The sequence below is a fragment of the Miscanthus floridulus genome, chromosome 17 (assembly GCF_019320115.1).
Source record: "Miscanthus floridulus cultivar M001 chromosome 17, ASM1932011v1, whole genome shotgun sequence".
Classification (NCBI taxonomy): Eukaryota; Viridiplantae; Streptophyta; class Magnoliopsida; order Poales; family Poaceae; genus Miscanthus; species Miscanthus floridulus.
This window is the reverse complement of record NC_089596.1, coordinates 43,758,072-43,830,160: the sequence shown is the minus strand read 5'-3', so window position 1 is coordinate 43,830,160 and position 72,089 is coordinate 43,758,072. Positions and strand designations below refer to the sequence as shown.

Here is a 72,089-nt window from a genome sequence, read left to right as displayed (position 1 = left end):
CTCCATGATCTCACCGACCACGTCGGCAAAGCTCTCTGACCACCTCGGCCAGCCTTCCGACCACCTCGGCCAGCCTTCCGACCACGACGGTGATCTCACCGACCACCTCGGTGACATCTCCGACCACCGACGAAAGCCCCTTCCTGCTTATTCTTATACCCATTCGTCCACTTACAATACATGATCTTGATCTATCTATATCTATCTACACCATGCCCTTGTGCAGGTCTGCCTATCCCCAACTATAGAATGTGCTACTCCTCAGTCGTGTCGAGTTGTTGCGTCTTCGGTCGTGTTTGGTTCTTATCGCTGATTGATTGGTGTCGTTGCCGGTGTGCCGAGCCTTTGAGCCGGCTGAGGGATCGTACCTCGTTTGGACGTTACGATCGCGGGATCCACCTCGCCATGACCATGATGCCGAGTGTAACTTGACCCATCGCTTTTTAGTTGGCTTCATAGTACCACGAGTGTTAGCTCCTGCCTTCGGCCCTAGAACATGGTCGTGATGGATTCGATGTCGATACTAACATCGATGCGGATATCACCCGCACGCTTTGAGCCCTCCATGACCAAGTCCTGTGGGAGATGACCTGGGAGATAACAATCATGGAACGATGGATGCCAACTCGTTGGTGTAGCTTGTGACTGTGAGTTTGCCTCGCCATGACCATGGAGCTATGCCACTCTTTTACTTTTACTTGCCTCTTCATGCTCAAACCCCTGTAGTCTTGTACCTTGTATGACCATCGCATTTCCTTGATTCCCGCGGTGACAACCGCACCGCTATGAATTAGAGAGATGTCTTAGTGCCAGTGCACCTAAGTCGGGTACCCTATGAGTGGTTCGCGCACTTGAACTCTTTAGTGAGTCGCTCCTTCCGATGCCCTGTCTTCTGTCGTGGCGTGTGTGTTGGAAGGAGCAGACCTCAGTTCCTTGCTATCATTGCCCTATTAACCGCTCTATTCGATCCCGCCGTGTCCATGGCGATTGGATCAAAGACCGGACTATCTCTTTTTAGCTAGCAAAGCTATGGTCTATGTCGTACCTCAAACCCGTGCGTGTCGACCCGATCAACCGTCTAAAACCATCTTTCCTGAAGATGTGTCTGATAACATGACATGGATGTGCTTAGCCAACCCCCGCATCTTTTGTCGTGTTGAGCGACTCTCTTCTTGGCTCCCGACGTTATTATGTCATGAGGATCGAGAGAACCCGTTGCTATCCAATCTCTTTGCGCTACCGCTTTCTACCATAGCGGGCGAGCTAAAGTACATTGGAGCCAAGTCACAATAGTGTTATCGTTCTTGTTTGCTACTCATGACCAACTGTGACTTGCGGGTTAAGGCTATAGGAGCCGAACCCCAACGTTCTTCTTTCTTGGGGCCCGACTTCCAATCCCCGTCAACTCAATGACATCGGATCGAAAGGTCGTGAGCCGTGGTGTTTGCTCTAGATAAGCTCCAGCTTAAACCGTTTATTGTAAAGCCATACTGGCTTGGCCATGACTAAGCTTGTGCTTAGCAAACCACCACTTGTGATTCTTTGGCCTGAGGAAATTGGACAACCGCCGAGAGGGCTAAGCCGTGTATCTCTTATTGCCTCGCTGGTGTTATTGGATTTTCCTACGTCTTGTTGTCTTTTTGAGTGTTGAGTGCTCTCTTGCCTTGCATGTCGCTTCGCAGAGTAGCTGACGATTGGACCAAGAGAACGTGGACAACGACAAGGACTGCGGAATGGAGTCAACGCGGGAGGAGGTGACTCCGCTAATAGAACACCAACGAATGGAGAACTATACCACTACTACCTCTACATCGCAGGTGTCATGGCAGCACCCTCTTTTAGAGAATCCTATTAGTCATTGCATAATATCTAGAACTGCTAGCGCTTATAATTATTCCTTTGATAGTACTTTGACGCATGCTACTACCTGAGCCATTATTACCCTGATGCAACCCACTCTACCTCGTCACCCTGCTTTGCGCATTCGCTCGCTTATATATGCTTACTTGCCTGCTTGCTTGCATATTACACCACTATACTTATTATTAACTCCACTTCGCATTATATCTGGGATGTGATGCTGGTGGTGAACCCTAGGAATGGTTTGGCTATGGGTGCCGGACTTGGTGGTGTGTGAGCGTGCTGCGTGTGTCTTGGGTGCGTGGAGAGTGAGGGTTGTGTCGACCAAGCTGGAATAATGACGAGCCTAGGGCGAGTCTTGCCATGTGGCGCTACCTGGGCACTTGGATGTGGAATACCTATGGCGGGTAAAAAATGGTAATTGGAGATGTCCTTAGGTGTGAACCTCGGAGAGGTGGAGCCTGGGGTAGAGGTGCTGTGGTGGCACGTAAAATGGAAACCCTGATGGAGACATTCTGGCTTGGTCAAACCCTAAGGACTTACTAGTACTCAGACTCACCGGGAATCCTTTACATCCCACTCACCCTATATGGTGCGGGACGGTCGGACTACTTGGTAGAACAATGCCACTACTGCTAGGCAAATGTGTGCAAGGAGGTATGGGTGTGTGGTTGCCCCCACACCCTTTTGAGACTTTAGGAGGCCTTGTGGACCTAGCTCTTGACATCCGGAGGGCCTCGGCTCTATCTACGACTCATAGTATCAGCCATCCTAGACTAGACTTGGGATGTTCTAGGGCTGAGAGGTAGGGTGGCATCGTTCTAGGCTAGCAAGCGGCCAGAATCTACCTAGACAGGGCACCGTCGAGGATGGCTATCTTGTGGGTATGTAAAACCTCTACAGAGTGTTTGGTTGATCGATCGATACATATGCCGACTTGTCGGCTATGGACCTTTCCTGGGTTTTGCTTAAACTTGATAGGAGATGAGTCCTTCTTTTCTCCCTCTAGGGTTGGGGTATTTTCCGGTCGTGAGCCTTGGGGGCTGCGGGCCGTTGAGACAAGTGCTAAGAGGGAGTCGGCATGTCGACCTGAGTGTGTGAGATGAGATGTGGTGATGGTGGTGTGGTTATGGTTGGGATGGGTTGGTGGATGGATATGGATGGATGTGGATGTGTGTGGCCGAGAATGTGTTAAAAACTAGATATTATTATTAAAATACTACTGTTACTTACTTCTCATGCGCTAAGGATGCAAACCACAACCAAATGTTAGGATCGCTAGATCCCCTTGTTTTATCTTTTCCACTAAAGCTCATCGGTGCTGACCATGGCCTACACACCTCTGGTGGTGTGCAGATTTTCCTGCTTCTCAGAGATGCTGACTTTAGAAGGATTAGAAGGTCTCGTGCCTACGCTCAAGTTTGGTTCGGAGATGGAATCTACGCTGCACTACGCCAACTCTGATGATGACCCGTGAAGGAGGAGCCTTCACTCGATAGTCTTCCGCTAGATTAACTCTGTAATAGGTGTGTTCTCCAGTGTTGTAATATCTTGCATTCTTGTAATCTTACGATGTATGACTGTGATATCGACTGATATAAGATAATATGATGGAATAAACTATTGGTTTCATCATATTATAATTCATTCTGTGGATTTTCCCTTCGCGGAAAATTGAGGATGTTTCAGTGTGATCCTTGGGTAGGATGCTTATTTTGTGTGTTATGTTTATGTTAATTATGCCACTCCACTACTACTATGGTTTGTAATAATTATCGAACTTAGTTTGTAAGGTTTGAAACAACTAGTTTGTAAACTATGTTATTATAAGACTTCCGCTATTTTACTCTGATGTATATATTTGAATAAATATTGTAATACTGCAATTACTCTGTAATGTGATCTTGCTCAGAAATCATGGATGATTCTGGGTTCCCCGAGGACACCTGACAGACTTCTTAAGTTACCAGGAACATATGCATAGTTGTCAAAGGTCGTTGGACAGTGATAAGTGCATGTGGGTCCTATAATTTAGGAGGTTCTGCCACAGTGATCTCTAGCTTGGTCCTGCTTAGGTTGTCATATACTCTGTGGGGACCATGGATACTCCGGTAGGTTCAGGACATGGTCATTTCTATGGTTAGTTGCTAATATCGGATGGTCCAACCAAATGATGGACTCTCTGGTGGAAACTGGGTTCTCTAAGGTTGTTGGGTTACTATTCTCTATAATTCACTAGACGCTCCATCGTGAGTGATGGATGCTCTGGTGTTGGCTTCGTGCTCTTGGGTTCCCTAGTTGTGCACCTCTATAATTCGACGGACACTTCGCCATGATTGACGGACACTCCGTTGTGTCGCTTAGAATGGGATTCAAGCTATTAGTGGCTAGACTCAAGATTGGCGGATACTCCATCCTATTGATGGACGTTACGTCAATCGGTTGATAGAATCTATGCTCTTAGGTGATCTTGGAATTCAAGTCTAGATGTGCTCAGCTGTGATCTATGCATGTGCGAGATATCTCTAGGATAGTTTAGGTGGTTTACTAGGCTCAAGATAGCTAGGGTTAGAGCTTGTTTTACTAAGTGTGGCTAGGGCTTTAGGATCAAACTTAGAGATACAAGAACTTGAGAATGAACCATAAGATTGGGATAAAACCTTGGCTCTAAGATTTGAGAGCTTCCACAGTAGGGTTGAAGATCCAAACTTCCTTCACTCATACCTTCCTCATCCAAACTTGGCTTGGCTCCATATGGTCTTCCTCTTACAACACACCAAAGGAATGGATCAAAGGACTATCCATGAGGTTGTTGGATGAATGAGCTAGGTAAGAGCTTCCTTGAACTTACTTACATATGATGGGCTACTACCAGCAAGGAATCTCCAACCTTGTATACAAATCCATGAATTAGACCATTGGGTGAAGAATCCAAGAAATAGAGATGGTCCTTCTTGAGCTCGCCATGAAGGCATTGAGGGATGGAGGGTGTCCATTGGCTACTGCTAATGCTTTCCTCCTTCCTCTCCTTCATCTTCTTCAATCCTTTCTACAATCTCTCCCCTCCCTAGTCCTTAGGGTTCTTGCTTGTTCTTGAGTGAGTTAGAGAGAGAGTGATTGTTGCAAATGGGAGGATGAGTGAGAGAGTGAGGCTTTAGCTAAGAGATATCCATTCCGTTTCATGTTGACATGTGGGTCCCACCCACTTAAGTGCCAAACAACTCATTTCCCACTTTTTGTTGCTGCTTCGTGCTCCATCGGATGGTCCGGTAAGCTAGCAGACTGTCCGGTAGTCTCTGTCTTTGCTGAATTGACTAAGTCATTGGGTGGTTGGTTATGGGTGACCAATGCATTGCTCTTGAGTAGTTCCTTGGGATTGAGTTGGTGCTGGGATATCAATAGGATGGATTCTAATCCATGTTGATGTTCTCTTCCAATCTGGATATGAGCCTAACCATGGCCATTCGGGGGTTTCCACAAGATGCTTCATGGGGTTATTGTTGTCAAGCATCGCATTGCGTGTTGTGAGTCTTTAGGAAGGGTCAATGGTCAACTCCTTTCAATCATTAAAATAGTTGCCTAGTGTTGCAGTGAACTAGGGTCGTTACAACTCTCCCCAACTCATACAAAGCTCGTCCTCGAGCTTTCTCGAGATACTATTAGGTATTATACCTAGGGAAGGTTTAGGGTTCTATTCCCTTCTTGCGCTCCAATGGCTTCTTCTATTTTTTAGATCAGAAAAGAAAAGAGGTCTACTCTTCCATGTCCAGGTTAGGGTGACTTCCTATTCCTTGGGGCTTCTTTATCTCATCTTAGCATCTTCCCAAGGTTGAAACTTGATTGTTGACTCGAATGTTCAGAAAATGAAAACTTTGGGACACCTTCTATCAGCTAGAGGATAGTCTAGTTCACTCGACGGGTAGTCTGGTGGTCTTATGGGACTTAGCAACTATGCAGGGTTTAGTTATCCGTTTGACGGATGATCCACGACAACGATGGCCTCTCCATTAGTTCACGAACTATAAATAGGCTGACAGTGACTGATGGGATTCATTCCTTTCCATTTTTTACTCACAATATCACTGCCGCCACTCTTGACGCTGTCATGGCCATGCAAGTGCATTAGGAGGATCTAGGTGGCTTAGGGGCTTCCACGTGCACGTCCATCATGAGTTACAGGTAATCTCCTTGATTCCCTTTCCTCTTCTGTTCCATTCCTCATTGTTGATGGTAGTTAACAACCATTATAAAACCATCAATAAAACATGTATAAGGGCATAAATGAGATCACCAACAAAGGTTTAGGGGTTTAAACTAACAAATTCCATGAATTTTGGTGAATCTGTGATTTCTACAGGGTTTATCCAAAAAATGTCAGATTAAATTGTGCTTATCTACTATGAAACAAACACTAGAAGGTTCTAGAGGACACCAGAAGACACCATGCCAAGGCAGAGAGGCAGAGGCTACCACCTGTAGGCCACATGGCCCTAGGGCCCACCTGTCAGCATCCGCGTTGCAATGTCGATTCTCCACCACCTCTTAGGTTGCATCTACACCATTCCTTAAGTTGGTTTTATCCAAGGGCTCATGTTGGATGCTTCGGCCTATATATATCGGCCCCTGCCCCTCCCTGAAGGAATCAAGACATTTGAGAAGATAGAAACCCTAATCATCCTCAGAGCTCCATCATATTCTAGGGCATAGCTAGTTAGGCTAGGTCTAGAGGGAGGCAAGCAGGCTTCGCTTGGATTCTCGATCATGTCAAGAGCATGGTTCGATATAATCTTTGTACCCCCTCTCTCTTTTGTATCTCCATTACTTTTATATGCTTGCTACAATTGTTATGACAATATTAGTATTCATCTTATTCATGTTCTTTGTTATAATGTTCATCGTCTACTTTGATTATATACCTAGTATAGTTGGATTATCATCATATTCATGCATATGTTCGTATAGCGCTCACCCTAAGGATCCATGGGTGGGTGGTCGACATTGTGTAAGTGTAGCGCTTATACGTTGTTTACCTACTGATACACCCTATATTCTAGGTTATGTGGTAGATCGTGGATGTGACACTCTTGTTGAGTCCTTTGTAGTCCACTCTCTGATATAGGTAGCATGTAGGATCTGGTTACAAAGGGGACAAACTCTATTCTTACTCTCCCTTAGTATTATTCCTTATGTGTAGATATGAAGATGATCATAGCAATGACTATTAGGTGTAATTGTACTAATCAATGTATGCTTTGACTTATAATTAAGAATGACTTAGGAATTATTCCTCTAATATTCTACATGACCATGCTAATGACATAGAAAGGAGTACTCTGAGTGATTTATCATTATCATTGATCAATACTTATCATATATATATCTTATCCTATGACTTACCCCTGTTATGAGTAGAATATTGGTTATGGTTTACTTCTCCATCAATAGTATAAGTTATCAATACTTGTCATGCTAGACCTTCCTTGTGGTAAAAAATATAAATAACGATACCTAGAATACTCCTGGGTGAAGTGCTACAATGGTATATTATTTGTATGCTTGCAAATCCCTTTTCATTGATATATATTCTTTCTAGTCACATAAATTAATAAAGAACTACTTAGAGTTATTCTAATAGTAATGCTAGGTAGTACCAACAAGTATATCTGGCATCATCACTAGGGATGACAACCTAGTAAAGTAATGTTAGGAGATATAGGTTTATAATAGGTGGCTATTAAAACAAGTGACAAGTTAATAAATACCAACACTCATTCCCTTCCACATTAGGGCTTCTTCATCTCATGGATCGGTTAGGATTAGGGTTAAACTATCTTGAGGAATCATTAGGGCATTCTCAAGGGGTTCATTTGCATTTATCAGCGCATGGTTGCATTATTTGGTTGATTGAGCACTTAGGGTTGAGGTTCTGGTGGTTGCCGTTGAGGTAGTGATGTCTCTAATACTGGCGGATGGGCTGTGGGGGGCACGGGCGCTCTTCTACTGGGTGTGCTTTCTCTGTAATGCGATTACTATTGAGTGGAATGTTCCGATGGGACATCAGGGGTCCATTATTCTCTATGAGTCGCTGTCTAACTTGATTCTATTAGTATAATTCTTGTCGGACGGTCCGCGGGTCTTGGTAGGATATTCTGGTGTAGATAGACTGTTCTTGGGTGTGATCTCCTTGGCCTAGAGAGGTGTCAGCGATTGGTCTATGGGCTATGACAGATGCTCCATCCATGTCTGCTTAGTGTTGATCTTAGTTCATCTCCTTTCTTCCATTCTCGTGTCCAGTACCAGTTGTACCGGAGAGGCATCGACATCAGGGGGATGCACCCAGATTAGCAGTGGCTGCACTAGGAATACTTGAGGACTCAGGCACAATTCGCTGATTTGGTGGGGAAGATGAAGGCCATGGATTGGAAGAAACTACTCGAGTTTTATCATGACTGGAATGAGACCGTGATCCGTCAGTTCTATGCTACTTTGGAGGTCCATGTTGAACAGGAGAAGTTGATGTGGATGATGGGCACTTGTAGATTCAAGGCCACCTTTAGGGATCTTGCTGCTGCAGTGAGGCTGGACTACCATGGGATGAAAAGAGGCAAGTTGGTTGCTAGTCTCCCCATGCTGTTGGCAGGTGAATTGCCTAAACTTTTCTATCAGGGAGCTTCTACATTTAGTCCAAAGGGTGGTATGAGGAGGATCCCTAAGATACTCTAGGAGATCTTGAGGCATACCAGCCATCTACTGTGGTTGAGGGTGGTGCCATTGGTTGTCCATCTCTAGAGATCATCTACACGGTGTTGTCCAGTGATGAGCTCAACTTGCTAGACCTAATGGTGAACCAAATGCTAGAGTGCAAGCAGGATGTATGCGCTCCATTAGCGTTGTAACCGTACATCATGGCTTTGGTGCTCCATACTATGAAGGACTTCTATGGGGTTTGTGAGGTGCAGCACTAGGCCTTCCTGCCATACTGGCATGACGAGGCTTTCTTGGAGAGGCCACTTTCACCATAGGTTGGTATATTGTCAAGGTTAGACTCTCAAGGTAAGTCTGAGGTTCTCTCACCACTTCTTCCTTTCTCCACCCACATTACACCCTTATGCTTTTGACTTGGTTCAACTTTGGGTGTCCCACTTATTATTTTCCATTCTTGTACTCAACATTTGGCTCTCCCTTTGTAGGTTCTTTCTTGCTCGGAGGGTATGGCCCACATTGATTATCATAGCATCCGTTCTCTTGCGGCTCTAGGGATTTGCGAGCATTGGGGGTCTCATAGCTCATCTTTCTTGTTTGGTGCTGATCTTAGGCGTATGGTCTACTTTGATAGGGACCTGACTCAGATGTGTAACTTTTGGATCCTAGATGTGAACTCTTCCTAGTTATCATCCTGATGATACATCATTATGTGCCCCATTGTGTAATGTCTAAACTAGCTCAATGCACTTGAGGTTATGATCGTTACTGACTTGTCCAAGATGTGGCGTTGATGTCTGTTTTGCTTGCTTTGCATCTATCTTCTGCGTTCGCCGTGACTCAATAGATAGGACCAAGGTTCAAAGGAGATTCTACCGAGGGCACCTTCCAAAGTAAGATAAGAGATAGGGATTGTTCTAGGATTCTAAAGAGATCGAGGGTTCTTGGGCTTAGGAAATCCCCTAGGATTGAGAGAGGCAAAGGCTTTGCAAGGGATGAGGAGGATAGGTAGAAAAGGAGGAGGAATCCGAGATAGCTGAACCCAAATCCTTACTAGACCCATCACCAACTTCAGCTATCCTAGATCCCGAACCACTAGAAAAGGAGGAAACTCCAATTTTGGATTTCATGCTTGAATTCGTAGATGAACTTTTTGATGAATATGGAAACACCTCGAATTATCATACTATGAGGAGACCCCAAAAGTCTAGGAAATCATCATTTCATGAAAAACCTTTAGACTCTTCTAAGGAATCTTTCCTTAAAAAGACTACGAAAGAGCTAGTATCTGTTATAAGCAATGAATGGCTAGAAGAATCAAAGCTTTCCTCTGATGTGATTCATCTAGATTCACCTTCTATATCCATTCATTGCCAAATTAATAAAGCTCCTTTTGATGCTCTTTACAATCTAGTTGTGGGTGTTAATATCATGTCTGCATCTTTTGCTCATGATTTATTGAAACACGTGCCATTAACCCCAACAACAAAGTTATTGAAAAATCTTTTAGGACACATTCTCCCAAGTTTGGGGAAATTGTATGTCCTCCCTATCCAGGTAAAAGGAACTAATGTTCATCTAAGCTTCTATATCTTTGATATTACGGAGTTCGACCTGTTGATAGGACAACCAATTGAAAGACTTATCCAAGAAGGACAAACGGGGAAGTTGAATATAAGACTTGAGAAAAACTTTATACTTTCTATACCTATCACTCATTCTCTAAATACTGAGAGTGAGCCAGTTCCCGAAGAAGACCCAATAGAAGAAGTTAAGGTTGCATCTCTTGATGACTTGATCGAACCCAACTTTGCAGATGATGGCCATTTCTTCATCGAGGAGGAAGAAGAAAATCATATAGAGCCTGAACCTCTAGATGAATTGTTGGAACCACCTAAGCCCACCATTGAGCTTAAACCCCTACCTTTTGGTCTTAGATATGCTTTTCTCAATAATGATCAGGATTCTCTAGTGATCATAAGTGATAAACTTTCTCAGGAAGAATCCCTTCGCCTGATAACTATCTTAGAAAAGCATTGTTCTACTTTTGGCTACTCGCTCGAAGACCTTAAGGGAATCAGCCCTGCTCTTTGCACCCATCGCATCCCTATAGATCCTAATTCTATACCTTCTAGGGAGCGCCAACATAGGCTTAACAATGCGATGAGAGAGGTTGTTAAGAAAGAGGTTTTGAAACTCCTACACATCGGGATCATTTATCATGTGTGGCATAGTGAGTGGGTTAGTCCTGTTCAAGTTGTGCCAAAAAAGGGAGGCATGACTGTTGTTAAAAATGAAAAGAATGAATTAATCCCCCAAAGAACCATCACTGGATGGTGGATGTGCATTGATTACCCGAAAACTTAACAAGGCAACAAAGAAAGATCACTTTTTGTTTCCCTTCATTGCTGAAATGTTGGAGCGACTGGCAAATCACTCTTTCTGCTATTTCCTTGATAGGTATTCAGGTTATCACCAGATTCTGATTCATCCAGATGACCAAAGCAAAACCACATTTACATGTCCATATGGAACTTATGCTTATCGTAGAATGTCTTTTGGATTATGTAATGCTCCAGGTTCTTTTCAAAGATGCATGATGTCTACATTTTCTGATATGATTGAAGAAATCATGGAAGTTTTCAAGGATGATTTTTCTGTTTATGGAAAAACTTTTGCACATTGTCTTGAAAATTTAGACAAAGTTTTGCAAAGATGTGAAGAAAAGAACTTAGTCCTTAATTGGGAAAAATGTCGTTTCATGGTTAGAGAAAGCATAATGCTTGGACACTTGGTGTCCGAAAGAGGGATTGAGGTAGACAGAGCTAAAATTGAAGTAATTGAACAGTTACCTCCTCCCGTAAATATCATGGGGATCCACAATTTTCTTGGTCATGTGGGGTTTTACTGCCACTTCATAAAAGATTTTCACATATTGCTAGACCACTTATAAATCTTTTGGCCAAGGATGTTCCCTTTGAATTTAATAATGCATGCTTGAAATCTTTTAATATTCTTAAGAAAGCACTCATCTCTGCACCAATCATTCAACCCCCTGATTGGTTGCTACCTTTTGAAACATGTGTCATGCTAGTGATTATGCTGTGGGGGCAGTTTTGGGACAAACTAAAGATAAAAAGCATCATGCACTTGCTTATGCTAGCAAAACTCTGACAGGACCTCAACTTAATTATACAACAATAGAAAAAGAACTCTTGGTTGTTGTTTTTGCTATTGATAAGTTTAGATCTTAATTAGTAGGAGCTAAGGTGATTGTTTATACTGATCATGCTGCCTTAAAATACCTGCTCACTAAGAAAGATGCTAAACCTAGATTAATAAGATGGATTCTGCTACTCTAAGAATTTGATTTAGAAATAAAAGATAAAAAGGGAGTAGAAAATTATGTTGTCGATCACTTGTCCAGAATGCAGTTTGAAAATTCATAGGAACTGTCCATCAATAATTCTCTATGAGACGACATGCTCTTCAAGATCATGAAATCTGACCCTTGGTATGCAAATATTGTTAATTTTATGGTAGCAGGTTATGTACCACTAGGGGAGAACAAAAGGAAGATCATCTACGAAAGTTGTCTCCACATATGGGATGAATTGCACCTCTTCAGAGTCTGCTCTAATGGCCTGCTCAGGAGATGTGTACCGGCAGAGGAAGTGATGAGGACATGACCTCTATATATATGACCATGCTTGGAGAACCATATAGAGACCAAGGAGATCAGCGAGGGTGTCCTAAGCAAGAAGGAGGCCCGAAGCTCATTCGGTTCAAGTCACCAAGGTGGAGGCCCAAATCAAGTTCGAGTCCATCTCGGCCTCCAGGACCAGTCTGCCTTAAATTGGTCACCCAAGACGTATCCAGACTCTGTTTTTGATGATCCATATATGGATGGAAAGATAATTGGATAAGGAAGCCAACCCAATTGGTCTCATGTCAAAAGCCCTTCGGAATCAACGGAAATCGTTGAAACAAGTCAGCGTCCAGAATCTATTAGGGTGCTACGACACCGTCTTTTGGTCCGTTGGACCGTGTATCGTGTTTGGGCCCATTAGGGGGCGCGTCCAGGGGGGTGACACCCAAGACTCTATAAATAGCAGTCGTCGCTCTCCTTAGGGTTTGGGTTTTGTTTAGTTCTTGATTTCCTCATAAAACAGATATCATTTTGCTACAACTGTGCCACCAAGGCTGCTTGCTGTGAACCAGGGCCCTAGTTCTTGATCTTGTTCGCCTATGGCGATTAGTCCTTTTGAATAAAGACCTGAACTCCTTCTCGTTATCATAAGCCTCATATTTATTTGCAATTTTAGATTGCATTAATCCCGTTCTTGCTTGTGTTCTCGATTCGCTTGCAGGAAAGCCTTCTCGGCGAGGTCAATCGCGATTGTGTGGTTGATAACCAACGGAGCAGTGGTGTAATGGTTGCGGGGGTCCAAATCAGTCTTAGTTCGAAGCCTAGATCATGAACATTGAGTCTCCACCAATCAACTCTATCATACCTTTCGGAAGATCAGGCCTAGTCTACATCAAGTGGTATCAGAGATCTTGTTGCCCGTTAGGTATAACTTTGTTTTCCCCTTAAGATTGTTACTGTTTTTGCATTATCTATAGTCCACAAAAAGCCAAAAAAATATACATCATCACATATTCTCTATCCTATAGCCTCATTGTGCCGTGCAATTTCGTCTCTGTTTCATGTTGTTGAGTTTGTGCCCTAGGTCAAGTTCTTGTTGCTGGTTTTAGATTGTTTTTTAGTCCCATGTGTGTTTTCCCCTTTGTTTTTCATCATAATCCGTGAACATCTCCAAGTCTTGTTGAGTTTCCTTTGTATTCATCAAACCCTAGTCCACGCCATCTTATTTGTTACACTTGTCTTCACTGTTTCCATCAAATCCTTGCTGTCGTGACCAATTTTGTGCGCATTGTTCATGTTTTGTCCTCTAATTCGGAGTGCGTTCGTAAAACTGGTCTAGTTTTCGCATACGAACTCGGATTTCGACGTTCCATATATCAAAATTGATCAAAAAAAAAATTGGATCCGTCCATCCCCCAATTTTGGGGTCAGAGATTTTTATTTTGGTCAAAAAGTGGTCACAAGATCCTCTTTTCGTGGTCACAAGGTTTTTGTCGATTTCGAGCACGTCTTCTGGAAATTCCACAGGCCACGTCTTTCACTTGTTTAAGCTCATATTTTCTATGGTTACTTCTTTTGTGCTCCTAAGTGACAAAAAAATATCAAAAAAATAAAAAGAAAAAGTCGAAATTTCTCAAAAAAAACAACGACAGCTCAAAAAATAGAAAAAAGAGAGGGGCAAAAGAGGAATAATATCTAGAGGAGCACATAGAGAGCACCATTTGAGTTGTGTTTGTGTGTGCTGATTTCTACCTTGTTCCTAATCATATTCTTGCTGTTCACATCACTTGATACATCTGGTACTTGGAACGTGAGTAGGCCAGCAACTAAGACAAGTACTTGGGATACTTATTCAGCTTTGCTATTCAGTTGCGAATTTTGCTATTCCTTGCTACTATATTGTGTCTGTCCAAACTCCACTTTCTTCTAACCAAGTACAGGTTCGCCTTGCAACTGTTACACTCAAGCTACAACTGTATCACAGTCACCGACCGATTGCACCGCTTGTTGCTTTGGTAAGAACACTTGTAAGACCGTGGTAAGACGCTTGAGAGTTGAGTGCCTTGTTTTTCCTTGTCCATAACCTAAGTAGTTGGTAGAGATAATACTTTTGTGTTGTCTTTTGTTGTCTTCTAACAATGACAGGTTGTTCGTATCCACCGACTTATGATGGTATAGGTGCTGATGAGTATATGGAGTGGGAAATTGCCATCGATAACATATTTGCTACTCGCTTTATGTGTCTAAGGAGGAAGGTAAAAAATGCAGTTAGTGTTTTGCGACATTCTGCTTTATCTTGGTGGGAGTCTTTAGATCCTTCTGATAAGCCTCAAACTTGGAATGATATGAAACTTCTTATGCGAGAAACCTTTGTTAATCCACCTCCTATTTTGACTTCATATGATGAGGTGCACCATTTAGAGGAAGAGTTTGTTGTTATTCCTCCTGCTATGCCTAACCTTTTGCAGGACAATGTAGAAAAGAGCGAGGATGGCGTGATAGAAAATGAGAAGCTCATAGCCTCATGTGAACATTCAGAACCATCAACTATTACCCCTGATGAATATGAGAGCAAAGGTAATGCCCATGATGCTAAACTCACAGAAGGTGAGAGTTCTCTTGATGTGCTGAATTTTTCCACCAATCATGCTATGATAGAGCAAATTTTAGTGGAGCATTCGCTTGATTTACCTTTATCACAAGATGATTTGCTTGATGTTTCTTGTGACGAAGATGACTTGCATGATGATATTTATGTTATATACCCATGCAATCATTGAAGAATGATCACGCTATATGTGTGCTGAAAACGAGCACTTGTGCTGAAAATAGACTTGTTATTCATAATGCTAGTGAAGTTGATGAGCTGAAATTGTTGTCTTTTTTAAATACTTTGGGTTACATTGAATTTGATGTTCCGTGTAATCTTAGTTCTTTAGAGGAGAAACTTTATGCCTATGCTGATTTGCCATGGTTCTCTAGACATACATATCATGTTTTTGGTAAATATAACAACCAAGGGCAATATTTGATACAACAAGTTTACATTTGTACAAATCCAAATTCTCCTTTTGTTGTGCAAAGTAATGATCAACTAGAGGATAGTAAAATCAACACTGTTGTTATGCCATATTCCTCTAGTTTTTCTTTTCGAACACAAGTGGAATCCAAAGAAAGGGAGCATATATTTCTTGTTAGTACTAATCTTTTGCAGGATAGTATTGGCAAAGATCATGTGTATTTCAATCGAGCAGACTACATGTCTGTAGGACAAGACATGCTACAAACCTGGATATGTGGTCATATTCTTTCTCACAACATTGTCCATTCCCATTATTTTGGAAACCTCGTTTGTCCTCATATTGTGCAGGATCGACTTCAAACAAAATCGACGCCGAGGACGGCTTTTCGTCAAGAAAGGGAGGATGATGAGGACATGACCTCTATACATATGACCATGCTTGGAGAACCATATGGAGACCAAGGAGATTAGTGAGGGTGTCCTAAGCAAGAAGGAGGCTCGAAGCTCATCCGGTTCCAGTCACCAAGGTGGAGGCCCAAATCAAGTTCGAGTCCATCTCAGCCTCCAGGACCAGTCTGCCTTAAACTGGTCACCCAGGACGCATCTGGACTCCGTTTTCGATGATCCACATATGGATGAAAAGCTAATTGGATAAGGAAGCCAACTCAATTGGTCTCACGTCAAATGCTCCAAGTTCTTGTAAATGCCTCTCTTGAAAAGTTTCAAATGCAGAAGGAGAGTCATGGGCTATGTAAAAGTTATTCATAAAAAAGAGAAGAGAAGAAAAAGTATTGGAAAAAATGGACAAGTGTCCGAGATATCTAAAACAATGGGTACTCAGATGCCCGACTAGAAAAAAAAAGAGATGAATAAGATAGCTCATGTTTTCTTGCAAAGTATTTTCAAAGTTTCACACAAGAGAGACAGGTTTCAAGGAGCATAGTAGAATTAGGATAACCACCATATACATATTTACACACATGCACATCTTGATCTAAGAGTATGACATTTTTCTCCTTGGATGCTTGTTTTGACTTTACAACATATGCAATGCAAGTATGTTCTCACATTCATCCCTATCTGAACTCCACATAAGCTTTTTAGAAATAGGTAAAAAGAAGGCAAGTCATCAATGCCTTGGTAAGAATCCAAAAATACCATATATATTGAGTGATTTGAGAGTACCACAAAAGGAGAAGGTAAGCTATGTTTTGTTTTCAAAAATCTTAAAATGTTTCTCCAATTGACTTGACTAAAGGAAAAAGGTGATATGTTTCAAGCTGTTCCATTCTTCAACCGCCCAAAGTTTCATGGTAGACACTTTGAATCCCGCAGTGCATGCATGACTAGGAATGGTTTTATGTTGATATCTTGTCCTAAGGTTAGGTTTTCAGTAATCCATCCTTTTTATTGAGGACGAGTAAAAGCCTAAGTGTGGGGGAGCTTGTTGACGGTAGTTAACATTCATCACAAACCATCAATATAACTTGCATAAATAGCTAAAATAGATCACCAACATAGACTTAGGTGTTTTAACTAACAAATTTTATGAGTTTTGGTGAATCTGTGTTTCCAGCAGGATTTAATCAGAAAACCACCAACGAGGACCTATTCATCAAAGGAAATCATGGAATTTCATCGCGTAAACAGTGTGGGAAGACTCTAGAACACTCTAGAAGGCGAATCACCGAAGCAGAGCCCGAGTCCCTAACAAGTGGGGCTGGCCGGCCCCACCTATAGGCCGGCCAGCCTATGGGGTCCACCTGGCAGTCCCTCGTTGGTATGTCGGTTCTCCACCGCCATAAGGATTGCATCTCCGCCGTTTATTCAAGTCAGTTTGATTCGAGGGCTGAGGATTGACACTCTGACCTATATATACCTGCCTGCACCCCCCCCTCCAGGGCATGCCAAGTTAGCTCCTGAGAGCTGAAAAGCCAGAAACCCTAATCTATATTTCCACCAGGATTAGGGTTAGCAATCAAGAGAAGATTAGTCATCAATAGTATCTAGTCTTGTGTTAGAGATAGAGAGATAGAGTGAGAAGGAAGAGTTTCGGAGGAGTCCCGACCTATCAGTGCTCTCTCTACGACTTGTACCCTGGCAGAATCAAGTTCTTCATGAGCTTGCTTCTGAGATTTCTCTGGTAATCAACTTCTAATTCAAGTAAGCACCTTGTTCATATTGTTCTTCAAGTTTACGGCTCTCTTTTGAGTACTTTAATCCTTGTAGCTCCTGGGTAAAGTAGTATTCATAGTGTAAATGTGGTGCTTAGACTCAGTTACTTGTGGATATACCCTATTTTCCAGATCGGTGGTAGCTCGCGAGGGTGACTCTTATAGCCTCGTTGAATCCTTTATAGTCCACCTCCCATTAGTAGGCCTAGCAGGACCTTGTTGCTATAGGAAACATACTCTGCATGTGCCTTCTTTAATAATATCCCTAGAATGGAACAATAGAAGACAAAGCTTACCGAAGTTAGAACTAAAAGACCTTAGCAGTCTCCTCTACGCTCCTGTTATCTAGCCTTAATTGTGAAGTTGGGTTAAGTTAGATTTGGTTATTCTCACACACGTTTCCTCAAGTTCGATATAAAACTGGGTACTCCCGGTGAAGTACTAAATCAGTATAATATTCGTGCACTTGTGGATTACTCTATGTGCATTAATTTATACCAACACCCCGCTGCGCCTAGATGTCGGTAGTACTCAATCTTGAAGGCCTTCTTCCAACACCGCTGCTGCCGCTAGAGGAGTTGGAGAAGGAGCGCCATGGCGATGAAGAAAATATTGATGGTTGGCTCAAGAGCTTTGTCTATATCTATCTGTATCTAAGGAGCAAGGAGTGTGTGGATTGCCAAGAAATGCATCCAACCCCGGCTTAAATAGGCCAACCTTGAAGATGGAGAAGCAGAGAGGAGCAGTTAATATACAAAGTAAGCATCAGGGAAGACGAGGCATACTCCGTAGGAAAGCAATGGTGATGCAACTGTGTTGTGTGTAGTTTTGAAATGAGGACACAACTCACGCTAAATTTACAACCGCCGGTACACCAAATGGTCGTGTAGAGCCAGCGGCCATAACGCCTATCCCAATCAGCTCGCGTTCCAAATGGGGATGAAAATGGTACGGATATTTTCCGACCGTATTCGAAACCGAATCCATTTAGAGGGATTAAGATCTGTCCGTATCCGAGTCCGGATATCCAACATCCGATACCGTATCCGTATCCGAATACTCAAATCGCATATTTATGATGTCGATATCCAATCGTATCCTATCCGACATAGTTGACAGTATCCGTGTTCGAATCCGAATCCGGACAGAAATATGAAAACAAATGTAATATCGGTGATATCCGTCCGTATCCGATCCGTTTTCATCCCTGAAATGACAGTGGAATTCAACCCCACTACCACCGCCGCATTGATGGTTTTCAACTGCTGGTTTCATTCCTTACGAGGCCTCCCTATCGGTCCAACCGACGGTGGAAGTATCACACCGACACTTTTATCGCTACGGCAATGAAAGTGGTGACAGTGAAAAGTAAATCTGTATTAGTGTCTCCATCGAGGCAGCCCAGCGCTATCGGCACCTCCTGTAGCCAGCCATGCGTGGCTCCGGTTGGCACCTCCCGCGGCCAACAGGCGAAGCCCGGGTGGGTCCAGTCCAAGTAGGGCGCCGTCATCTCTGACCAAGATGGCATCGGCTCATGTATGCAAATTTATGTGTGAACCTATCTCATGTATGAAAATTTATGTGTGAACCTATGTTGAATTGTAATGCATTTCATAAGCTAATTTTAATGCAATGTATTTGTGTATTATGTGTCTTATTATTTAATGTTATGTGTGACCGTATTTGCGCAATATTGTTCTAAATCTAAAAAAGACAAACTAAACTCTGTACTTTATTTTTCACCAGGGGTAAAATGGTCTTTTTACCCTTGACTTAACACCGTTAAGTGCCAGAAACGGACGGAAGGCCATAAGGGTAAGGGAATTTGGTTTTCGGGACTTACATGTAAGTTCGGAAAAAAAATGGATCATGGAAGGAAGATGCATTATTTTGAGGGCCATAAATATCTCTACGATATATCTTGAGAATGCACTTATTTGATATTGTAATTGTTAATATATATTTATAGAAATGCGATGGAAATTAGATAAATTTGATTTAGAATAAAACCAACGCATGACTTATAATTTCGAATGGAGGGGGAGGCAGTATTGTTTTTTACAATGCAATGTATAATTGTAAATACTATATGAACATGTGGGCCTAATTTCAACACCGTTCACCTCTAAGGTTAACACACACGGTAATGGGCTAATGGCCCTTCTAAAAACGTACATAACTTGGCCTCTTTCCACCCAACACAGAACTACACGGCACACTTTGCTTGATTCATCTGAACTGAGCCCAATATTAGGCCCATCCAGGTGGATCCTAAAGCCCAAAACAATTTTAAGGTCCCTGTCCAGGATTTTCAGCACTACATGGTCCATCCGTGATCCATCCTATGTAGCGATAGTTTAGGCCTTGTTTGACATAGTTTTAAATGACTCCGCCTCTTTGCTATATAGTGCGTGGACAAGCTAGAGCCGGCAAAGTAAAAAAAAAATAAGACTTCACTCGGCTCCTGGTTCATTTTGAGTAGTGACATGAATACAACTACTCGCTATAGTGCATGAAAAAGACGGATTTGAAGTCGCTCGGAGCTCTACAAAACATGCTTTTATTTAACTCACCACATGCAAAACAAGAACCACCTCACTCAGAATCTCCTCACCACTACTTCCCCTCCTCTCTTCCTTCCGTCAACATCACCGATGGCCTAAGGAGTGGGAACCTACCCCTTCACGGTTTTAGCTTTTTTTTTCATTACTCCTTAGTTTAATTAAGGGTTTGGTTTCCTGGCAGCAGTGACGAAGTGGTGGCGATGGTACATTAAAATAAGGTCCCTTCAGCTTCTTTCTACCTCGGCATCCGATTTGGCGTCCAAGAAGGGCTAGTGAAAGTATGGTCAGTTACATCTGTTGGCTTTCTTTTCAGATCTTAGTAGTTGGTGTGTTTATCAAGGAAAATAGTTGATTGGATTTTGATTTGGTGATTTCATCTTCTCGAAATGTTCTATGAGAAGGTCCATATCTCCAATGCCCTTCCCTGAAGATGAAGGATTGTAAGCATGTGTTCCGTAAAAATTTCTTCAGTTATTTTTTCTTTCAATGGGTACCCGATTACGCTACCAGCAGTCTTCGAAACCCTGCATGCACGAGGGTGTTTATAAGTGTACCTTTTACTTACTATCAATTCATATTGATTCTTAAACTCCAGTATGCCGTTGACGACTGAAGGAAGAAGATGATCGGGGTGGTTGTTTTATACTTTCTTTTTTTTTAAGTTTTGTTTTATGTCAAGTGATGTATTTTTTGTACTATCAAATGTTTTTTCTCGATGAATATCATACATGAGACACTTTTTGAGTGTCTTTATTGAAAAAAAAACATTCACAGTGAAAGAACCAATGTCTTTGGATTCCAACTCTAAATTCTTTAGTGTCAATAATACTCTCACGGCATTTGCTCGAGCACTTCCACGCCTTGCTCTGCATCACGGGCGCACCACGATTGGTGTTCACCTGTTCAGTCTCCGTCTTTCCTTTGGCACGCCACGCGTGTATATTTCCACGGTAGGTGACGAGTCGTCTCGCATTTCCCGGCACAGACTGAAATGTGACGATAGAATTGGAGAATTATTGTCCTATATGGGGGGCTATGTATGTCGAAAGAATCCAATCCGGACCACGGGACCAGGGTGTGTGTGTGATCCGCGAGTTTCGGCCGAGGGAAACGCAATGCATGCAGAACATGTGCATAGTCCAATGGATGAAATTCACAGTTCAGGCGCACCATTCTGCCATCTTGTTCATGCACGCGCACCTTTCTACTTGTAAAGTTCATCGATCATTTACGGGATCTGCAAATTCCAAAATCCGATCAGTGATTAGGTTCGTTCAATGTGACACCTCATTCTCAGGATATATGATGCAGAGTGTTCTATTTTGTTCTAGTTTCTACTAAAATGAGGTAGGCATAAATAAATACTGCTTGGAAGAGAAGTTTTTACTCTGCACATCGAATTTCATCTGGAAGACAAAAATACTACAATTCTGTACATCCAATTTCATCTGGACGGCAAAAATACCATAGTACTACAATGTACCTGAAAAAACTTCAGGTCCCACTCTCACGTATATCATATCATTCTCTAGTTTTCTACTACATGGCTAACTAATAGCCTTAACGAATCCTTGACAAAACCCAGCCCTCTAAAAAAAAGAATTCCATGGCAGGAAAAGGAAAAAAAAAAAAACAAGGCCCATCCACAATTTCTACAGCCAACAATCCTACCAGGGTAGCTATTTTACAGCAACCCTCTCTAATTACCTTGGCCAATATATGTATATGTATCATGCTTGTAGACAATGAACTATTTTACAGAAACAAGCATGCATGGACCATGCTGACTGCCCACAGGGCAGGCCGATAGTTCGTCAGATGTCTCCATTGAGCAGCAGCTCGTGCGTCTTGTTCACAATGAACAGCGACTCGTACACGAAGCCAGCCAGGGGCCCGCCGAGCAGCGGGCCGATCCAGTAGACCCAGTGGTTTGTCCAGACCCCGGTGGCCAGGGCTGGCCCGAAGGACCGCGCCGGGTTCATGGACGCGCCGGTGAAGTTGCCGCCGGCGAGGCTGTTGGCGCCCACGATGAGGCCCGTCAGCAGCGGGCCGATGGTGCGGACCTGGCTCCGCGGGTCCAGGATCATGGCGTAGGTGACGAACAGCAGGGAGAAGGTGAGGATCACCTCCATCACCAGGCCCTGCATCGGGCTGATGCCCGCGCCCAGGGCATGCACCGGGGTCACCTGCATTTTTCACATGTTGGTCAGCACGCAAGCCTGCTGATGCTGCTGGACTAGTCGTTTTCAGCAGCTCCCATTCTTAATTCATGATGGAAAAAGTGACGTTAAACAATATTGGTGAGTTTTCAGCAGCTTCCATTCTTAATTCATGATGGAAAAAGTGACGTTAAACAAATATTGTTGTGTTCACTGCCGTCATAGCAGATAAGTATGATTTAGTCCATCTCCTGGCTTTACTGGACCATTTTTTATACTAACTTTTCTACAGCTGTTCGCTTGGTCGTAAACGATTGTAAATCTGAAAGGCCACATTTGACTGGTAACTCCACGAGCAATTGTTATGCAAATCAAAACTTACATCAACAAAACGCAGAAGCTCATGGACCAGATCTACAACCTTGGTGAAAATATTGTTAACAATGGAAAATTTTCTAAAAGCTTGTATAAAGTCTGAACCTCAACTGTACAAGGATTCATGAAAAAAAAATTGTTTATAAGGACGCATTCATGAAAACTGTCAAGCTCACAATAAAGGGGTGTTTAGATCCAGTGACTAAAATTTAGAAGGTGTGTCGTGAGGATGTTGCATGGGGTGTTCGGATACTAATAAAAAAACAAATTATATAATCCGTCGGTACTCCACGATACGAATTTTTCAAGCCTAATTAATCCGTCGTTAGCACATGTTTACTGTAGCACCACATTGTCAAATCATGGACTAATTAGGCTTAAAAGATTCGTCTCGCAAATTAGTCGCAAACTATGCAATTAGTTTTGTAATTAGTCTATATTTAATACTCCATGCATGTGTCTAAACATTCGATGGGACAGCGACTAAAATTTAAGAGGGGCAATCAAACACCACCTAAGATAAGTGGAAAAGCTAACTTACAAACGCGCAGGCGATCGAGCTCCAGCGCGCACACCCCTACGGCCGTCCGATTCACGCCCAAGGCCATTCGCGCCACGCCCACGCTCGCTTCTTCTTCCTCGCCGCGCCCGCGCCCGCGACCGACTGCGCCTGCACCGCCGCCCTTCTTCCCCAAATCCAGCGTCTAGGGTTCCGACAACCGCGCCCCACCCATCTTCCCCAACTCCGGCGGGGTATAAAAGGGTCGGCCGGGGGGAGACAGGTAGGCCAGGCGGTGGGGAAGGTCAACAGGCAGTTTAGAGGAGCTGGCAGCGGCCGAGCCAGGTCGGGGCGGGGGCGCTATGGCTGGAGTTTGTCGGAGCTCGCCGGAGTTCGCCATGGCAGCATGCGGGAGGGAGGGGGAGGGGAAGGAGGAGGTCGCCGCAACTCCGGCGAGACCCTACCGCCGGCGGCGGGGCGGTGGGAGGTGGTGGCGGCGGGGCGGCGTCGCTGGATTTGGAGCGAGTCATGGGCAGCGGCGCCGGAGCCAGGAGGGTGAGGAGGCGGCGGGTGGAGCGCGGAGAAAGAAGATGCGAGGCGAGGGAGAAGATGAGTGCAGGGGCGACAGGCGTGTGGGCGGAAACTTATCCGCCTCCATACGCGAGCAGTAGCATTGTTCTAAGATAAGACTGCATCCAATCTATTCTAATCTTAACAGATGGATAGCCAAAATGTCTCATAATTTTGATAGGAGAGAGTATGAATTATGATGCTCCCCTGCACTTTATTTTGGAGCATTCTGATGGTCACTTGTTCGTTTTTAGTTCATTTTTACTACTTTTATCGAACATTAAACGGCACCAGGAAAAAATATCAGTTTTTTTGTTATGTGATAAATATGTGTCCTTTGACTATTTATTACAAAGGTCAAAATAAACAGTGTGTATTTTTTTAGAATAATAAGCAGAGTGAACTAATAATAATAAATTTAATTAAGGAACTAATTATCCATAAGCCGAATTCTGGACGAATCTAGAGAAATTTGTGAGAGAGAAACACTGTTCCAAATAAAAAAAGAATTTGTGAGAGAAAAACACTGTTCCGAATAAAAAAAAGAAGCAGATGAAGCCGGATTGAAGGGCACGCGAAGCCTAAAAGGGCCAGATCTACCATCGAGGCTCTGACACGTTCGAGCCCAGCCCAAGTTGATCTGAGACAGACAAGCATGGCCGGCCAAAATCTGCCGAAACAATCGCCATCCGACAGCACACCACCAAGCATATATAGGACTCAACGAAGGAAACCTCAATTTTTTTAGAAAACAAGAAGGAAACCGCAATTTCTGGTCCCCTTTCTTTCCCTCACATCCTTTGGACCGCGAATTCGCCAAGGACAGCAGTAATTTCTACGTAGAGTAAAAACAGGTACTCCTCCTAGATGAGATCCATGGAAGCGCGCGGCGAAGTGGACGTACGTACCATGCCGCCGCTGAGGTAGCGGAGGAGGATGCAGGCGAGGGAGGACGCCAGCAGCTGCGCGGCGACGTACAGCACCGCCCGGAGCTTGGTGATGTGTCCCCGCACCATGAGCCCCACCGTCACGGCGGGGTTCAGGTGGCCGCCGGAGACGTGGAACCCGGCCGTCACCAGGACGCCGGCGGCCAGCGCGTGCGCGATAGCCACCGCCGCCAGCGTCGCCATCGGCATAGCCTCGCCGGGCTTCCCGCCGGACCCTGCCCCGTGCAGAACCACGCACGCACCGGAACAAAGATTAGTTATTTATTAGGGGAAAAAAGAAACGTTTCTTTTCCTAATTCCTAGCCAGAGGAATTAAAAATAGAATGAAATTGAAGACCGGAGAGAGAGAGGAGGAGGAGGAGGCTTCACACAGCGCGCGGTGGATGCATGGGCGTATGACGTACCGGCGGCCATGGCAGCGGAGACGCCGGTGAAGACGAAGAGGAAGGTGAGGACGAGCTCGGCCAGCACGGCGCGCACGCAGCCGACGTCCGGCGTAGTCTCGTCGTGGTCGAACGAATCGACCAGCTTGTTCACGAGCTTCGCCATGAATGAATGAATTATTGCGAGGAGGAGCCTTGTCGCTCCTGTTCCTGGCGGGGAGGGAAAAGCGGGTGGTGGGGTAAAAGCGCCGGTTGTTCCTGTTCCTTGGAGGGAAAAGGACTCGGAAAAGCGCAGCGAGATATTTTGAACGACAGGAGGAGGAGGAGGAGGAGGAGGGTGGGACATGCTCCGGCTGAGTGGCGCGCCTTGCCTGGTTTTATAGAAAAAATGAAGGGAAACTGGGTGCCACGAGGCGTGGGCAAACTGGTCCAGTTTTTTCGTGGCTGTGGGTGTCGCCATCTCTAAGAAAAGTTGGCGGCCTGCACTCTGCTCTGCAGTGAAAGTGTGCTGCTGGGTGCCTGATGAGTGAGCTGTGGGCGGCTCAGCTGCTTCTTATCTTCGCTATTCATTGAGGGTGACCCAATCGATTTGGACGGCAAAGTTTATTTAGCCCTTGTTTAGTTCCACCCCAAAATCCAAAAAGTTGCTACAGTACCTGTCACATCGAATGTTTGCGGCCCGTGCATGGAGCATTAAATGTAGACGAAAAGAAAAACTAATTGCACAGTTTGGTGGGAAATTGCGAGACGAACGTTTTAAGTCTAATTAGTCAATGTTTGGACACTATTTGCCAAATAAAAACGAAGGTGCTACAGTAGCCCCAAAATCCAAATTTCGCGAACTAAACAAGGCCTTAGAAAGCGTTTGGTTTCGGAGACTCAAAGTTGAGTCCTCGTCATATCGGACGTTCCGACGTTAATTAAATGGACTAAATATAAGTTAATTATAAAATTAATTACACAGATAGAGATTAATTTATAAGATGAATATATTAAGCTTAATTAATTCATCATTAGCATATATTTACTGTAGCACTATATTGTCAAATTATTGACTAATTAGGCTTAATAGATTTGTCTCGCAAGTTAATATCAATCTGTGCAGTTAGTTTTGTAATTAATCTATATTTAATACTCTAAATTAATATCTAAATATACATAGTCTACAATTGACAATCAGCTGGTGAACACTGTCCCACCAATTTTAAATCCTGCTCATGCAATGCTAGATGTGCCAGAGTCATCTCATAAAGGAGGAAACCATAAAAGCAAGGGTAAACCTTATTGTTATCGTTGCCATACTAAAGGTCATACAATGTCCGTTTGTACCACGGTGCTTTGTTGTGATTTATGTTTTGGTGATCATGTCAAGAAAGTTTGTCCAAATTTGAAAAATCTAAACTCTACTGCTATACCTTGCGGTTATGCAGTAGAAGGTTTGGGCTTCTATTTTATACCTGTGGCAGAAAATCCAAAATTAACTTCAGAGGATAAATTAGTTGTGATACGTGTTTTGGAAGGTTCTCTTACTGCTGATCAATTAGCAGTGAAACTGGACAAACTACTACCTATAAATAGTTGGGTGATTTCTGAAAAGGGTACTGATGCCTTTATCACTAATTTTCCCACATCTGAAGTGCTTAACCACATGGTGAACTGGAGCCCAATGGATACTAAGACCGTGAAAGGAAAGATCCGGTTCGAGAAGGGGGTTGAAAATGAGGTATATAAATATGAAATTGATAAAGTGTGGTGCAATTTAGGGGCCTTCCAAAAGAATTTCGAGAGTTTCCTAGTATTGATGATTTATTTGCAAATTGGTTTAAGGGAGGGAGTAAAAGACATAATTCGTTGTTATTAACTGCAGCAACAGCATTACGTTGGACAATATGGATAACAAGAAATGAGGTAGTTTTTGACAAATGTAAACCAAAAACCTTTTTGCAGGTGTTATTCAGGGGAACTTATTGGCTAAGGCAATGGGCCGGACTGCAGCGGCATGACGACACACGACAACAGCTCCTTCTTACTGGTCAACGTTTGGAGACAGCCGCTCTGCATTTTTTTTAGTTCCAATGGATGGTTGTCAAATAGGTTTATTGGTCTATCTTAGTCTGGACTTTCTTTTATGGGTTGTTTTCTTAGTTTGTGGCTGTGAGGTGCCAAGAATTATCATTTGAATATTGGTTATAAACCAAGATCATGTAATAATTAGCTTGATTCTATCGCGAGGTAGATGAAGCCGGGTATAAAATATCCTTCATCTCAAAAAACACCTCGTTAATCGGCTGGAGTTCACCGCTGGCACCTTTGTGGCTTTGTACGTCTTCCTATTTTTCCAATAATTTTGGAATGTGCTACAAGGCACGCGCACGAATGCATTTGCGCGCTGTTAATACTGTTGCGAAATTCGTCATCACTTCTCGCCCATTTCATGTAGTTTCATCAATTATCAAGGGGGGTTGAATCTTCTGAGCCGAACTTTTACTTAATAATAAGAACTTATATATAGCTTGTTCGCTGGTTAGTTTCTGGACTGATAAGTCTGACTGATGTCGGTTTATTAGGAGAGAAAACACTATATCATGACTGATAAGCCCTGACTAAAACCAAGAAGTATCACGATTCTAGTTCCACGACGATACGTGGCAGCTAAAACCTGGAGTATTTTAAACCGGCACGTTTCAAATTTATTTGTCAACAGTGAATGAAATCCGTCCATACAAATGGTATCTTAGGTGGTGTTTGGTTGTCCCTCCTAAATTTTAATCATTGTCTTATCGAATATTTGGACACATGCATAGAGTATTAAATATAGATTAATTATGAAACTAATTGCATAGTTTACGACTAATTTACGAGATGAATCTTTTAAGCCTAATTATTCCATAATTTGACAATGTGGTGCTACAGTAAACATATGCTAATGATAGATTAATTAGACTTAAAAAATTCGTCTCGTGAAATACTAACGGATTATATAATTTATTTTTTTATTAGTATCCAAACACTACACACAACATTCTCATAATACACCTTTTAAATTTTAGTCACCGGATGAAACACCCCTTAGCAAATTAGACACCACCGGTGCTAAACAAGATTGAAGGCCCCACACTACGCGCCATATGTCTTGTGTACGCGGCTTGCCCACCCGAACATCTTTCTCCAAATTCCGTGAACACATTGCTTAGCGGCGACTCCTCGAGTCCCCTTGAACATTTTTCTCGGCTGCACCTGCACCGACGGCCTGCCTGTACACGTCGGTCTCCTCGGGCACACTTCACAGTACACGTCACTGTCCAGGACCTGTCTAGTCTCCAGTCGTGTCTCAAAGTGAGAAAATAAAAAAGAAACAAGTGCAGTGTGCTTTACTTTATTTATTTATTTATTATTATCTCAAGACCAAAAGAATTGCACGCTAATATATACACCCTATTCGTTTTCGGCTTATTTGCTCGTATATGACTTATAAATCATATTTTAAATAGTATTTTTCTTTCACGCTAAATTAGCTAGTAGTATTTTTTAGTCATAACTTATAAGCCAATTCAGTCAAAACGAACGGGCTGATAGTCGCTTTTGTTGCAGCAGAGTGTGATGCATTTCCAACTTGTTACCTGTTGGCGGCATGCAGCCTTCTTCAGTCTGTTCGGTTGGCTGGTTCGTATCGTTGCTGGTTCGTGAAGAAGTACTGCTGGCTGGTTTGTATGAGAGAAAAATATTATTCCAACTGAAAATTTACGATCATTTACGACAAACCACAGCCAAACAAACGGGCCGCCTGCAGCCTTCTTGTCGACAACGCTTTATGTCATGTACCGGGTTCCTCAGTTATTGTCAAGGGTTTATACAATATAACCTACAGTAGAGCTGGATGACTGTGGTGGCTCATGTCGGCATCGATCAGCTCCTATGTGAGCAAGTTGCCAACGCAAATTAAACGCGTGTGACTAAGGTTTGAATTTGAATTTATGCGTGGTGGAGCGTGAATGATCTGTAGATATTTTCCTGCGACTTGGGCCAAATTACACATCGCTGCATGAGTCTTTGCAGGCAGGAAGGCTCGATGCCGGTCCATGGATGGACAGTGTTTGGTTCGCATACGGATATTCACCACAAAAGAATGTTCTCAATAAATGTGGGATAAATCTACACATAAAAATCTGTGGCACAAGCTTATCTATATTTTCTAATCTTTGTCATTAAGTAAATAAATTAAGAATTATTAGCATGTTATATTATTACTTAGAAATCATGATGGTAAGATTAATTTTGATAAGTTTTAATATGTTGATTAGTTCATGTTTTGTCCGCCAATTAGGACAATAGTGATGCTAATTAACATATTTTATTTTCAATGAGTGATTATCATGACAAAATTAGTGTCAGTTCCAATTTATAGGTCGTTTTGGCTTTTACAGATACACAACTTTTATTATGTATCTAGACATATTTTATATGTAGGCGCAAGCGAAAGCTATGTACCTAGAAAAAGCCAAAACGACCTATAATTTGGAACAGAGGATGGTAATGTCTAATTAGTTGTCATTGTTTTTAATTGATAGATATAATTAGTCAAATATTCTCATCCCATCTACAATCATCCATCCAATCAAAAAGAAAATTGGCTCATCATATCTGTCCAACCAAACAGGCAACTTGGATAAGCCAATTTCAAAATCCATGGAGGGTCATATCCCATTATTCAACTCTGCACTTAAACTAAACGCACCTTAATAGATCCCGTCTAATGCAACTTACAAAAGCAGACAAAGTATATTGGGTGTGATAGTATTTCCAGTACATAATCTAGTATATTGCGTGTGATAGTATTTCCAGTACATAATCTATCCTACTTTTAGATGTTGGATAAAAGCACACTTCAATAGGATCTTACTTTGCCCCTAAAAGTAGAAGGCTCTCAAATTCGCTCCTCAACTCTATTTCTGCGGCTCTTGAGGATGCCTCTACTTTTATGTTCTTCATTGTTCCTCTTCTGCTTCCATGCGGATCTTGCCCGCTCGCTACCGCTATGTAGATCCACCACCTCCATACGTCTCTATTGTCCAAAACAGGGCCTAGGTCCTCGGTAGGCTCGCCCCACCGTCGCACCCTCCCATGGGTGCTCATGTGCCTTCCCCAACAGCCTCCACCGCCTATCCCTCTCTCAGACAGCTACACCGCTCACGCACCGTCCCAAGTGGCCTCTACCACCTGCTTGCCCACCCCCAGTGGCTTCACCATGTTCTCGTCCTCCCTTGGTGGCTCCACCACTCACGCTCCCTCGGTTGCCTCCATCACCGGTGCTCCCTCCCTCAATGGCGTCCACTGCAACACGCCCTCCCCCAATGGCCTTCACCATCGCACGACCTTCCCTAGTGGCCTCCACCACCCATGCAACCTCCACTGCCTGCCTACCCACCCTCAATGGCCTCCACCACTGCTACCCTTCCCCAGTTGCCTCCAAGGCAAAGCAAGTTTTATTTTTTTCTATTTTTTGTCAATATACGTGTCATAGCCAATGCATTTAGATGTTCTCTTGATTGTATATGGCTTTCATGGATGATGATGATTTAATTGAGCATTCATGGGATGAAGAGGACTCCGATGACAATAAATTGATCATTGCTGACCTTATATGGAGACAACGAATGATGGATCAACGTGAATCAATCCCTTTTTGGTGTATTATTTCATTGATCCTCCCATCATAATGAAAAGTTCTTTAGGAGAAGGTTCCAGATGTCAAATATTGTTCTTGCATACTATGGTAGGAGTGGAGGCTCATGACGATAATTTTAGGAAAAAGGCAAACATAGTTTGGGTTACTTGGAGCTACTACATTGCATAAGGTTGTTGGCTCTCTTTGTATGCTTGCTAATGATGTTCTTGCAGATTAAATGGATGAGGTGGTGTAACACTGTACCCTAGTCCATTAGTAGCACGTAGTAGTTGGCCCATGTGGCAGTTGTGGTTGGTGGGTTTAGTACCACCTTCAAAGTTCAGGGCTAATAAGGGCCAGCTTATAATCCTTGTTGTTCTAAACGTATCACCTCCAAGTTAACCTTTTTACATGAAGCAAGGATGAAAATGTAAGAGAGGTGCTACGCGTATACGGGCCCATTCCATGTGAGGAGCTAGGTCGTAAGCAGATTTTGTGTGCGGGGTGTTAAATATATGGTATTCAGTGCATAAACCCTTTGCTACAGGTGCATGTGCTACATGGTATGTTGCCCATGAGAGGTACAATGCACACTCTTACATGGCCGAGGAGGGGTAAGAGTAGCACTACTTGTACCAAGGGGTTGTTTTGGAAATTTGCTACATATGTGGTGAGCTATCGAGGGTGTCAACCCATTAAGAGGTAGTTGAATGTAAGACCCTAGCTCATTACTAGCTTGTAGTAGTGGCCCATGTGTGGTTGTGATTGGTGGGTTTAGTACCACCTTCGATGTTTAGGATGGTGAGGGACAACTTATAATCCTTGTTGTTCCAAACACACCTCCGGGTTAACCCTTTTACATGAAGCGAGGACGAAAGTGTAAGAGAGAGGTGTATGCGTATGTGGGCTCGCTTTAGGTGAGGAGCTGGGTCATAAGTAGACTTTGGACATGGGGTGTTAAAGGTGGTTAGGATCACAAAGAGCGCCATACTTGATGCTTTCAATCACTTTGTAGAGGCTATGGTTGATGTGTTTGGATGTTAATACTTGAGACCACCCACTACTGAAGACATACTAGATTGTTGGCTATGAACACTAAGAGAGGTTGGCTGGGGGTGCTAGGTGGCATTAATTGTATGCATTGTATGTGGAAGAGTATCCCAATAGGATGAAAGGGAAATAATCGAGGCGCGTGACACTAGAAGTTGTTGCATTTGAGAATTTCATGGACTTCTTCTCCTATTTAGTACATGGTGAATTTAGTGGGTCTCCTATTCAAGTACACCATGTGGTACTGTTTGGCAAATGGGAGGTACCCTTCTTTAGCAACTTTTGTGAAGAGGTATCAAAATCCACTAGGGAACTAGAAATTTTCTTTAACAACAACTCAAGAAGCTGTAAGGAAGAATGTGGAGAGAGCTTTTGGTGTTTTACAAGCTTGTTTTCCATCGTGAGGGGTCTTGTTATATTTTGGAACAAAGAGACCTTTTGGTACATAATGGCAACTATTGTGATCATGCACAATATGATCATTGATGATGAATGGGATGAGGATGATATTGGGGGCTACAACTATGACCAAGATAGTGGCAAGGTGCTGAGGGAGGAGGAGCATTGATGGCAAAACCCTCTTGTGTTGTTAGAATTCCTTAAGATTCATAAGGAAACTAGAGACAAACAAGCATGTAAGAGGCTTCAAGAGGATCTTTTGGAGATCCACTCCGCGTCCCACGTCACTATGTGGTGGTGGCCAAACCAGGCAGTGCCATGTCACTGAGCCGATGTGGTGGCTACTAGACAATATTGTGGCATGTCCATGCGCTTTGGCCCCTAGGGTCAGGCCTTCCCATGTCATTTCTCGATCATCCCATTTGCATGTTTTCATTGCCAACATAGACCGGGATGCCTTCGCTGACTTCTCCATTATCATTCCAACTAGCATGTACTCTTTCTAAAAAAACTAGCATGTACTCAGTCTGATCAGCAAATTGTCCACAATCTACCTACCTCCTATGATGTTTGTCATCGAGTAGCTATGCACATCTACTCCAAGCAATAGGGTTGTTGCTATGTCACCTCTTTAGGACATAACATTGCAACCCGTTTGTCCCGCCATCATTGCATCTACATCACTATCTCCTGTGCATCGACGATTGTGCTACACAATCTCTTGTGCGCCATTTGTTTGCACTTGGTCTTCATGATGCTGATTGGGTCTTTATCACCAACATCGAGCCAGTGTCCACCTAAAATCATTTAAACCATCATCTATAAGCGCTAAACTGTGGCTATACATGTAGTTTATGTCTAAACTGTGAATTAAACAAACTACTTTTAAACGGTCAAAGGAGTACAAAAAACAACTTAAATGATACATATAAATCTTATTTAAACATGTTTAAACACAAGTTGAGGCATTTAAACGATGATCTTGATGATAGATTACCACTAGGTAAAACTATTTGATATTTGTGTTGTTAGAACTTAATGGCTAGTGTAATGTTCTTGCATAGTGATAGTTGATCATTTAACTATGTGAGAACTACATGTCTTCTATCTATGTCACTATATATGTATAATTGACTGTGTCTTATAATGCAATTGTGTGCATATCTCAAGTCACAATTTAAAATTTTAGTATGGGATTATAGTGTTTGTATGCAAATTTATTGCTATAGTGCAAATTGTTGAAATCATCTAATTTTTGTCTACTCCGGCTTAATGCTAAACAAAGGGTGATCAACCGTATAGCATTTAGCATCTAGGAAAACACTACATCAAGTGCTACCACAATCACCGTACCTTGTGTTAGGACTACTTTCCTTCAAGAAAGGGGTTGTTTGCCTTTGGGCAGGAGCATCTGATCTGCACTATTTCTTCTTTGTTCAGCGCAACCACTATAAGAAATACCCTTATACATGACGGTTTACTCATGACCTTCCAACAAATCATCATAGAATATAGTCATCTGTGATGGTCCAAATCCAAGGTGATAGATATATGACGATTAGTTAAATTATTGTCATGGTTGGACGTCACCGATCATTTTGGCACCTCCGTAGTCATATATGACGAACTCATGTGGGAGGTCACAGATCCAACATCCAATGCGTCATGCTAATCAGAGACTAAGAGGCAGGGGGCTGGCACTAGGCAGGTGGGACCTACCATCGGTGAGGGATGTAAACAGGGAAGGTGGGACCTACCTATCGGTGAGGAAGCTAAATGTGCAAAAAAAATTTGCCGCTACTGGGAATCGAACCGCGAACCTCTCCATTGCAAGAGTAGGGACCTAACCACTAGGATAATGAATTGTTTTTGCATAGTGCTAATCTATTTTTTCTTTAGTCCTTTCTCAAACAAATTATAGTGCTTTGAGATTAAGGAGCCATTTGACCATAGACCACACTTGTCTACGCTGGCTGCCCCTTTCCATGACCCTATCCGCGGCGGCTGACCCTATCTGCGGTGACCGTTTGACCTATGGTGTCGGCGGCGTAGGTGTTGGCAGCAGCATACACAGCGTCATAGGAGCTTCTGGCGGCAGCCTAGGAGCTGCTAGCGGTGGCGTAGGAGCTCCCAGCTGGCAGCGGCGTAGGGGCGGCAACGAAAGCACTGTCGGTATAGTCGGTGGTGGCGGCGGCGGTAGTGGAGAGGATACTAAGGGCCAGCGATTCCAGCTGTGGCTGCGGCTCTATCAAGGTTGCCCTACATGGGATCCATCACCGGCCACCTATGGATCTTGGCTTAGCTAACTTCGATTGGTAAGGATTTGGATGCACAGTTTAATTCAGTGATGTCATTTGTTACTTGATGTAGTGGTTGTAATGAAGATTTATTTATTTTCTACAATTTTTTATGTAGAGGGATAGACGTTGGATTCATGGTGCTCTGTTTATGCCTCAGTATATTTATGGTGTCCAGTCTTTCATGAACTTCGTCAGAGAGAGGTTTACTGAGGATGAGTAAATTTTGTGCCCATGTAGTCACTGTATGAACCATCAATCTCTGCACCAAAATGAAGTGGAGAGGCACCTATGCTCAATGGCATGTCTAGCACATATAGCAGGTGGATAAATCATAGAGAGGACAACGATGTTCATGTTTTGGAGGAACCAACAGTACTTGAGGATGCAAATGTTGATTCTTTTGTATATGAGGACACTAATGATTGTGGACTTGAAGGGATGTTAGGGGAACTCGTCTGGTCTGAACAAATTGGAAATGAGGCTGCACTTGAAGATGGAAATGAGGATGCTGCATCATGTTTCAAACAGCTGATTGAAGAGGCTAAGCGTGAGCTATATCCTGGTTGCATCAAATTTTCAAGGTTCACATTTGTAATCAAGATGCTCCATGTGAAGTCATACTATAGGATCACTAACTTAGCATTTTCTGCAATTTTGAAGATCTTGTCAGAAGCCTTCCCACAGTTCAATACTATTCCAAAATCATATGACGTAGCAAAGAAAATGCTACGTGAATTAGGACTTGGTTATGTATCAATTCATGTGTGCCCCAACAATTGTGTGCTATTTAGAAAGACATATGCAGAATTGGATAACTATCCAGTTTGTGAAGCATCAAGATGGAAAGATCCTGAGAGCAAGAAGGTTCCAGCAAAAGTATTGCGGCATTTTCCATTGGTCCCTAGGCTACAAAGGTTATTTGTTTCCAAGAAAAGATCTAAGGAAGCACGGTGGCATAAGTTGAAGAGGAAATACAATGAGAAGGAAATGACCCATCCTGCAGATGGAAAGGCATGGGAAGATTTTGACAACCGCTGGCCTAATTTTGCTGAAGATGCCCGAAACCTAAGACTTGGACTTGCCACAGATGGTTTTAATCCTTTTAGCAACATGAGTTCATCTTATAGCATGTGCCTGTTTTTGTGATTCCATACAACTTACCACCTTGGGCATGCATGGATGAATCTAATTTCATGATGGCTTTGTTGATTCCCAGTCTTCATTCACTGAGGAAGGCCTTTGATGTTTTCTTGCAGCCTCTTGTAGAAGAGTTACTTGAGCTATGGTTTGGTGTGGATACTCTTGATGCTATCACTGGAAAATATTTTAAGCTTTGTGTTGTAGTGTTGTGGTGCATTCATGATTATCCAGCACTAAGTATCCTATCAGGGCATACCACAAGTGGTTACTTTGCTTGTCTCCATTGTGACAAAAATCCTTTGTCGTATGCCATAAGGAGCAAGCTATGTTATATTGGGCACTATCGTTTCCTTCCAAGAGGTCATCATTTGCGCAAGGACAGTGAATTTGCATCCCTCCATGATTGCAGTGTGAAGCTAGGTACTTTCACCATAGAAGAGCTGCTAGAAGAATTAGAAAAGGTTAGAGATGTTAGAGTAGGACAGAAAAGGAAGCGTTCGGGGAATCATGTGCCAATTTGGGGCAGAAGGATTTGTTTGTGGGACTTACCATATTGGCCATCTCTGAAGCTTAGACACAATCTTGATGTCATGCATATTGAAAAAAATGTGTGTGAAAGCCTCCTTGGTACCATTCTAGACATAAAAGGGAAGTCAAAGGACACAGTTAATACAAGGCTTGATCTAGCTAATTTGAAAATTAGAAAGGAGTTGCAATTACAGTATAGTGGAGATTCATATGACATGCCCAAAGCTCGATATACGTTGTCCAAGTCAAAGAAGATTGAATTTTGTAATTTCTTAAAGGAGGCCAAGTTTCCAGATGGATATGCTTCAAATATACAAAGATGCTTAAATGCTGACTCAATCAAGTGGCAAGGCCTAAAAACTCATGACTGCCACATTCTGTTGCAAAGGATTATACCTACTGGGCTGAGAGGGCTGTTGGATGATGATATATATCAAACACTTGCTGAGTTCGGCAAATTTTTTAGGGAATTGTGCAGCCAAAAACTAAACAAAGATGTCTTGGCTCGAATGAAGACTGAAATACCTGTCATATTGTGCAAGCTTGAGAAAATCTCCCCCCTGCTTTTTTTGATGTCATGGTTCACCTTGCTGTCCACTTGCCTGATGAGGCCATCCTCCATGGACCTGTGCAGTTCGGGTGGATGTACCCAATTGAATAGCGCTTTTATACTTTGAAGAGGTCTGTTAGGAACAAGGCACGCCCAAAAGGCTCAATTGCAGAGGCTTATGTGGCAGATGAAGCCCTCATATTTTGCTCGAGATATATGGATGATATAGAGACAAGGTTTAATCGACTCCTAATAAATGTTAGATTTTCATATCAATCAACCTATACTGTTGATGTTTTTGGGCACGGTGTCAATCTTATTGGTGCATGTGATCTTTCCTACTCTGAGGAACTTGATAAGTTGGTTTGGTATGTTCTCCATAATTGTGATCAGGCCGAGAAGTACATAAAGTATGTTCTTAAATCTATATTTTGTATATTACATATGTTTCTTAATGATTTTTAGATTAGCAACTTACTGATTTTTTTTATTTTTGAGTTACAGAATGTTTGAAGATGAATTAACATTAGCAGGGGTGGCTGCTATAGATCTTGAAAGAAGGACAAAGCAGGGATTTGGAAGTTGGTTCAGGAATTACGTTAGTATCTTAGTGTTATCCTAAATTTTTAGTTATCTTGTAGATAATTATTTTAGCGCTGAGACATTCCCTTTTGCAGGTGTGGAGGTTGAATGCATCAGAGGAGGTAGATGATGATATATTTGCCCTAGCTTGTGGCCCTGACCTTAGAGTAAGATCATACTCCACATGTTTTGTCAATGGGGTGCGGGACTGCACTGTCGAGCGTGACAAAACAAGAAGACACAAAACTCTAGGGTGGCCTGTGTAGGTGCATATAGAAGTGAGATGATTGATTTTTATGGTACATTGAAAGAGATTATTGAGTTACAGTACAACGCCAAGGATGATGGTACAAAAAGAACTGTTGTTGTTTTTAGATGTGACCGGTATAAATTGGATGGTAAGCATACTGCAGTAAGGGATGATGGATTTTGTAAAAGCATCAATATTGGTAGCTTGTGGTACAAGAAAGACTGTTTTATTTTGGCAACTCAAGCTACATAGGTTTTCTATTTGCCAGATATTAAGAATGGAACGAATTGGCGGATTGTCCAGACATTTAACCAATGCCATTTGTACAATGTATCTGAAATAGATGGTGTCGTATCCACTGCTGCACCCTATCAAGAGCAGACATGTGTTGTGGACACTGGCAGAAGACCAGAAGTTTCTGAGATGTTACCTGACATGCCTTTGAACAGGGCTGATGAGGCTGGCCTTCTTGTTGATGCTGCTGAGGTTGCTCGACTTACAAAGGAAAATCAATCAAAGACTATTAGTGAAGATGAAGAGGGTGATGAGGTAGAGGATGACACACTGATGGAGTACTGGAGTGAAGAAGAAGATGTCCCTATTGAGGTAGATAGCGACGATGAGTAGTTTCTGTACTAGTGATCTGATCATTTGTCATGTATTATTATGTAATATTTTTCCTGTTTAGTAATGGAGTTAAGAACCCATATTTGGAAGCAACAAGACATTTCTGTTTGGATTTATGACTATATTATGTCCAGAATTTCCCTGTTTAGTATTGCAAGCTACCCCTGTTTGGATTGTGACCATTTATGTTTTCATCATGTAATCCACATAGTTTTTGCACACATGTACTCCAGATCAAGTGAGAAAAGGTACAGATTTTGCAAGTTTGAAGACCAAATTTCATTATACGGATAAAATAACAAATTTTAGCAAACAGAATAAATTTAAAGAAAAGGATGTCATTTAGTTACACAACATCCGATACAATTACTAGACATGCATTGGGTAGTCACCCTTATTTCGATTGAGATCTAGCTAGCTAGCTAGAGATGAACCTCTAGGAATTGAATTGGTACAAGTTATTTGGTACTTACTATATATAAAATCAACACCAAATCACCCTAAGCAAGATATGTTCGAGTCGAACACTTCTAAAATCATCAACGATTACTATAGGTTATGTGACACCTACCACAAAGTCAAATGTGGCCGATGGAGAAATATAAGCAATAGTTGATCGATGTGTAGAGTATGATATGTTCAAGGAGTACTATATATACAGACATCAATGTGTAGTCACCAAAAAATCAGCCTTATATAGCATAACACAATGGAGTTGATTGATCTACGTAGGTAGAGAACCTTTAGGGATTAGTACAAGTTATTTGGTACTGACTATATCACCACAAAAACCCCGTAAGCAAGATACGTTCGAGTCGAACACTTCTCAAATCATTAACGATCACTATAGGTTATGTGGCACGTACCACAAAGTAAAATGTAGCCTTTGTAGAAATACATGTGAGATCTTCGAAGTTATATAGATTATTGGGCTTAATATGTGCTATTAAGTACTATTACTCGTCATAAGAGGGGGCAGTAGTGATTTATTTACATTATTGGGCCTAAACAATTTAATTGACCAAATTTATACAATTAATACCAAGCAAGTATATATAGTAATCCAAATTTGGTTATTATCGTGCACTATTTTAATATCTTGATAGCTACAAAAAATATATAAGGACCATTTCAAGAAAAAAAGAAGCACCCTGAATGTTTCGACGGGCATTCTATACAGTGTAGGCGCGCACCCTAAAATTTTTGCTGGCAGTGGCCTTCCCCACTCCACAATTTGGCATGTGAATTTACCAATCTGGCCCGCCCGCCTAGACAGCACTCCATCACACAAATGAAATGATGAGGCTATTTTGGTAATATTGCAGCGCCCTATATAATCGGGCTCTGCCGTCTTGCAGGCAACGCCGCCCCCAAATCCCCCCAATCCTCTAAATCTCACCCCCAGAACCCTATGCCCCGCCATCCATCGTCTGGCAGCCAACGGCCCCACTATCCTGCAGCCACCACCGCTCCGCCATCCTACAGCCACCGCTTCCTCTTCTGCCAGAGTACCTACAGAAATGCCAATGTCGCCGAAGAAGGGCAGAAAACCAGTGAAGAGGCCATGAACAGGAAACCAGTTTGCAGGCGAAGTGTCTCTCCTGCATCCTTATTTTTGGTGATCTTGCATACACAGTATCGGGTCGCCTAGATATGCTCCTATGAACCCTATCTGAGTGATAATGGCTACAGGTGATTAGAACCCTATCTGAGTTTAAGATGCATGTCTTTCTTGGTTTAGAAAGTCTGATTGCCATGGTGGGTTCAGGGTTGGTGGGGTGGTGCTGTGTTTCTTAACATCCTTGTTCCTGCCGCCATCTTTTAGTGCTATTAGTTTTCTTTGCTGCCTCTTAGTTCAGGCTGTACTCGGTGGTGTAGTGAAATGCGAAAGAAGCAAAGTGCTGAGGAAGGTTGCTTTGATTTCTTTTTTCTTCCAAAGATATGCTCTGTCTGATTGGTATATATGATGGGTGCCAAAAAAAATTATGTGAAGGGAAAATAAAAATAAGATGTCCTTGTATAGATTAAGATCTGTATAGTAAGTAGGAGAGGATCCTTGTACAGATTAAGGACTGCTGCTTGTGGCCTTGCTGATGTGAACTGGATGTTAAAAATGTTTTCTGTCTGGTTGTGAACTGGTTGCTGATGTGAACTGGATGCTTAAATATGTCTCTAATTTTCTCTTTATTCCTTCTTAATGCAGATCCTCCGCTTACTGACTATGAACTTCAGCGGATGAGAAAGTGTTTCCGCAACAACGCAAAGATGCGGCAACTAGGACTTCCTGTACTAGCTAGACTTTTTGCAAACACTAGGATTTCCCGAGAAATCCAGCAGCAGAAGGAAATAGAAAACTAGTTTGGAGTACAATGGTGAGGATGAGCCTAACAGTGATGGTCATCTAAGTGATGATGGCCTAGAACCGGAGACGGAGTTGGGGTGTACACTTGCTTGTTTATCATATAAGGTGTTAATTATTCCATAGTGTAAAATCTTAATATGTGGATTGCTTGCTCATTGCATTTAATATTTATCTTCTAATATGTACAATTGATTGGTTCTATGTAGAAGAAGAAGACAACAACAAAGGTTACCAAGAGAGGTGTTCAGAAGGCGCAACCTGAGATGCAACCTGGTGTTCTCACAAGGTCATAGAAGAATCGTCCAGCTGATGTTACTGCAGTGACTAATCAAGCTGAAATCTACAATCAGCCTACAGAGGAAGGTTAAATGACTACATTCTTGTAACAAATTGAACTCAAATTGTAGAACCAACATTCCAAAGTACTATTACTAATTCTATATTGCATTGTAGCTGATATAGGCGAGCATAATGGCTGCCTGACTGGAGATGAGCATATACAAACTGAGCTGAACCTCTCTGAAGCTACCACAATGAATGATGTCAATGAAAATGGAGAAATATAGGGTGCCAACATTTTTGAAGGTGTGTCATGCTGTGTCATGCTCTTGGTATTTGTTCTTCACATGTTTTAGCTTGTCCTGATGGTTCAGCAAGTGCATAGTACCATAGAAGAACCACAAGTCGAGCTTGTCTTTGCAGTCAAATTGTGCATGCTTTGCTTCTCTATATGAGCATCAGTTCAAGTTACAGTTATTTTCTACTCAAGTTAACCTGGTACTGCTAGGCTCAATTAGTCAATTATATTAGGATATTTATTATGGTTGGTTGATACTCCAATGCTTAAGATAACTCACGGACAGACAATTTAGTCACCAGTGCATGACTAAAATTCTGTACTTCATACATTGTTCATAATAAAATGAAAACTGGCTCAGTCTTGAACACCGGTTTTGATATTATTGTTGAATCAACAACTTTAATTTTCATAAGATAGGATAATATTTAACTAGTATCTGTTAGTACTTTTGTTTCTGCATTACCGAGTGGTGAATTTCTTAAATCAGAGTTTAGAAGTTTATGCTTATCCTTTGTAGATGACCCATTTGATGAGGAGGACTGGATGAGGGGACCTAATATTGGGAGAGAACTTGATTCAATGACTCGCTCAAGGAAAGGCAAACTTCCTTTGGTTATTGAACCGGGGAAGAAAACACCGAACTCAGTGATGATTGCTGTAAAATTTGCAACTGAGTGTAACATTGTAGTAAGGAACCATGTTTCGATATTTCCACATTGGAAGGAGTACAAGAAACATCCTAAGATCATCAAGGGGTACATAGACAGAGTTGGTGTAAGTGTTCAAACTTGCCTCTTTCCACTATTTATTTCCAACACTAACATTGTGTATTCAATAACATTTGGCAATGTTGTTTACTGTTACTAGATAAAGTTTCATACGGATGTAAAGGTAGCACCTATGAAAAAAGCATGTGTGGCTATGATGAAGAAAGCTATTCGCCAGCAGCGCTACAAGCTCAAAAAGAGGTATTTTGATGCTTTGCCACTACATCTAGTGCCCAAAACATCTCCTGTGACCTCAATGACTGATGAGCAATGGGATAAACTTGTGGAACACTGGAAAAATGAGCAAAAATGGTAAGTTCATCCAACTATTCCCCATCTCATCATGTTGATGTCATATGTGCTTAACAACAGAACTGTGTTGCTGTAGGTGACTTGTGAGAAGAACAGAGAGAATAGAAGCAAAGTGTAGTTCCATCGGACCACTGGTTCTCGTAGCTATGAAATGTAGATTGTAAATTTGGTGAGTACAACTCACTGTCACTTTTCACTAGAACATGCTGTTTGAGCTTCAATTGCAAGATACTATATATGAACTAACTTTAAGTTCAATACCAAGTATTGTCATTTGTTTGTCAGGTCTTTTCTTCTCTGCATATTTAAGAGAGATTTGTATGTAGCTATGCCACATAGATTAGTAATAGTTGACAAAAATCTGCTGCTGGTTGCTTGGTTTTCAAAATTATGTCACAACATACTAAACTTGGGGCTGTAAAATTAGCTATGGCTCTTTCACTAGAACATGCTGTAACTTTAGTTTGTTTACTGCCTTTTATCTGTGTTAGAAATACATAGAATCAGCAACAGTTTTTTAAAGTGTCCTTTTCTATTTATTTTCAGACGGACAAGTACAAAAATGAACAACCAAATGCACTGAAATTATTTAAAGAGATGCACTACATCAAAAAGAAAGGGTTTGCTCTTGCAGTTCAATCTCTTATTGTAAGTAAAATCATACTTAGTTCACAACCAGATGATACATTAGGTTCATATGTCATGATCATTGAGCTATCTATGTCTCCTCCACTGCTAGGTTGAAATGGAGGAGAAGCTAAATGAACCTGTAGATGATGGTCTTGAACCAAAGGATGTGACTGATGTGGTCTCTCAGGCTCTTGTTCAGAAAACTAAGAAGAACAGATTTCTTGTAAATGTGGGGCTCAGAAGCAAAGGTACTTGTGTCAGTGAGTGCGACCTAGAAGAGGAACTGGTGGTGGAGAAACAAACATCAAGTGATCTTAGGGAGGTTATCAAGACTCAACAACAACAAATGGAAGAAATGATGAAGAAATTCTAGGAATCAGAAACTGCGAGGGTTAAGCAAGAAGAGGAATTGAAGAAAAGGCAAGCTGACACTGATGCACTGATCAGGACTTTGATGTCCATGATTCTGGGATGTCAAGCAAAATAGTAAGGTTGTCTTGGGTTACCGGCTGGCGCACCGATGTTGTTGGATGCTTCTTTTGGTGATGGATGCATTTTGGCAAGTTGTCTTCCTGCAATGTTAGTCTATGAACAGGTGGATGCATGGTCTTTTGTTTGAACTGATGCATGTTCTTCGACCTGTGCAGTTCTGTGAACCGATGCATATTCTATGAACTGATGTAAGGTCTGATGCATGTCCTAGTCTATGGTGTGCCAAACTTCTTATGTAACTGATAGTTACTATGTTGGCATATATTTAGATGTATCTGCGAATCTATGATGATGTGACCTCTATATCTATTTATATGCGGTGGCATATTTATATGAATTTGTGATGATCTGTGACTACCTGAATGGTGTGAATTTAAGTTTAAATTTACTGCCAATTTAAATTCAAATTTGGTGCAATTTAAATTTGAAGTTGGTGCAATTTAAATTTGAATATCTGCTGATTTTTGATGGCCCACAGTGGGCCAATTCTATTGTGCAATTAGGCGAGCCCAATAGTTCCTGCTACAATATGGGCCTAACTAAAACTAAAAAACTACACAACACAATGGCCTCATGAAGAATGGGACACAAACAGCCTACTAATGACGTGGCAATGTAGCAGCCACGTGTAACATAATCGTGACGGTTCATTTCATCACTATTGCCTTTTGCTATTATTGCCAACCAGTTCATCCATGACGAATAAAAAAGCCAACCTATGATGATCCATTTCGGTTCAACAAATGTATGACGCGGGATACATGACGTTTTTCGTGATCGTCATTATGAGTTAACTATGACGCATTTTCGCATGTCTATGACCAAAGTAAACCGTCATGTATAAGGGGATTTTTTTGTAATGAACCTCGTTACTAGCGTTGCTATCTCTTCCCCACACAGTTCATATACTCCAACAAAAGTGGTTTGCATCGCCACATTATATCCCCATAGTTGTATGTACCACAATCGTTGTTGAGGCCCTTTTTGTTTATCCCTTAGACACTGTCGCCCATGGTTGGAGCTTTCTTCCTAGTACATCAAATATTAGCAACACGGGTGTGTGCCTTCATCTTTGAAGTGTACCCAAGTCTGGCAACCCTGATGCACGCTTCATCTATGGGGCTTGACTGCATTGATTTCAGCATCAACCCTCCTATTCATGTCCCATTTTCCTCGATTGCATTGCCATCTTTCGTCTATATCCTCATCGGCCCTAACTACGTCAACCTCGGCATCACCCTCTTCCATAGTTTTCCTCGACGTATCTCTAAATCTCATCACCATGGCACCTCTTTTGTGTCCGCAGCTTCATGTGCGACCACCTCGACATCGGCAACCCAACCACGACTATGTCGACCATGGCTATCTCTAGCACGACATGTTCGACCATGACTACCTCAACTTCATGCTCGACTACCTTGACATAGGGCTACTGTCTTCCATAAGATACTAATGGGTTCTAGCCATAGCATACATGCAGCTTGTTCGGCAGGACTGAAAAATAAGCCAAACTACTGTTCCGGCTGATTGTTGTGAGAGAAAAACATTGTTCTATCTGAAAACACTATTCGTGTGAACAGTGAAAATGTGACTGCGCTGGCCAGCCCAACCCTAGCCGGCCAGCCAGCCGAACATAGCCATGACACATAGACTGTTCAGACTATGGGGGGTATTAGATTATTGGCTTCCACCTTTGGCTTCTTCTCTAGTCTCATAGTTTGTAGTGCTCCCGCTGTTATTGTGGGAGATGTTAAAGTATATCATGACTAGGATTTGGGATGAAAATGGACAGATATGGATAGGAAACTCCCTCCCCTTTTTTCTATACATTTTTTGGCGGGAACATGATTAGGTTCGGAAAAGCCAAGATCATAAACGGAATCAGGATATGCGGACATAGGGAAACACAAGAATACAGATAGATGACCAGAAAATTAAGTTAGGATTAAATGGTATAGTATTGTCAAGTATGCATGTATGAAGTCGCGTAACAATGTACACGTATGAAGATTGGTCTAATATTCACTTGGATGTCATGTGTGTTAACACATTAACATGAATATTGGTGATTAGTAGGTGTATCAAGGTAACCCAAAGGTATATAATTGTTAGCCATATCCCAAATATATTGAAAACATAGGATAAATATATACGGGTTCAACCCAGATGAAAACAGGATCCCACAAAAAACATATGAGTAACCCCCTCTCTTGTTTTATGTCCCATTCCTGTATTTTTCTGTAAATATAGAGACATACGGGGACAAAAGTAGAAATCAGGACAGGACGGAACGAGATTTTTTACGTCCACTTTTATTTTTATAGTTAGCTGGGATTACGATCCTCTATATCAGACTGAGCCTCAAGCTGTCTATAATGAAAATAATCTAAATCCATCCAATACTATTCCTCCTACAAGAAGGAAATAGGTATATACTCCCTTTGTCCTTAAATATAAGGAATCTAGTTTTGTCCGAATTCATACTATAGTAACTTTGACCAAGTTTATTGAAAAGAGGAAAAATACTTAGGACATGAAATTAGCTTAATTAGATACATTATGGAATATATTTTTTGTTATATATCTCTTTGATGTGGTAGATGGTAATATTATTTTCTATAAATTTAGTCAAAGTAATTATAATTTAACTTAGGACAAAACTGAATTCCTTATATTTTAGGACGGATGGAGTAACTTCTGCTACCGACCTGATTGTAGATGAGATCGCACCTAATTCTATTCCTCCTACAGTAAGGAAACAACTACATAGCTTTTACTACCGTTCAACTTGACCTGATTGTAAATCGCGACAAGCTAAGTGTCTTTGTTGGCACACAATTTCCTGAGATATTTCTTCCACTCTCTATCATAATCTGAAGCTGAATCTAATACTCAAACCAGAGCTGGGGAGATAATGAGTGATCATTTGGAGAGAGAGATCGAAAATGATGTGTTCACGCGCGCATTGCTGTGTAGGGTGGCAATGCATCTAGACAGGATGACTATACATAGAGATTTAGATCCCCTGTCTGGACCACACCGACTCAGTAATGCATATAGCCCTCCATATTGCTTTCATCTACTCAGCTGTTTCCGTATACAAAGAAGGTACAGAAGTCACATTGTCGCATTATGGTGCACAGTCAACACCAGTAGTGTAGAGGTTTTCTCGTTTTTGCATGTACAGAAGTGCACGGTCTACAAATATCTTGCCGGCTCTTATCCACATGGACAATGAGTCTTTGAATCCTGACGATTCTTCCTATCCGTGGAATCCCAGAAGGCTCGCTCTCCATCTCCTGGTCCTAGCTAGCTGACTGCCCAGCAGCGTCTACCAGTGTAAGCGTAGGAAAGGGAAGCAGTAGCTGAAAATATCTGGAGTTGGCATGTGCTGATGTGCATCGATCTGTCTCTCTGTTGGAAATATCTTTCTTAGCTTGGCTGCCCTTGACTAGTACAAGTACGTGCAAGTTGTGTGCCAAGTTGGAAATTGGTGCCAATAGATATTTTCATGCACTTCGTAGGGGAGCCCCATCCACTGTTCAGGATAAATATTTTTGGTGCCAACTGATTGCTATGCACACAACTCACCTAACTGCGCATGGGAGGATTGACACTATTGTGATTTTTATGCGCTCTGTCATTCATATGTATAAGTCTTCTTTTCATCAGATTTGATTAAAAACATCTCAACAAAAAAGTACATTAGCAGGGCAGCCCGCGGCATAGATCTTTCCTTGTTTATGTGCAAATTCTGGCCTCCTTCACAAGTAACGGTTATGATTTTTTCTTTCTAATAATTGCTGTGAAATAATAGTCTATACTATATTACAATATAGTCATTAGAAAAATTGTCTACTTAACCCCCTAGATATTGGTGGTTATCTACTTCTACACCTCCAAAATCAGGTATTTTACTCCCTTAAATAAACTACTTAAATCGTCTAAATAACCTCCTAAGATGGTTTTGAAAGCTAACGTGGCATCTTATATGGGTACTGGCATGTAAGGCTGGATAATGAGCCGGCTCGGCTCGTTTCGGCTCGGCTCGTTCTGGCTCGTTAAGATAACGAGCTAGCTCGGCTCGGCTCGTTATCCTAATGAGCCAGAAAGCCAGCTCGGCTCGGCTCGTTAAAAGCTCGAGCTGGCTCGTTAAGCTCGCGAGCCAGGTATAAAAAATACACAAAATATAATATTTGCATTTATCTAAAGTTTGTGAATAATAATAATACAAAAGAAATGCATCTAACAACCTTAAATTGAATAAAAAATTAATATGCGTTAATATATATATAAGTATAATAAAATACTATAGTATTCATACATCTAACAACCTTAAATGATACTTTTTTTCCTGGAAGCTTGGCTCGTTTAGCTCGCGAGCGACTCGCGAGCTGGCTCGAGTTGGCTCATTATAGCTAACGAGCTAAAATCTTGGCTCGGCTCGGCTCGTTATCTTAACGAGCCGAGCCGAGCCGAGTCGAGCCAGCCACGAGCCGAGCGAGCTAACGAGCTTCGAGTTTTTCGTCCAGCCTTACTGGCATGGCAGTTTTGATGCCGAATTGGGTCACTGACAAGTACCGATATGATTTGGTAAGGGCATGGTCCGATCTTTACGATAGTAGGTTTAAGAACGAAGGATAATTTGCTGTAGAAACAACGGGTAACTAGCTTTATATCTGACCAAGGTTGGATGCGACCAAGCGACGGGGAGAGACACCAAAACCTTAAGGACTTCGACTTGATCTCCAAACCATCGCTGAACCATAAACCGAGACTAATCCACACAAAATGGTGCAGCCTAACTGGAAACCGTAGAGCAGGAAGTAGGGGGACCTAAGATAGATCTCTCATAAGCCCACGAAGAACTCGCAAGAACAAAGGTGTGTAAGACACTTAGTAGCTCGGCTGCAATACAGTACTGGGGTCTCAAATGATCAAAAGTGCTTTTCTTGTAGCATATAGGTGATATTTATATTAGGAACAACCCTCCTAGTTGGATTGAAGTCACCGCATTGGGAGGTGGAAGGCCAACTAGTTGAAGCATTCACGAGGTGGTCTTCAATTCCCGCACGTCTCCTGGGCTTCTGCGCAACCTTCAGTTAAATTGTCATTACTCTCTGCTCGGAAGTCCAAATGATAAGTTGTTTGTTGGATTGGAAAGTGGACTTGATAAGCTTTCCAACAAGAACTTATTCACCTCCAAAGGTTCCCGGATCAAGGAGTTACTAGGTTCATGACTGTGCGTGCTACGGGACAGCTAAAATTTTGTACTAAAAATACACGGATCGTATAATAAGATAATAATACTGCGAAATTAAATACCGACATTAAATTAACATTTTCTCCAAAAATAATACCGCTACAATGTAAATAAAAACGTGTGTTATATTGATGCCAAAAAATGATATTGAACAAATTAATATTACAACGATCTATTCAAGCTTTAATGTGAAATGGAAACAATCTAGTTCATACTATAAGAACATAGTTCATTACAACTATCTTTTCTACCGCTTCTTGTATCTTATTGTTCTTTTATTTCTAAATACCAAGATGTTTCCCCCTAAAATAATTTATCATGGAAAAACAATAGGTGGTCCAAATGGTTTTTGACACCACTCCGGATCACATAAAGCTTATTTCAATAAGGCCTTGTTTGGATGTCGTCGAATTCACCCCAATCCACATATGTTGGAGTGGATTAAGGTGGAATTTAATTTAAGTTCCACTATAATTCACCCTAACACATGTGGATTGAGTTAAATCCGACAACATCCAAACAAGACCTAAAGGTACAATAAAACAATGCGTTACAAATTCAATCATGACATTATGATCAAATTGTGGTGCCACTTGGGCACAGGCTCTAGATCCCTCGCCATCCCTCCTAGTCCTATTTGGAGCCACACGACTCGGCTTTGACTGCAATGCTCACTCCTTCACTCCTGTGCCACCTTCCTTGCATTGAGGTGGTGCTTATGTCACCTATGTTTTTCTTTTGCAAAGGAGGGACTTATATTAAATCTTGGCACAACATGTCCCTAAATTACACATGAAAAGATCTGAAATAAAAAATACATAATATTCTATCTAGATTCTTTCTTCGTCTTCTTCATCAATGGCTTCTCTGGAGCCAAAATGCAGTCTTATGTCACCTATCTTGTCCCTACCCTCCGAAGGATGTAAGGTTCTAGAGCACCAGCTCGGTTTTAGTTGCTGTGGTGTGAATCCCTATCGCAAATCTGAGCTGCTGGCCTGCTGCCCTTCTCAATCGATGGAGCCAGAAACCAAATGAGCATTTACCATTGGTCCCAGTGTAACGGTACTCCTTGTCACTCTGAACGGTCAACCTTCCTTCTTGAGATAACTAAAGGTCATCATCATCAGCCCACAATTGCAAACCAAATCACATGAATTAGGTTCTGATGCATCACTGCAAAATTTAAGAGAGGAATCAAGGATAGTGAGATTGGATAAATGATAAGCACCTCGTGCTAAATCAGTTACAAGCAACTTTAAAGCCAGCAGCTATGCAAATCCTACTGCCAAAAATTCTACAAATATATGGGTCACATTTCATAGCTTTAGCTTCACACATGTTCCATACAAAATCCATTTGTCATATTCAAGAGAAATTAGCACAAGCCTCGTGCAAATTAAAAATTTGACATCACTAGATCAGATATTAGTTATCCTTGACATGTACAATGAAATTGATTCTTACTGGTGAATGTACCAATAGTCTATTCATACAACGGTGATGCAAAAACTTTGCATTCAGAATGACCCAATAATGATCCCGAAGACATCAATATACAACTCACATAGTTGTCTACAAACAATGGTAACCAAAATCGCCTAATCGAGCTGAATGGTCGATGGGTATTACAATAGTAAGGATAATTCCATCCATTTTATCAGAGAAACAGTAATGAAACCTTCAGGATCTCAAACATAATGTAAAGTATATTGATCTAAGAAGATGTAGATGATTTACTGGGAACCAAAGAAGATATGACAGCCATCTTGGTTGAATCATGGCCGGCGCCTGTTCACAGGGGCCAGATATTATCCAGGAGGCAGATTCACACTATTATCTAGAAAAGCATGACACAAAAAAAAAAAACAATTTCTTGTTCAGGAATCCCAAGAGTAATAATCTATGTTTCGTATTGAACTGCTAATCTATTCGACACTAAGGAACTCAGGTCACCTTAAAGAACATGTCCTAGTCAGTCCTACTCATAGATGCATTGACAACCTAGAGCTTGAAAGCTGCATTCTCAACATCAATGAAATTAAGTCATAAGTGCCGCTGCCTAACCTAGCTGGAGGGGTCCACTGTTGCTGACCAAGAACGATTGTTGTCACTGCAGATCTTGAGTTCTGGTAGTTGCACTGGTTATGCAGTGGCCATGTTTTTAGTCGGGATTCAGAGGTGGACTCTGTCATTCCATGTCATTCTACTCAGCCATCTTTTTACCAATCAAATTATGAGGACAGTTTCATGAGAAAAACAGTCAATTAGATAAGTACAAAAAATATTCATTATTAGAACATGTGGTCCTATTGGCAACTATCTGGAATAAAGAGCGGTTATTGGTCAGGAAATCCAAAAATACCATGAATTACCTATTTACAAAATAGGCTATTTTGGCTTATGTAACCACTCCATAGTTCCACTATAGAACTCGCTTGCCTCTTCCAGGAATACATATGAGAAAAATGCACTACTCCCTCTTACTAATCAGTAAAAAGTCAAAGATAAAAAAACATGTCAGATTTGTACAATAAACCGAGAATTACCTAGCATGTCACACAAAACTAAAACAAACGAGAATTACCTAGCATGTCATACAAAACTGAAACAGAGCCAAGTCCCAATCCCAGACAAAACATGTCTGCAGATATGGATGCAATTTACTCTTATCTAGCAGAAATCTAAACACTATTCTTGATTTGCGTAGAGAGTAAGATCTTTGTACCATGAATAAGAAACTTCTCCAAAAAAATCTACCAATTTTTACATCGCTCTGCAGTCTACATCCATGAAACCAGTTTTAGAGGAATGGTAAACACAACATTACTTGACCCGGACATCCATGAAATCAGTTTCATTAGCATATATTTTCAAACTTCAAAGCCCCTTAAATCCAATAAGCACCACTTGTAGTGATATGTACCGATGGGAATTAAGCACTAACTATGTGATAAAAAAGTACAATAACAAGATATTACCGAAGGTGAGAGGACACTCAAGTTGTATACCTGTACGTACCAAACTGTCATCAATACATAAAGAACCTGAAAGATCTGTTACTTGTGTGCTAGTTTTCCATCTTGCCTTAGCATCCAACCTCAAAGAAAAACCCACCAAAGACCGAATGTTGACACACAATCTCAATCATTTATAGCCCACAGAGATCCTTCATCACATCTCGCCAACCTAAACCTTCATCTCATCACTGGCATCGGTCAGAACTATCTGTTAACAGAGTCTAGTAATAAGAAAAATGGTATAGGAAAATCAGTGATTATACTAATAAAATTGTGAAGATGTATAGAGAATTAGTATGGGAATCAAATTAACATGTGATACAGATGTTGCCACAGGATGCCTGATTCCCCTCTGTCAGAAAGGATGAGCACTTCATCTTCTCGATCCAGTACCGGCAGTAGAGAGAAAAACCTGCACATGGCGTGGCCGTCCTCGACTCTCTTGAAGCAGCACCGCACTCGGTACGATCTGGATGGCCGATGAGGGTAAAGCGCGGAAATGCAGGCGGTGCCATGGATAGAGGATGAGATCACCCCCTAAAAATTAGTTAGTTAGATAAACGAAGTGGTGGTCTTGTAATAAATGAACAAGTTTTAGTTCTTTTGTTTTGGTCAAACAAACTTTTGGGTACTTTTTTTATGTTATAAAAAGGTTATTGCATTCTGACCCTTTTCCGTTGTTAAGGCTACAAAGGTTAAGGCACGGGTGAAAGAACACTGATCACACTAGTGAGCAAGAACACCATAGCCGCTGGGGCGTAGGTTCCTTGCAGTTTGACCAACTTTACTCAGTATTCATTTCCACAGCTCTCGCTTTTAGATCTTAACTTGAGAAGGGGCCGGTCACAATGATTGTTTCTAAATAGGTATGCTCTTATTAGCCCCAAGTGAGTCCTAGCCCCGTGCCATTGCTAGGGTCAGGTGTCACTAAGGATCGAGGATGAGATAGCAAAAAATAAAGCATTTTTGTATTTCAGAAACACCATTCTTAGTTTTTATGGGTAGATGCATATGCCCAGGGTAAAAAAGATATATTTGCTCGATGTTCCATGCGTTGATGAAGACCTTGCCTTCGATGGTCTTGAGCTTGTAGGTGTCGGGTCAGAGCACTTTTGCGATGACGTATGGTCCCTCCCATGGCAGAGAGAGCTTGTGATGGTTTTTATTGCTCTAGATGAGGCGGAGTACCAAGTCCCCGACGTTGAAGGCCCGACCTTGCACTCGACGACTGTGGTACTAGTGCATTGCCTGCTGGTACTTGGCCAAGTGGAGGAGGGCAACGTCATGCGCCTCATCGAGCTGATCCATGGCATCCTCGAGGGACGCCTCAGCTCCCTACTCGTTGTATGCCCTGACCCTCGACACTCCATAGTCGAGGTCGGTTGGGAGGATAGCCTCGGAACCATAGACCATGAAGAAGGGTGTGTAGCTGATGGCCTAGCTGGGGGTCATCCTTAGGAATCCAGAGCACCATGGGGAGCTCCGCGACCCATCGTCCGCCAAACTTGTTCAACCGGTTGAAAATCCTAGGCTTGAGGCCTTGTAGGACCATGTTGTTCACGCGCTCGACCTGGCCGTTTGTGTGGGGGTGCGCCACGGCGGCCCAATCGACACAGATATAGTATTCATCATAGAATCAGAGGAACTTTTTCTTGGTGAACTGTGTGCCATTGTTCGTGATAATAGAGTTTGGGACCCCAAAGCGATGGACGATGTCAAGGAAGAATATCATAGCTTGCTTGGACTTAATCACGGAGATCGGTCGAGCCTCTATCCACTTTGTAAAGTTGTCTATGGTGACAAGCAAATGCGTATAGCCCCCGAGTGCTCTCTTAAGAGGTCCAACCATATCTAGCCCCTAGACCACGAACGACCACATGATGGGGATCATTTGGAGTGCTTGGGCCGACAGGTGGGTCTACCGAGCATAGTATTGACACCCTTCTTAGGTGCGCACAATCTGTTCAGCGTCGACTACTATAGTTAACCATTAGAAGCCCTATCAAAACGCATTTCTAACCAGGGTCCTAGGTGCGGCATGGTGCCCGTAGACCCCACCATGAATATTTCTCAGCAACTAATTCCCTTGTTCGATGGGGATGCACCGCTGTAGGATCCTGATGTGGCTTCGCTTGTAGAGCTCCCCCTCAATAACGATGAAGGACTTGGCATGATGCATGAGCCACCGAACCTCCATTTTGTCTGTTGGTACCACCTCATGGAGGAGGTAATTGAGGTAAGGCATCCTCTAGTCAGCAAGAGGGTTGGGCTCTGCCATTGGGTCTACGTCAAGCTCCATGACCTCAAGGTTAGGGGGAGCTGAGGGTTGGTCAGCCCCTGAACCTGAGGTCAGCGGCCTATCACCAGTTCATTCTGGCTCCTCATAGTGGACTGAGGGCTTGTACTAGTCGCTGGCGAAAATGCTCATCGGCACCGGCTCTTAGCCGGATGCCATCTTTGCCAGCGCATCGGCTGATTCATTAAGCCACCTGGGGATGTGATTAAGCTCGAGACCGTCAAACTTGTCCTCTAGCTAGTGGACTTCATGGCAATACACAGTCATCTTGGCATTGTGGCAGCTTGACTCCTTCATGACCTGGTTGATGACCAGCTGGGAGTCATCCCGGATGTCGAGCCATTGGATGCCCAGCTCAACAACGATGCGTAGGCCATTAATGAGTGCCTCATATTCGGTCACATTGTTGGAGACAGGGAAGTGGATGCGGACCATGTACTTATTGTGCACTCCAAGGGGTGAAACAAAGACCAGCTGCACACTGGCCCCCTTCTTCATTAGTGACCCATCGAAGTACATCATCCAGTACTCCTAGTCGACGGCCGCTGGCAACATTTAGATCTCGGTCCATTCTGCCACGAAGTTAGACAGGACTTGGGACTTGATGGCCGTCTGAGGGGCATACGAAATACCCTGACCCATCAACTCGAGTGCCCACTTTGTAGTCCTTCTTATGGCATCCTAGTTTTGGACAACCTCGCTGAGGGGAAGGACATCATGTCTGTCACCGGATGTGACTTGAAGTAATGACATAACTTCCTCTTGGTGATAAGGACGGCGTACAAGAGTTTTTGGATTTGGGGGTAGCGAGTCATAGAATTGGGCAAGACCTCGCTAATGAAGTACATGGGATGCTATACTTTGAGGATGTGGCCCTCCTCTTCCTGCTCTACCACTAGAGCGGCGCTGACCACTTGCGCGGTGGCTTGCAATGTAGAGGAGTGGTTCCCTATCGATCGGGGGGACCTGATCAGGGCCTTTGTTAGGAGCTGCTTGACCTTGTCAAGTGCCTCCTAGGCCTCAGGCATCCATTTGAAATGGTCGGCTTTCTTTAGAAGCCGATAGAGGGAGAGACCTCATTCACTGAGGCACGAGATAAAACGGCTGAGCATGGCGAGGCACCCTATAACTTGCTATACCCCTTTATGTTCTGAATCAGGCCCATACTCGTGATGGTCGAGATCTTCTCTGAGTTGGCTTTGATGCCATGCTCGAAGACGATAAAACCTAGTAGCACACCCCTCGGGACCCTAAAAACGCATTTCTCGGGGTTGAGTTTGATGCCGTTTGCTCGAAGTTTCACGAAGGATTGCTCTAGGTCAGCTATGAGCTGGTCAGCTCATTTGGAGTTGACCATGATATCGTCTATGTAGGCCTCAATAGTTCGCTCGATGAGGTCCCCGAAACACTTAAGCATACAATGCTGATACATAGCCCTCGTGTTTTTTAGACCAAACAACATTGTGATGTAGTAGAATGATCTGAAGGGGGTGATGAAAGACGTCGTGAGCTAGTCAGACTCTTTCATCATGATTTGATGGTATGCATCAAGGAAGCAAATGGTTTCACACCTTGAGGTCGAGTCGACTACTTGATCTATGCATGACAAAGGAAACAGATCCTTTGGACACGCTTTGTTGAGACCCATGTAATCAACACACATTCTCCATTTCCATCTCTTTTTTCTTACAAGAATAGGATTGGCTAACCACTCGGGGTGATACACTTCCTTGATGAATTCGGTCGCCAAAAGCTTCACAATCCCTCACCGATGGCCTTGTGCTTCTCCTCATCGAAGCGATGCAGGCGTTGCTTCACTGGCTTGGAGCCTGGCCTGATCTTCAAGGCATGCTCGGTGACTTCTCTTGGAATGCCTGGCATGTTCGAGGGTCTCCACGCAAAGATGTCTCTATTGGCATAGAGGAAGTCAACGAGCATGCTTAGCTACTAGGGTCTATGAGGACCTCCTTGGCGCCCTCCATGGGCTCAAAAGGCCCAGCCGACCGCTTGGGGTTAGGTGCTCCTTCGATGATCTCCTCCCTAATGGTCATGAGGTCTTCGGAGGTGACAATTGTCATGGCATGTTCGCAGCACTCGACCTCGCACTTGTAGGTGTGCTGGAAGGAGGTGCCGACGGCGATGACCCCCCATGGACCCGGCATCTTCAACTTTAGATAGGTGTAGTTGGGGATGACCATGAACTTCACATAGCATGGATATCCTAGGATGGCGTGGTAGGTCCCGTGGAACCCGACCACCTCGAAGGTAAGGGTCTCCATCCTATAAATGGTTAGATTTCTGAAGGTGACAGGTAGATCGATCTGCCTCAGCAACATGTCCTACTTTCCAGGCACAATGCCTATAACACCTAGGGTGTTAGTCATGAGTTAAGCAGTGGATGTGGACTTAAATAAACTATGTCAAACAATGATCATGATCTCTAGTTCATAATTTTGAAGTGATGATGAAGGTAGTGAGGTCCAATCTATGAAATTGAGTCCCAACTTGAACTTGGACAACACACCTTTGCTTACATGTGGACCCTAATTAAGGTTAGGCATGAGTAATGTTAAACATGCTTGTTTCATGTACATTACATGAACATGCATCCATCTTGACCAGTGGAAAGGTTTCACAAAGTTTGGAATCAAGAAGTCACATGAAATGATAAGTTATAATCTTTCTTAAATTGCTTCATCAGGTGAATGGGAACATGAGATGTTGACCAAACCTTGCTACCTTACCCAAATGACTCTAATTGAACTCTACAACAAAAGTCATGAAGAGTTCGGGTTGAGAAAATGCCTCAATTGATCGAAAACCCTAATTCCAGGATTTAACGAGTTGCTGCTTTGACCAAGATGAAGAAATGGTTTCTGTACTAGATATAAAGTTTGACCTTTAATAAAAGTTGAAGTTTGAGTGGAGTACAACAAACTTTATTTTTGGACCAAGACCTGACTCAACTCCTAAGTGGCTCAAACAGTGGACTCAAGATTGAATCAGCTGCTGCTTTTGGGCTCTAAATAATTCAAAGTCCGGAATTCATCGTCATTGACATTGGCGTTCCGCGTTCTCTAAAATTTGTTAAACACCTCAAGTTGAGCCAAAAGTAAAAGTTGAAATATATGTTTTGGAGAAGGACATGTAAATAGTTGGAACCAATTTGACCATGTTTTGACAAAGTAATTCGAGCTCAAGCAGAGAATGGCTTAATCCTCGATTAGTCGCTGATAGTGTCAACTTTGGGCTTAATTACCCATTAATATGTTTCTATAATGACTTAGCACCGTTAATGAAAGATGTAGGGCAGTTCATGGGCTTCAACTTTGCTTTTGGGCCCAAGGTCCAATTCGGCTTGTAACTAGCCCAAAATCGCCCCCCATGCCAGCCACACCGTTGCCCACCACACGCTCGGGGAAATGCTCCAAAGGGTGACTATGGCAGAACCTCCTAAATTATAGAACCCACATGCACCCGTCACTATCCAACGACCTCTGACAACTATGCATATGTTCCTAATAACTTAAGAAGATTGTCGGGTGTCCTTGGGGAACCCCGAATCATCCATGATTTCCAAGCAGGATCCCATTACAGAGTCATTGCAGTATTACAATATTTATTCAAATATCTACATCAGAGTAAATTAGCGGAAGTCTTATAATAACTTAGTTTACAAACCAGTTGTTTCAAACCTTACAAACTAAGTTTGATAATTATTACAAACCATAGTAGTAGTGGAGTGGCATTAGTAACATAATACAAACACACAATATAAGTATCCTGCCCAAGGATCACACATTCACTTATCGTCATCGACCTGAACAACAGTCATGCAGCACGGTCCAAAATAGACCTGCTCATGAGGCTCACCTGCAACAAGGGTCAATGAACCCTGAGTACAAAAGTACTCAACAAGACTTAACCGGAATAAAAACTAAGAAGACTCAGGAATGCAGGCTCAGGGATTCAAGGTATGGCTTTAGCAATAATCAAAGTTCTTTTGCGTAAAAGCTCTCTAACAAGATTCTTTATATCAACATTTTTATCTTCAAAAAGGTCATATACAAAGCTGACATGATCCATAATGAGATCATGAAACTTCATATCAAACACTTTCTCAATCCTTACTCAAGTTCCAGTTATTAACTACGATGATGAACAGTGAGTTGAGTCTCCATAACCGAGGAGCAACGACGATTCAAACCAATTATAACCCAGCTGGGATTTCTAGACCACATGACATATGCAGGTCCCCGACCTACATATAGCAACCTACCCTCAGGTCCCCTAAAACAAGAACGGGTCCGCGCCACCCGAGAATACAGTACTCCACCAATCTAGCCTAATGCCACGTGGGTACACGCTATTCCCGCCATCTCTCCACTCCTAGTGCGCGAGTAGCCATTCTCGTAATAGAATTGTCAAGTTAAGGCTTACCGGAGTATGTGGTTAGTACTACAAAGTCTCACCTCATGCAATTCAACAACGGACGGACCTTAATCGACACAGGCAAAAAGAACCCGCTCACAAGACCTCCACGTCTTGTGGCTCTCACACACCGAGTCTGCCCGGTCTAGATTTATTACTCCACATGCTCATATCTCATGATAACATAAGTAATCAAACATAAACTAAGATCCATGTAAAACTCGCAGATGACAGATAATCACCCGACTTTTATCTGTCTAAGCATGGCTAAGCATAACTAATCATTACGAATTAAACTGGTAACAAGGTAGATATGGAAAAACAAGGTTGGTAATGCACCAATTAGGTTTCCACTTACTCCTAATCACTTAATGCAGTATATAAAAGCAAAAGTGATAAGAATTTATAAAACACAAGGTAGGTTTAAATGCATCCGGGGCTTGCCTTAGTTGGTGGAAAAGTCAGGTTCCGGAGTCGTCCCACTGATATCAGATCTAACCTCAATAGACGGATAAACCTCCTCCGTAACTTGATTAACTACCACGTGCTCACCTTCGTTCACTACACGTAGTAACAATGCCATGTTTAACATGATGCAAGATACAAAAATATGATGCTCGATGATGGATGCAAAATTAACAACTTGAATACAACTTTCCTTCGCGGTACAGTTACAAGTCAAACTAACTAAACCTTTTTCGTAACACTTACTTCAATTGCCAAGGATCATTACCAACTAATGACCCAAGGTCATCACTCAATCCAAAATTCAAACAAAAACCTAAGTCATTAAAGGTTACTATTTGCTTTTATGAATTAATTATTTAATTAAAAATTATGAAATAAATCAACTTGTTCCAATTGAGCTCAAAATTTTTGTAAAGGTTCATCACATGATAACTAAGTGGCAAAACAATTTTCATAATTTTTGGATAATTAATTAAGCCTAGAAAAATCGTGGAAACTCATTTATTAATTAATTGAGCAATTGTTATCACATTAAAAAATACTGAAAAACAACATTTCATATTTTTCCTAAATAACATACATCACAGAGAGGTCAAACAAAAATTTTCATAATTTTTGGACCTTTAATTAATTCTACACAAAATAACAAAAGTATACACTATTCATTCATTTCTGAAAAAGAAAAATTCCATTTTCAAATCAAAACGCCAGTGACAAGGTGACCCCACCTGTCATCCCCGACCTCCCGCGCTAACCACGGCGATAGCGGCTTTGACCGGCGATTTCTTGCCGCTGGTGAGACCAACGGCGATGGCAAAGGTACCACTGTGATCACCACGACAAGGCGCATCTACTGGTGTCATAGATTGCATTGATAACAGCTCAAACCGAGCTCGACGCTGGCCATGGCGGACACGGCAGAGCAGCTGCGCTATGCCGATGAAACGGAACCGGTAGCGATTAAATAAATGGCACAGGAAGCACCAGGAGCTCACCCCAAACGTGTTGGAGTCGATGGCCGAGCCAGAGGAGCAACAGAAAGGCGGGTCAGCGTGCACAGCAACCACGACGGAGCAACTGTCATCGGTGACGGTGATCTGGTGACTACGGTGGACAAAATGGTTAATCAACCAGGCACAAAGCACCATGGCATCGTGGCCAAGCTGAAGCAAGACCGAGCAAGGACAAATACATACCGTGGAGCACTGGCCACGGTGAGGCGAACATGACGGCGACGCTACCGGCCGTGAGGAAGAAAGGCACCAAGCGACATTTCTAGGCTGAGTCAGGCTTCAAGGGTGGGTCAACTGAGTGCGCAAGGAACAAGTGGAGCTATGGCAAGCTTTGTCAGGGATGGGAATGCATGACAGCGACGGCACAGCTCAACGGAGCAGCGACGGTGGCGACGGGAAAACAGAGGAGGAGAAACGGCGAAGAACGACGGCGATGAAGGCCTTATAACGCGACTCAGAAGCAAAAGGAAGCCACACAGGAGCCTTCCCCATGCCAGCGCGAAGCCAAAGACGGCAATGGGCGTGCCTGGAACCCAGAAGAAGATCGCCGGCAGTGTGGTGGCTTCCACGATCACTGTTCCCCAAAATTACAAAATTGCCACTCGATTTGAATCTCAAATTACTCCTAAATTTATGTAACAACTCAAAAATCTCCAAAAATAAAAGTTGTTCAAAATTCAAAGTTCTACAACTTTGATTTTATAACCACCCCCTAATTCGGTATACATTTTGAAATGCAAGTTTAAATTCAAAAAGGGGCCATTTCAAGAATTTACGCCTTTTTAAATTACTTCAAATTTTTCATAACAACTTTGAAAACTCCAAAAACAAACTTTGTATAACTTGACAAGCTCTACACTTTTGCTTTTAGACTCAACCCCAAAATGTGCTTAGGTTTTGAAATGGGTTTTTAGGGTAGGATTTAAATACTGAAAATTAGGGTTTTTCGGAAATCCAATTCAATACAAAGATTTTTAACTCAATTCGAGCCATACAAGTCAACACATATAACATAAAGGTAAACTTGTTTTAGTGTATGCATATCAAAATTTTCACTAACACCTGAATGATGTGCTATGCATATGATGACATGGCAGGTTTTAGTATGTAAAACACCCGAGGTGTTACAATCCTTCCCTCTAAAAGAAATCTCATCCTGAGATTCAAAGTCATAGGGTAAGTAATAGAAAAGGAAATGTGTCAGTCCAAAAACATCCAAAACTTGTCCATAAAACAGCTAAGATTCCTTTGCAAACATGGTTCGTAATAATAAAGCAAAACTAACATTATTCTATATCGATGCAAGAAACTCTAGAAAATTTTCTAAAAGTAATCTTTGGATTCCCAAGTAGCTTCTTCTTCGGAATGTTGATTCCATTATATCTTGTAGAACTTGATTGTCCTCCTTCGAGTAACATGGTCTTTCTACTCCAGAACTCGGATAGGATATTCTGAATAGGTCAAATCAGGTTCAAGTTCCACTCCTTCAACCTCAACATTCTACTCAGGCACTCAGAGACACTTCTTTAATTGAGAAACATGGAACACATCATGCACAGCTGAAAGATGTTCTGGTAATTTCAAGCGATAGGCCACTTTTCCATACCTCTCTAAAATTTGAAATGGTCCAATATATCGAGGTGCCAACTTGCCTTTAACACCAAAATAGGTAACTCCCTTCATTGGTGATACCTTCAGATATACAAAATCTCCCTTATTAAACACCAATGGTCTACGTCGTTTATCTGCATAACTCTTTTGCTGGGACTGAGCTATCTTCAAATTACTTTGTATTTGCCTAACCTTGTCTTCTGTTTCTTTCACAAGGTCAACTCCAAAGAACCTTCTTTCCCTAGGTTCAGACCAACTCAGCGACGTTCTGCATCTACGACCATAGTGTGCTTCAAATGGAGCCATTCTAATACTCTCCTAATAACTATTGTTGTATGAGAACTCAGCCAAAGGCAAACATTCATCCCACTTATTGGAATAGTTAAGAACACAACATCTTAACATATCTTCCAATACTTGATTGACCCTTTTAGTCTGACCATCAGTCTGTGGGTGATAAGCTATACTATACAGGAGTTTCGTACCCATCGAAGCATGCAATTGTTTCAAAAAAACTAGAGACAAACTGTGTACCCCTATCTGACACTATGGTCTTTGGTACTCCATATAGGCTCATGATTCTTGCTAAATACATCTTGGCATATTGGATAGTAGGATATATACTCTTGACTGGAAGAAAATGTGCTGACTTAGTTAGTCGATCTATAATAACCCATATTGAGTCAAAGCCATTTGATGTCTTGGGTAGACCAACAATAAAGTCCATACTAATATCCTCCCACTTCCAAGCTAGAATAGGTAATGGTTGTAACTCTCCAGCAGACCTCAAATGTATAGCTTTCACCTTTTGACAAGTATCACATTTTGCTATATACCGGGCAATTTCTATCTTCATTTTAGTCCACCAAAACCTCTATTTCAAGTCATGGTACATCTTATTACTTCTTGGATGAATAGATAACCTAGTAGCATGTGCCTCTTCAAGAATTGACTATTGCAACTCAGGAACCTTTGGTACCACTAAGCGATTCTTGAACCATAACACACCTTTATCATCTACTTTGAAGCATTCTGCTTTCCCATTCCTGATTCTTTCTTTGATATGGGCTATACCCTTGTTTTCTTTCTGAGCAGTAATAATCTGGTCTCGAATAGTGGCTTCAACAGTTACATTGGTCAAACTACCTTATTGAATTACCTCTATACTCAACTTTTCCATCTCTTGGCATAAAGTCAAATCCATTGTTTTTACTGCCAGACAATTGCAATGACTCTTTCGACTGAGTGCATCTGCAACCACATTTGCTTTACCAGGATGGTAATGTACTTCCAAGTCATAATCTTTAATCAATTCTAACCATCTTCTCTGTCGCATGTTCAATTCTGATTGAGTAAAGATATACTTTAAACTCTTATGATCTGTGTACATATGGCACATATTACCAAGCAGGTAATGCCGCCAAATCTTCAAAGCATGGACAACCGCTGCTAACTCCAAATCATGGGTTGGATAATGTTCTTCATGTTGCTTAAGTTATCTGGAAGCATAGGCAATGACTCAGCCTTCTTGCATCAATACACATCCAATACCAATACCCGAAGCATCACAATAAACATCAAATGTCTTCTCGATATTAGGTTGGGCTAATACTGGTGCAATGGTTAACAGTCTCTTCAAAGTCTAGAAAGCTTCTTCACAATCAGATGACCAGACAAACTTGGCTTGGTTCTTCAACAACCCAGTGATGGACTTGGATACTCTAGAGAAATCTAGAATAAAATGACGGTAATACCCCACCATTCCTAGAAAACTCCGAACCTGATGAACAGTGGTTGGCGGTTTCCAATCAAGCACATCCTTAACTTTGCTCGGATCAACAACAACTCCTTCAGCTGATAAGACATGTCCAAGAAACTATACTTCCTTAAGCCAGAAGTCACACTTACTGAACTTGGCATATAGTTGATGTTCTCTCAATCGAGTCAGGACAATTCTAAGATGTTACGCATGTTCCTTCTTGTTCTTGGAATACACTAGGATGTCATCAATAAACACCACTACAAATTTGTCTAGCTCAGGCATGAATACTGAATTCATTAGATACATGAAATGAGCTAGAGCATTTGTCAAACCAAAAGACATTACCAAGTATTCATATAATCCATATCTTGTGGTAAATGTCATTTTGGGAATATCTTTAGGCTTAATCTTGATTTAGTGATAGCCTGACCTCAAATCAATCTTGGAGAAAACTTTGGCTCCAGCTAGTTGATCAAAAAGCAAGTCTATCTGAGGTAAGGGATACTTATTCTTAATGGTCACTTCATTCAATGAACGATAGTCAACACATAACCTCAGGGTCTCATCTTTCTTCTTCACAAAAATTGCAGGACATCCCCAAGGTGATGAACTAGGTTGGATAAATCCTTTATTAATCAACTCTTGCAACTGAGTCTTCAACTCGGCTAACTCCTTAGGGGGCATCCTATAAGCTCTCTGAGAAATCGGAGCTATTCCAGGTTTTAACTCTATGTTAAACTGAACATCCCTATCTGGTGGTAGACCGGGTAAATCTTTAGGAAACACATCAGGAAATTCACACACCATCGGGATATCTCTAACCTCCTTGACAGAAGTTGCACAAACTCTTTCCACTGATCTCCTTAAGGTTGGAAGTTGGATAAGAAGCTGAGAATTACTATTAGGCAAACTTACCCTTAATGTCCTATTCAAAGCATCTGTAACAGCCTTATGCTGTTACATCCTATTCATTCCCAAGATTACATCTATATCCTGATCCTTGATAATAATCATGGTAGTGGGAAAAATGTGCCCACCCAGGTTTATGGGTACCTGGTATACCATTTCCTTAGTACACAGACGTTCCCTAGGCGACTGTATAAAGAAATTTTCCTTTGTTTCCCCAATTGGAATTTCATGCTTTACGACAAAGGTTCTATTGATGAATGAATGAGATGCACCAGAATAAAAAGGCATAACAGTAGGGTGATCGGTGACAGGAAACATACCCATCATCACTGGCTCCCCTTCCAGAATTTCCCCAGCTTCAATATAGAAAACCTGTCCAGTCTTCCTTTCATCTTTGCCCTTCTGAGCATTCTGATTGTTGTTCTTGTTCTGTGCTTGACCCTGTTGTTGATTGGCAGGGGCCTTCTGAGAATTTGAATTATACTGTTTAGGATACGGACATTCCTAGGAGAAATGACCGGACCTTCCACAATTGTAACATGGATAACTATGACCCTGGGACGTTGGAGTATGGACACTAGGAGCATTTGTCTGTTGTGGATTCTGGTAAGTTGTGGTAGGACAGACATTTGATTGTTGCCCGGCTTGGAACTGCGGAGGACGATAAGGAGGACGATAATGGTTGACTGGGTGATAGATTATCTTTTGCCTCTTTTGATTTCCACCAAAAGATCCAGATGACACACTCTTTTTCTTCTTGATCTCCTTATGCTGCCGGTACTTTTCCTCAGAAGCAATTGCAATATTTACTGCCTCATGATAAGTAACATTGGTACAGGTAGTCATCATTGTCTATAGTTTAGTATTCATACCTTGCATAAACCATTTCTTTTTCTTAGCATCTGTGTTGACATGTTCAGATGCATACTGTGACAGGTGATTGAATCTACCCACATATTGCATAACCATTTGATCCCCTTGCTTCAAAGCAAGGAACTCATCCAGCTTCATGGCCATCACTCCTTCTAGAATATAATGGGCTCTGAAGGCAGTACGGAACTTAGCCCAAGTTATTGGAATGTCAGCTGGTTGCACAGCCACTAGATTTGCCCACCAAGCACCTGCTGCACCTCTAAGTTGCTAGGCGGCAAACACAGGTTTTTGCATCTCCATGCATGGAATAAGATCAAATTTCTGCTCCATGGTCTGAAGCCAATCATAAGCCTCCAGTGGTTCATCGGCCTTGGTGAACACTGGTGGTCTTGTATCTATAAAATCAACATACGTAGCCTCCTGCCTATTATGATTGCAACCACGGTTTCCTTGCACCATATTCTGATTACTCTGGGCTATCTCTCGAAGCAATCGAGCATTTTCAACAGTCACATTAACAAGCACGGCGATAGCATCAGCCAAATTTGGAGGAACTAGTGGCGGATCAGGAATATCGTCTTCATCTTGTGAAGTACTAGGAATATGCGAACCACGCGTACGATACATCTGTTCATAACAAACCAAACTTTACTCACAAGCCTTTATTAAACAATAAAAGAGCTTACTACAACGCATTACATTGGTTCACTTATTTAAGCATAAGACCGCACCTAAACAAGACTACTTAACTTAACTAGATCTTACTATTTACAACTCTACTCTTCTCCTCGATCACATCAAACCTCGTGATCAGTATCCATTCCAGAAACATTTCTACCCTCATTATCACTTTCATCGACCATCACTAATTCTTCTGGATCTTCTTCTTCTTCTTCTGATTCACTATTATCGGCAATGATGACGCCTAGGTCCATTACATCTACTTGAGGTTCATGATTTGGATCCAGGAGGTTGCTCAGCCTATGGACTTCTTCATGCAAAGTAGTATTATGTTCTTCTAAGTCCTCTACATAGAATTCTAGCTCATGTGCTCTAGCTCTAGCTACATCTTCTCTATGCCAAGCTTCATTCCTTTCCTTCCACCATTCGAACTAACATACGTTCGTAGTTCTTGTGAGCGATGGTAAGACACCTCAATCTATCCCATAACTCGCCCACATGGATGGCATCCACAGCCCTATCTCTAGTAGCCTATGCTAACTCTGCTGTAAGCCTCTATATCTCTGCCTAGGGATCAGGCCTAGAGCTGCTATGGCTAGCACCATCATACCTAGGGGTAAGCTGGTGACAAGGAACTCCTTTGGGTCCAACAGACTTATGGGGCGTTACCTTTGTATGAGCCATACTATAGAAAGCAAAATTAATCCAAGTAAGACAATCTGATCAAAGTCTAAAGAGCAGCCAGGATGGATTACCTACTCAACCTAGACTCACTACCTAACCCAGACTCAGAGTGAAGGAAGTAACAAGTGAATTAATCATGATGCATGAATCATTCTTACAAACAAAAACATCAAAGTTTATAAGGTACATAAACAATAGTTATTTTTATATAGGGCATAATAAGATTACTACTCCACCACACAAAGCCTTTTTAATCAATTAAGGAATGGTGAGAATGAAATAAGATAAGCCAGAAGCAATTTGGACCAAATTAACAAGTTATAACTATTTGTCCCAAATCATTTTGAAGTTTTTGTAAAACAATACAACAAAGACTTTGTAACGATCACTCTGATACCATTCTGTGGCAGAACCTCCTAAATTATAGGACCCACATGCACCCGTCACTGTCCAACAACCTCTGATGACTATGCATATGTTCATAGTAACTTAAGAAGACTGTCTGGTGTCCTCGGGGAACCCCAAATCATCCATGATTTCCGAGCAGGATCCCATTACAGAGTCATTGCAGTATTACATTTATTCAAATATCTACATCAGAGTAAATTAGCGGAAGTCTTACAATAACTTAGTTTACAAACCAGTTGTTTCAAACCTTACAAACTAAGTTTGATAATTATTACAAACCATAGTAGTAGTGGAGTGGCATTAGTAACATAATACAAACACACAATATAAGTATCCTGCCCAAGGATCACACATTCACTTATCGTCATCGACCTGAACAACAGTCATGCAGCACGGTCCAAAACAGACCTACTCATGAGGTTCACCTGCAACAAGGGTCAATGAACCCTGAGTACAAAAGTACTCAACAAGACTTAACCGGAATAAAAACTAAGAAGACTTAGGAATGCAGGCTCAGGGATTCAAGGTATGGCTTTAGCAATAATCAAAGTTCTTTTGCGTAAAAGCTCTCTAACAAGATTCTTTATATCAACATTTTTATCTTCAAAAAGATCATATACAAAGCTGACATGATCCGTAATGAGATCATGAAACTTCATATCAAACACTTTCTCAATCCTTACTCAAGTTCCAGTTATTAACTATGATGACGAATAGTGAGTTGAGTCTCCATAACCGAGGAGCAATGACGATTCAAACTGATTATAACCTAGCTGGGAATTCCAAACCACACGACATATGTAGGTCCCCGACCTACATATACCAACCTACCCTTAGGTCCCCTAAAACAAGAACGAGTCCGCGCCACCTGAGAATACAATACTCCACCAATCTAGCCCAATGCCACGTGGGTACATGCTATTCCCGCCATCTCTCCACTCCCAGTGTGCGAGTAGCCATTCTCGTAATAGAATTGCCGAGTTAAGGCTTACCGGAGTATGTGGTTAGTACTACAAAGTCTCACCTCATGCAATTCAACAATGTACGGACCTTAATCGACACAGGTGGAAAGAACCCGCTCACAAGACCTCCATGTCTTGTGGCTCTCACACACCGAGTCTGCCCGATCTAGATTTATTACTCCACATGCTCATATCTCATGATAACATAAGTAACCAAACGTAAACTAAGATCCATGTAAAACTCGTAGATGACAGGTAATCAGCCGACTTTTATTTGTCTAAGCATGGCTAAGCATAACTAATCATTACGAATTAAACTGGTAACAAGGTAGATATGGAAAAACAAGGTTGGTAATGCACCAATTAGGTTTCCACTTACTCCTAATCACTTAATGCAGTATATAAAAGCAAAAGCGATAAGAATTTGTAAAACACAAGGTAGGTTTAAATGCATCTGGGGCTTGCTTTGGTTGACGGAAAAGTTAGGTTCCAGAGTCGTCCCACTGATATCAAATCTGACCTCAACAGATGGATAAACCTCCTCCGTAACTTGATTAACTACCACGTGCTCACCTTCGTTCACTACACGTAGTAACAATGCCATGTTTAACATGATGCGAGATACAAAAATATGATGCTCGATGATGGATGCAAAATTAACAACTTGAATACAACTTTCCTTCGCGGTACAGTTACAAGTCAAACTAACTAAACCTTTTTCGTAACACTTACTTCAATTGCCAAGGATCATTACCAACTAATGACCCAAGGTCATCACTCAATCCAAAATTCAAACAAAAACCTAAGTCATTAAAGGTTACTATTTGCTTTTATGAATTAATTATTTAATTAAAAATTATGAAATAAATCAACTTGTTCCAATTGAGCTCAAAGTTTTTCTAAGGTTCATCACATGATAACTAAGTGGAAAAACAATTTTCATAATTTTTGGATAATTAATTAAGCCTAGAAAAATCATGGAACCCCATTTATTAATTAATTGAGCAATTTTTATCACATTCAAAAAGTACTAAAAACAACATTTCATATTTTTCCTAAATAATATACATCACAGAGAGGTCACACAAAAATTTTCATAATTTTTGGAGCTCTAATTAATTCTACACAAAAATAACAAAAGTATACACTATTCATTCATTTCTGAAAAAGAAAAATTCCATTTTCAAATCAAACCGCCACTGACAAGGTGACCCCACCTGTCATCCCCGACCTCCCACGCTGACCACGGTGATAGCGGCTTTGACCGGCGATTTCTCGCCGCCGGTGAGACCAACGACGATGGCAAAGGTACCACTGTGATCACCACGACAAGGCGCATCTACGGTGTCACAGATTGCATTGATAACAGCTCAAACCAAGCTCGACGCTAGCCATGGCAGACACGACGGAGTGGCTATGCTATGCCGGCGAAACAAAACCGGTAATGGTTAAATAAATGGCACAGGAAGCACCAGGAGCTCACCCATAACGTGTTGGAGTCGATGGCCGAGCCGAAGGAGCAACAGAAAGGCGGGTCGGCATGCATAGCAACCATAGCGGAGCAACTATCGTCGGTGACGGTGATCTAGTGACTACGGTGGACAAAATGGTTAATCAACCAGGCACAAAGCACCACAGCATCGTGGCGAAGCTGAAGCAAGACCGAGCAAGGACAAATACGCATCGTGGAGCACTGGCCACGGTGAGGCGAACACGACGGCGTCGCTGCCGTCTATGCGGAAGAAAGGCACCAAGCGACGTTTCTAGGCTGAGTCAGGCTTGAAGGGTGGGTCAACTGAGTGCGCAAGGAATAAGCAGAGCTATGGCAAGCTTTGCCGGGGATGGGAATGCGCGACGGCGATGGCACAGCTCAACGAAGCAGCGGCGGTGGCGACGGGAAAACAGAGGAGGAGAAACGGCGAAGAACGACGGCGACGAAGGCCTTATAACGCGGCTCAGAAGCAAAAGGAAGCCACGCAGGAGCCTTCCCCATGCCAGCGCGAAGCCAAAGACGGCAACGGGCGTGCCTGGAACCCAGAAGAAGATCGCCGGCGGTGAGGTGGCTTCCACGATCACTGTTCCCCAAAATTACAAAATTGCCACTCAATTTGAATCTCAAATTACTCCTAAATTTATGTAACAACTCAAAAATCTCCAAAAATAAAAGTTGTTCAAAATTCAAAGTTCTACAACTTTGCTTTTATAACCACCCCCTAATTCGGTATACATTTTGAAATGCAAGTTTAAATTCAAAAAGGGGACATTTCAAGAATTTACGCCTTTTTAAATTACTTCAAATTTTTCATAACAACTTTGAAAACTCCAAAAACAAACTTTGTATAACTTGACAAGCTCTACACTTTTGCTTTTAGACTCAACCCCAAAATGTGCTTAGGTTTTGAAATGGGTTTTCAGGGTAGGATTTAAATACTGAAAATCAGGGTTTTTCAGAAATCTAATTCAATACAAAGATTTTTAACTCAATTCAAGCCATACAAGTCAACACATATAACATAAAGGTAAAATTGTTTTAGTGTATGCATATCAAAATTTTCACTAACACCTGAATGATGTGCTATGCATATGATGACATGGCAGGTTTTAGTATGTAAAACACCCGTGGTGTTACAGTGACGTGTGCCCTATTCATGGCGGCCGTGCATGGCTCCACACCCCACTACTGCTACTGCATGCGCCTACCTCTCTGTTGGCACTGGCGCTTCGATTTGGACATGCCCATGCTCCCTCACTCGCTCCACTCCCTCCCTTAGTGGCCAAGCTCACCGACGCCGCTGCTCCTGTGTCCTCCAACCTCCCTCCGCCCAACCAGCAGCCGCACCTCCTTTCCCTTGCCACGCCTTGCCTTCAGCACTCCTTGCCATGGCCGTTCGCAGCCGTTTCCCACACCATCGCTGGAGCTGTGCCTCTATGCGCTGCGCACGTGCATGGTCGGGCCACCTTGGGTTGTTTTCGGCTGAGATGTATAGCCCAGTAGATGCGCGCGGGCCCCTTGGTGCTCCACCGATTCTTCCCCGCCGCTGGAGCTCCGCCAGCGCCATGTTCGCTGGAGCTACCGCCGGGCTGCCACCTGCGCCCTTGTCTAGGGAGCCACGGTCATCCTTAGGCCAGGCCAAGGCCACCCATGGGCATGGCCCACCATTACGTGGACGTGAACCTTCCCTACCGCTGCCAGCCATCGCCCGCTGAGGCCAGCCGGCCCGCCGGCCTCCTCAGCTCTGCTCGACGAGGTGAATACGAAGGAGGACCTTGTGGCAAAATAGAAGAAAAGGCAGGGGGTTAAGTGAAGATCCTATGACTCAGTTGAATAGTATAGATAAGCACCTATTCATTGGAATTTATTTTCATGGAAATCCAGGGGCCTCGATGTAATTGTGTTTTCCTTTATTGCATTTATTTGGCTAAAATTTTAGAAAATCATAATAAATTTTAGAAAAATCATAAAATAGCAAATGAGGACTTTTTGGAATCCTTGTGAGTAGATATACATAGTAGAGTCATAATATGATATGTGTTAGTAGAAAGTTTCTAATGTTTTTATTTATTCTTATAAAGTGCTTTTAGAAATCCTTTTAAGTTGTCGGATGCATATCTTGAGTTATAGAAGTCAAAAAATGGTAATTCTAGTTGTGTTAATCTTGTGATGACATGATCTAGATAATAAAAATATTAAACATGCTAGTTGTTTACTGTTTTTATAATGTTTTGATTTAATCTTGTTAAATAGGCAATTTTAGCTTGTTTTGCTTGTTGTTCTCATATCTAAAGTTGTGCTCCAATTGCTGTGAAATGTTTATGGTAGGCTCCTGATGCTATTTGTGTACTTTTGTAAAAATTTCATTGTCATTGGATGCAATATGGTTGATTTATTGATTTAACTTGTTTATTGCTTGATAAATGGTTTTAAATAAGTTATAATTTTTATGAAGATGCAAAAATGGAAAAGGTGGTTCCATTACCTTTGTATGATGTTGTGCTACCATAATAACATATAATATGGCTATGTATTTATTGAAAATGATAATCTTTAGATTTATTTTGCTTTTATATGTTTTCTTGCAATAGCAATTTGTCTTTTTCATAGTAATTAAATTATAAAAGCTAAGCATGTGAAATTCATGCAATTGCCATGTTTTGATAACATCTACCACTCATAAAAATCTCAGCCCCAAACTAGTTATTCTCATACATCACTGAAATTTATATATATGTTTGTTGGAAGAAAGGATTAATAAAAGTATAATTGTAGATAAAGCTTGTAATTGTATTTGGTGATGCTTTGAGTGGTTGATGCTCAATAAAGTCTTGCTAAGTATGTCAGTGGTGGTTGAAGTTCTTGAATGGATCATGTGTGTATGCTCTTTGTTAGCAAACAAGTGGAACATCAAATTGTTATATTCTGAAATAGCTGCATGTGCATTTTTTGTTCTGATGATAACTTTGTGATGCAAATGATGTTTTCTGTAGATATGTTGAATACAAAAGTTGTAGATAATTTGCTTATATTTCTTGTACTAAAATTTCATGATTTTAGGTCTGATGGTTTAGGAGTTAT

The 72,089-nt window shown here is 42.0% G+C and overlaps 2 protein-coding genes, 1 long non-coding RNA gene and 2 pseudogenes across 3 annotated transcripts; 2 read left to right on the top strand and 3 right to left on the bottom strand.

The window, feature by feature from the left end:
• Nucleotides 1-21,346: 21,346 nt before the first annotated feature.
• On the bottom strand, nucleotides 21,347-25,250 carry LOC136516836 (aquaporin TIP4-2). Its single transcript, XM_066510327.1, has 3 exons — nucleotides 24,926-25,250; nucleotides 24,483-24,736; nucleotides 21,347-22,157 (listed from the first exon to the last, which is right to left on the bottom strand). Exons 1-3 carry the CDS (start codon nucleotides 25,248-25,250, stop codon nucleotides 21,786-21,788), a joined length of 951 nt encoding a protein of 316 aa, XP_066366424.1. The 3' UTR covers nucleotides 21,347-21,785.
• Nucleotides 25,251-34,591: 9,341 nt separating this feature from the next.
• On the top strand, nucleotides 34,592-37,995 carry LOC136514962 (uncharacterized; annotated as a pseudogene).
• A 1,682-nt stretch (nucleotides 37,996-39,677) lies between these two features.
• LOC136515590 (uncharacterized) lies at nucleotides 39,678-43,133 on the top strand (annotated as a pseudogene).
• A 5,500-nt stretch (nucleotides 43,134-48,633) lies between these two features.
• LOC136518505 (uncharacterized) lies at nucleotides 48,634-51,930 on the bottom strand. The gene is made up of 3 exons (XR_010774522.1): nucleotides 51,410-51,930; nucleotides 50,466-50,616; nucleotides 48,634-49,574 (listed from the first exon to the last, which is right to left on the bottom strand). It is a non-coding gene; the product is annotated as an uncharacterized lncRNA (long non-coding RNA).
• A 3,724-nt stretch (nucleotides 51,931-55,654) lies between these two features.
• LOC136515589 (uncharacterized) lies at nucleotides 55,655-56,050 on the bottom strand. Its single transcript, XM_066509133.1, has one exon. It carries the CDS (start codon nucleotides 56,048-56,050, stop codon nucleotides 55,655-55,657), a length of 396 nt encoding a protein of 131 aa, XP_066365230.1.
• Between the last annotated feature and the right edge of the window lie 16,039 nt (nucleotides 56,051-72,089).

Coding starts and splice junctions, on each gene's coding strand:
- LOC136516836 (XM_066510327.1), bottom strand. CDS start 25,250: ATGTCCCACCCTCCTCCTCCTCCTCCTCCTCCTGTCGTTCAAAATATC. Junction 24,737..24,925: donor CTCCGCTGCCATGGCCGCCG/GTACGTCATACG, acceptor TGCACGGGGCAG/GGTCCGGCGGGAAGCCCGGC. Junction 22,158..24,482: donor GCTACCTCAGCGGCGGCATG/GTACGTACGTCC, acceptor TGAAAAATGCAG/GTGACCCCGGTGCATGCCCT.
- LOC136515589 (XM_066509133.1), bottom strand. CDS start 56,050: ATGTTGCTGAGGCAGATCGATCTACCTGTCACCTTCAGAAATCTAACC.